Genomic DNA, 62718 nt, shown 5'->3' with positions numbered 1-62718 from the left:
GTAAGTCTAAAGTATCAACTGGAAGTAACTGGTCATAAAAGACTTAAAAGCACACACAGCAGATTTGCATGACTTGACATACCCTGCTATTGCTACTCTATCCCTAAATGTAAAAGACTCATTTGTAAAACAGGAGTAGCATGACGTGTGAGGATTTTATTCTGGAGACATGAATTGGCCACATTGGCTTCAAAACCTTCTCATGATGACAGAGATTTTGCCGACCTCTGGAAGGACAATGAGATCACATCTGAGGGAGACCATGCTGCCCCAAAATTAGCTTGCTGTACCTGTCCATAAACTGGCCACCCTAAAACACTACAGGTCTCTAGATGGCCATTTTTATTCTGTCATATTATACAAGGTGCTTTGCATAATAAGGACACAACGCTTTGAAACAGACTCTGTTTGTGGATGGATTATCATTCTGAAGATCTTCCCTGAAATTATAGCTAGGGTTTCCAAAATCTGAATTTTCAAACTGCCCTAGGCAATTTGTGTGTCCTGGTAAAACCAGGATATGTGATTTAGCAGGAAGCGAACAAAGCTCTGAAAAGCACTCAAAGGTTTGGAAGAGATCAGAAGGTACTGATCTGGTCAAAACCCAGATTCTTTCACAGTCTCTGCAGTTATCTGCAAGGATGACTAACTCAACAAGATGTGAATGGGTATTCAAACTGTACAGCTGAAGGGTTCAACCTTGGTAGTGAGACCTGCTGTTTCCACCTCATCAAAAAAGTCAGAAATTCAGCTAGAAAGTATGTCTGGAGATGCATCACCTGTCCAAGTACAAAGCATACACCTCTAAATGTGGTATATTTCTTATAACCATGATTTTTTTTTTTCTCCAAAATAAACAAATATAAAATCCGAACCAGAACAGTGACAGGAAAATGAGTGACACCCAGGTGGACAGAATTTAAACCCACTCTTTTGAGAAGAAAACATTGTGCAAAAATAAAAGAAGTAAAAGCAAGCCAGCTCTAGAAATGCATGCTGTGCTTTCTCTTTGATTAACAGGCACTATTGAATAACAGGGTTAAAACTGAGAAAAATTCCCCCCAAAAACAGTGAAAGAAAAAAAATTGGTAAAGTACTGAAAGATCAATGACAGAAGTCAGAAAAAGATTCACTACTACAAAAAGCACTCCAACTTGAGAGGAAGAGAAAGGCAAACAGTAAATTTTGGACTTGTATGATTTTACACAGGAGTCAAGACGTGAGCTGTTCCCATGGCTACTGCTTTTTCAAACAGCTTCTGGTTCAAGTCCATGTGGTACAAACACTCGCTGTGTGAATACACATACAGGCTAATGAATTAAAGGGTAAAACTTAACTCATGGATGTCAAAGACATGATATGTATATGGGAATTTACTGAAGTTTGTTAAAGGACAATGTTGACACAGCTCCAGCAGCCTAAGCTGTTTGTGAATAAACTAAAACTGGAAACTTTCCAACCATAAGAAGTTTTCAGATGGTCCTGATGACAGCAACCCCCTCCCCCAAAACAAAACAAAAAAAAATGCCTTAAGAACCCAAAGGTTCTCAAGTGTCTGAATTAATCAAACTCAATGCAGAACAGCAGTTTTACATGAAGTCAGGATGATCTAAAACTATATACCACCTAGCAACTGTAAAAAAAGGAAATGTTAGTTGGCTGACAGCACTTAAAGCACCTCTGTGTGGTATCAGCATAAGAAAAAACAGGACTGTTTAAGTACATTTTACGATATATAAACATCAGTAAACAAACAATAAACAACAAATTTGGATTGGGACTAAATTTGGCTTGTAACTGAACAGCTGAAATTCGAACAATTGATTTGTTTGCTCAAAGGAGACAATATCTGGCTGAGTTTTGAATGCTAAGTCAAATCTCTAACAGACAAAAATAACATCATGCAATCAGAGCAGGCAAGGGCCATATCTTTTCACATCCAGCTATACTGAGTTCTGATACTCTACTAAAAGAAGAGTTTAGCTGGTTGCTCCTGTTTGTTCAAACACTTTGAAACACTGTGAAAGACACAAGACTAAAGACACACAAAGAATGACTGAGCTTTCAGAAGTTCCACACCTTTGGAATCTACTCACTCTACAAACCACACTTTATCCCATCTTTTAAACATTCAGAAATAAAGAAAGCACTCAAAAGTGGAAATTATATGATGAGTCTTTCCAAATGTAATGACACCAATTAAATGGCACAAGATTAATCTTCCCTCTTATTACTAAATAACACTCTTAATTTTCAAAACGTTCCTACAAAGTTACACATATTTTTGCAGAAACTTTGGCATTTCGGTGAGGACTAGCTTAAAAAATAAAGACTATTATCTTTAGAATATAATAATGTCAGGCTGAGATGGATGAAACTTGTTGGAACTGGTAGATGTGACAAGAATTCCTTGGGTCAAAATAACAGCAGTAATTATATTTTCCTTGAGGTAAGAAAGATGAAAAAGCCACAATCAAAAACCCTGGGAATATTTGCAAATCTGCCAGGAAACTAAGCTGAATGATTTAGTCAGGTATCATTTTAGATGAGTTGTGTGCCTTATTAATCACATTTTCTGGCAGAAACAATCTAAATGATGGATAACACTTCATATCAAAGGGGCAATCGCCTACATATTTTGATTAAAAATTGAAATCAACAAACATACAGAACACACTCACCGAAGGGGCATCCAAAATAAGTTCTTCCACAGTTGTTAAGTCCAAATCTAGACTGATACTGAGAACTTCAAATATGTATTTATATGAAGCATCAACTTTTGTTCTTCGATATTCTCTTGCTTCTTTGTATCGAGCCTAAAACATTAAACGTCTTTCAATCTACAAATACACAAAGTGATCGCAACAATGACCTGCTACTTAATTTGCAACTAATGCTGAAATCTACTGTCTTTTATTATAGGACTACATAACTGCCCTAGTCTTTAAAAATATCTAAATTTTCAGAGGCTAACAGAAGAACAAATTATTGAGAATTATTATAAAAAGTAAAGTGAACTCTGAGGATATGTCAAGGAAAAGCAAACATTAAATATACTACAGCTAGATTTTAAGATATTTGTGTGCCATATTAACTGGTTTTATTTTCCACAATCAATATTTCAATGTATTATATTAATACAGAAAGGTCACAAATCAATCTAAAACTAAAGTATCCAGAGTGGGTAAATATTTGCAGGAACTAAACTGGGTACAGCTTTGCTTCAGTGTAAATTATTCAGTTACTATCTCTTGCTTCCTTCCTCTAGTAATTTAAAGTAAAATGTTAAAATACTGCAAACATTAAAAACAAAGACTCGGTCACTTTCTACCAGGAATAATTTAATAAAAGAACTGAGTATAAACAAAAAGGAAAGAAAAAAAAAAAAAAGAAAAAGAAAAAAGGAATAATTAATATAAACTGAATTTAATCATCTGAGAAAAGAGCCAGAAATTTATTTCAAGACTTGAGGTTGAATACTAAACCTGTTTTTCTTTTAAAGCTTCTTGAAAGGACAGAGCTCCACTACCGCTCCGGCAAAACCTAGATATCCTTCGGCTTGCAACAGACTCTCGGGAAGAGGAAAAGCTTGCTATTTGTTGAGTATGGAGAATAGATCTGGCTACAGCATCTTCTGGTGTAACAGCAACAGGCACAGAACTCTCTGCAGTGAGATGATGCCCAGCACTGTTTGTGGCAGCAAGACCAGGCCCAGCATCTTCCCCAGTGTTTGAACTTTCTTTATTATTTTTTCGTACCCCCTTCATTCTGAAATCTGAAAAAAAAATTGTGTTTGTAACAATCTAGATTTTTCAAGTCTACGTTTTCAAGAAGACCAGAAGGAAGAGCAAGGTAGGGAATAAAAATGCAAAAAACTGACCTCCCACATATATAAATTTAAGAGTCTCATCAAGTCCTCTTCAAGTTCCTAAGATAACAGACATTTATACACGTTTTATGATAGGTTACAAGTGTCAAGCTGAAGATGATTACAGAAAGAGTTCTTTAAAATCATTTACCATATCTTTATACTTTGTGAACATCTTTCTATATAGTAACTTTTAAAAAATATTAGTACTTTCACTGAATATCTGAATTCTGAGAAATAGAAATAGTTTAGAACATAAATGATTTAACTTTTAGTTTGCAAAATATACACACATATTCAGCAACTGAGCTTACAAAAAGGCATACACTTCCATACCAGGTCTTAAAGCATTGCTCACACAAGCACTTACATGTGATTTTTATACGAATGCCCCACCATGCATAATATTCTTAACATGTGTGTTTGCAGAAGTAATGCAAGATGGAGGGTGTTGGATAGTATTATTTCAGTGAAAAATATTTAAGATCAGACATCTTCAGCATAATGAAACAGAGTCAAACTTCCTCTTAATTCTGTGCCTAAACCCTGGAATACTGCAGTTCATAGGGAATGGATACCATTCTTCAACAGGAGAAAAGAATTTCTCGATCCATCTCCTGGTGGCCAAGGACTAGTAGGTTAATCGTCCCAGATGAGGATTTCTAAAATGGCCCAAAACAAAGTATATTCATAGCTGATTGTTAAGCAGTAGGCTGTTATGAAAAGGTGGCTTCTTCCATTTTCTTTCCCTTTCTGCCCCACTAGCACATCAGCCTAGGAAAGGTTTGGTTTGTGAATCCCAAGCCCATAATTCAGGGCTACAAAGAAGCATCTAAATCCTCTTTCTCCATGTTTTCCTATCTTGGGGTGCACTCATCTTGCATGTGCTGGCTGCCATCAATCCCATTTGGTAGACCTTAACACTCATAAATACATATAGAAAATTAAATGTTTTATTCAGTGTGCTCAAATCTACACATGGATTGAGCAACTAGTTTTAAGGCACTGTAAACTCCAGTAGAGCTATACCTAAAGTCCTTACCTTGCGTCTAATTCTTCCTCTAAAAATAGCTTGTTCAGTTTCACAGGGATATTATACTGGAGAAATATTTTATAAAGCAAACGTTAAGATATGCCATTAAGGTCATACCCAGGATAATATAAAAACAAAAGCATGGAAATTGTTATTCTGCGCAGAGGATAATTACTATTAGAATTAAAATACCTATCAAGAATTACCTAGCAGTTTTTTGCAAAACCTTAGGGCAGACAATCACATGCGTAACTGCGTTATAGACCCTCTTAGACACTGTTGCCTGATTCAGAAAATAAAAAATCAGAAGCGAGGCTGACATGAAAAGCAACGTTTGGTGCTACATTACTAGCTCCTTACTTTTGCCCATGAGTAGCAAAGTGGCCGCTGTTCTATGGACTTTGGCATGCAATCATCTGTTATAGAATACCTTTGTCTCTTTCTCAAAGTAAAAATACTAAAAATAACTTAGGAAAGTCATGAAAAAAAAACAAAAAAGTAAACTCTAAATTAATTAATTCCTTTCTTTTCTTTCATGTTTATCTGACTGGGCTGGTCATCTATAAGGCTAGCAGGGGTACTTTCCTCCTTGACACTCAGGTGTAATAGGTTGATGTTAATTTCCTTGCCTTTTAACTAGTCCTCTTTAAGCTGGACGGTGAAGTTCCTACCTTTCCCTAAAGCTCGAGGCGAGGGAGGTGCGGTTCTCACAGCTTGCTTTAAAAACAAAGACCACATTGTATACTGGCATCCTCCCTGCCTCTCCAAACATCTGTACTCAAGACGTCTGTTGGCTCAGCTGAGATTTTCACATTTTTCAAAAAACAGCATGAACTCCAGCTGTCTGCCTACCCTGGTTGTAACAGCTCATGTGCTTTTATATTGAAACTTCCTTTCCTCCCCTCCAGGGTGCCCTAAACCTCGTCTACAGGACATGTTCATGCAAGGAAAGCGAGCCTAGTTTCCAGGACATGTCCTAGAAGGTAGGAAGATGAGGTGAGGGAGGGAAGGAAAAGTCACAGAATCACAGAATCAACCAGGTTGGAAGAGACCTCTGGCATCATCGAGTCCAACCATTGCCCTTACACCACCCTGTCAACTAGACCATGGCACTAAGTGCCATGTCCAGTCTTTTCTTAAACACATCCAGAGATGCTGACTCCACCACCTCCCTGGGCAGCCCATTCCAATGTCTAATAACCCTTTCTGAGAAGAAATTCTTCCTGATGTCCAACCTGAACCTCCCCTGGCGAAGCTTGAGGCTGTGTCCTCTTGTCCTATCGCTAGTTGTCCGGGAGAAGAGGCCAACTCCCACTTCACTACAACCTCCCTTCAGGTAGTTGTAGACTGCAATAAGGTCACCTCGGAGCCTCCTCTTCTCCAGGCTAAACAACCCCAGCTCCCTCAGCGGTTCCTCATAGGTCAGACCCTCCAGACCCTTCACCAGCTTGGTCGCCCTCCTCTGGACTCGCTCCAACACCTCAACATCTTTCTTGAAGTGCGGGGCCCAGAACTGAACACAGTACTCAAGATGCGGCCTCACCAGTGCCGAGTAGAGAGGGATGATCACTTCCCTAGACCGGCTGGCTACACGATTCCTAATAGAGGCCAGGATGCCATTGGCCTTCTTGGCCACCTGGGCACACTGCTGGCTCATGTTTAGCCGGCTGTCGATCAGCACCCCCAGGTCTCTTTCCACCGGGCCGCTTTCTAACCACTCTTCCCCCAGCCTGTAGAGCTGCATGGGGTTGTTGTGGCCGAAGCGTAAGACCCGGCACTTGTTCTTGTTGAACCTCATGCCGTTGGTCTCGGCCCATCTATCTAACCTGTCCAAATCCCTCTGTAGGGCCTTCCTACCCTCCAGCAGATCGACACTCCCACCCAGCTTGGTGTCATCTGCAAATTTGCTCAGGGTGCACTCAATTCCTACGTCTAGATCATCTATAAAGATATTGAACAGCACCGGCCCCAGAACTGAGCCCTGGGGAACACTGCTAGTGACCGGCCGCCAGTTGGACTTTGCCCCATTCACCACCACTCTCTGGGCTTGGCCATCCAGCCAGTTTTTAACCCATTTAAGAGTCCACCCATCCAAGCCCCGGGCAGCCAGTTTGTCCAGGAGGATGCTGTGGGAGACAGTGTCGAACGCCTGACTGAAGTCTAGATAGACTACATCCACAGCCCTGCCCTCATCTACTAAGCGGGTCACTTTGTCATAGAAGGAGATCAGGTTGGTCGAGCAGGACCTGCCTTTCATGAATCCATGTTGGCTGGCCCCGATGCCCCGATTGCCCTGCATGTGCCGTGTAATGGCACTCAGGATGATCTGTTCCATCACCTTGCCTGGCACCGAGGTCAGGCTGACAGGCCTATAGTTCCCTGGATCGTCCTTCTGACCCTTCTTGTAGATGGGAGTTTCATTTGCTGATTTCCAGTCAGCTGGGACTTCTCCAGTTAACCAGGACTGCCGGTAGATAATCGAGAGTGGTTTGGAAAGTTCTTTTGCCAGTTCCTTCATTACTCAGGGGTGAATCCCATCCGGGCCCATAGCCTTGTGGGTGTCCAACTGGCACAGCAGGTCACTAACCGTCTCCTCCTGGATTACGGGAGGTTCACACAGCCCCCCGTCCCTAACTTCAGGCTCTGAGGGCCGAGCCTCCTGAGGACAACCGGTCTTGACATTAAAGACCGAGGCAAAGAAGGCATTGAGCACCTCTGCCTTTTCCTCATCCCCTGACACTACACTACCCTCCTCATTCAGCAAGTGGTGGAGGCTCTCCTTGACCCTCCTTTTGCTGTTGATGTATTTGTAAAAGCTTTTTTTGTTGTCTTTGACTGTAGCAGCCAAATCGAGCTCTAATTGAGCTTTGGCCCTTCTAATCTTCTCCCTGCACGACCTGGCCACGTCCCTATAGACCTCACAAGTTACCCGACCCTTCTTCCAGAGCAAGTAGGCTCTCTTTTTTTCCTTAAGTTCTAGTCTAAGTTCCCTGTTTAACCAGGCCGGTCTTTTTCCCCGACAGCTTGCCTTCCTACACACCGGGACAGCCTGCTCCTGAATATTTAGCAATTCCCTTTTGAAGCATGTCCAGCCTTCCTGGACTCCTTTGCCCTTCAGGACCGGTTCCCAAGGGACTCAGTCCACCAGCCTCTTAAACAGGCTAAAGTCAGCCCGCCAGAAATCTAAGGCAGAAGTTCTACTCTTGCCCCTCCTTACTTCCCCCACTATCGAAAACTCTAACATTTCGTGGTCGCTACTCCCAAGACGGCCACCGACCCTCACATCTCCCACTAGTCCTTCTCTGTTCACAAACAACAGGTCAAGCAGGGCCCCTCCTCTAGTGGGCTCATTTACCACTTGCATGAGGAAGTTGTCCTCCACACATTCGAGGAACCTCCTAGATTGCTTCCTCTCTGCCATGTTGTATTTCCAGCAGACATCCAGCAAGTTAAAATCGCCCACGAGTACAAGGGCCGGCGACCGGGCGGCTTCTGGCAGCCGCTTGTAAAACGCCTCGTCCACCTGCTCATCCTGGTTGGGTGGTCTATAACAGACTCCCACCGTAACGTCCACCCTGCCGACCTTCCCCCTGATCTTCACCCATAGACATTCAACCTTGTCATCCTCACCATCTTCCTCAATTTCAACACAGTCCAAGCACTCCCTAACACATAGCGCTACCCCACCGCCTCTCCTGCTTCGCCTGTCCCTCTTAAAGAGCTTATAGCCATCCATAGCTGCACTCCAGTCATGAGAGTCATCCCACCACGTTTCTGTGATGGCAACCACATCATAACCTTCCTGCTGTACAGTGGCTTCTAGCTCTTCCTGTTTGTTGCCCATACTGCGTGCATTGGTGTAAACACACTTCAGCTGGGCTAGCGGCCTTGCCCCCGACGCAGGCCTGTCACCCCTAGGTTCATTTGTGGCTGCCCTGGTCTTATCCCCCTCCCCCATCGAACCTAGTTTAAAGACCTTTTAACCAGCCCTGCCAACTTCTGGGCCATAACCCTTTTCCCCTTCTGACTCAGCTGTTCCCCATCCGGCAGAAGCAGGCCCCGTGCCATGAAAGCCGCCCCGTGGTCAACAAACCCAAAATCCCACCTACGGCACCAGTCTCTTAGCCACATATTAATCTGTTGTACTGTCATAGTCTTTTCCCTGTTTTCACCAAATACCAAAGGAATTGAAGACAATATCACCTGCGCACCTACCCCCTTTACCAAACGCCCCAGGGCCCTGAAGTCCCTTTTGATTGCCCTGGGACTTCTCTCTTCAATCTCATCCCTACCCACCTGGAATACTAATAGTGGGTAGTAGTCAGAGGGCCTCACCAGTTGAGGAATCCTCCTGGCAACATCCTTTACCCGAGCCCCAGGGAGGCAGCAGACTTCCCTGTGAGTCAGGTCTGGCCTGCATATGGGGCCCTCCGTTCCCCTTAGCAGGGAGTCGCCTATAACAATTACTTTTCTTTTCTCCTTTTTGGAGCTGGTTGCAACCCTCTTACTCGGTTGCTTCTGTTCACGTAGTCCCGTGGAGGGTCTTTCACCTAGATTCGTGTCTTCCCGACACTCGGGAAGACGCTCAGGCTCCAGCACCTCATACCTATTCTGCAGGGGGACGTGGGGAAGGGAGGAAGGTCGGGATGGGATTCGCCTGCCACCCCGAGCAGGGACCTGCCTCCATTCCCCCCCATCCCCTAGGTCTCTTCCTGCTCCTTGTGGAGGAGGAAGAGGATCCTCCACTACCCGGGGAGCATTAGGCCCATCCGTTTTCCCCAGGACAGGCAGGGAACAGCACTGCCCGCCATCCTCTTCCTGGGATGCTCTTGTACTCCTTAACCTTTCCACCTCCTCCTTGAGCTGGGCCACCAAGGAGATCAGGTCGTCGACCTGTTCACACCTCACACAGGTGAGGTCTCTGTTACCCTCGAGTGCCAGGGCCAGGCTCTGGCACTCCCTGCAGCCTGCCACCTGCACCTCCGCATGCTTCCGCGGCAGGTCCGTTTGGGTTGCCATGTCTTTTCTGGCACCCGCAAGGGACTTAGGGCCCCGCCGAGCGGAAACCATACCTGCCTGCCCGCCCTGCCTGCGAGAACTGCTGCGCAAACTGCCACGCCCCTGGAGCTGTGCCCTCCCCCGCCCCGGGACACACACAGTCACTGCTGACTCCCCCTCTCCCCTCTGGGCAGGGACTAGTCCCTGTCCTCCAGGAGGCTCTTTATCACCCCATCACAGGGGGTGGTGCTACGCCCCCTCCTCTCCTGATTCGTTGCCGGGAACTTCGGGGTCCAGGCGGGTCTCGGGCTGCTGCTCGGGGGGGCCCAGAGCACAGAAACTGTTCGCCCGCTACGGCCCGATCTCTTCCCACACTAACCTCAGTCGCTGCCGCCGCTACTGCAAAGTGGAGGATTCCCAAGCATGGAACATGAGGGGTACTGACTTCTGGCTCTCTTCTGAAAAGCTGAGGTGCCTCACCCAGCACTTCGGCTTTGGCAGAGAGATGCAGGCAGAGAGCCTCACCGACCTGGCTGGAGCTGTGCCTCACGGAGCTGGGAGCAGCCGCGCAACGGCCCAACCGCCAGCCGTTGCCCCCTTAGGCGGCGGCGCAACCGCTTCCAACGCCCGCCGCGAGGTGACGTGATAGTGGCGGGCGGGGGTGGTCCGCGGTAACGGCTGCGGCGCTCTCCCCCTCACTCCCGCCGCGGGAAGCCGCAGGCGGCCCGCCAAAATTGTACTCCCAGCAGCTGAACCGTAATTCTATGGTAAAGACCGTGCTGGGCACCGGAGAGCTCTGCGCGGCGACGTACCGTACGTTTCCGTGCTCAGGGGTTGGCTTTAAACGTACCTGTGGAAGTTACCTAAGCAACGCACTGAGAATGCTGCTCTGCGAAAGTGCTTTTCTCTCAATTATCAAAAGTGTATTTTTTTCCCCAGAGTATTCAATCCTGTTTTTCATGACGAGTTTTAGAAAAAAAAAAATATTATTTTTCACCTGAAATAACTTCATACTAAAATGCCACAGCGCCACGCCAAAGGGCGCCAAATCTGAACCCTCCCCCAGCCCCTGCAGGCAAAGGCAGAGCCCAGCACGGCTCGGTACCAACCAGCGCCCCGAGCTGTGCCGCAAGCAGGGCTGAGGGCACAGGGCCGGGTTCCCAGCCCGCCCTCGGGTGCCGGCAGCCGGAAGGATTTACAAAAATGCACCGTGCCGTTGGAGCCGGACACCCTGCGCCTGCTTTAGGCGTTTATGGTCCCCTCTGCCCGCGAGCGGCAGCTGGAGGGGCGCATCGTCACGGCAACCTAGACGGTCCACGGTTTCATTCCACGCTTCAGCTAATTAACTCCACACCCAGGCAGCTCCTCGTTAACGCTTATTAGGAACGAACAGGCATCCCTAAATCTAACCGGGCACCCCTACAGCACCCCCTGGGCGTCCCCGCTAAGCAGCGGCCCGCCTGCAGGGACGCCCCCCGGGGCGGAGCGGGGCGAGGCACCGCCTTCCTACGGGCGCCGTCGCGTCGTCCTCCTCTGCCGACATGGCGGCCTCGGCAGAGCTAAGCGGCCTCAGCGATGAGGCAGCCTACGGCGCCTGCTCGGAGCCGGATGCCAGCACGAAGGTGGGGTGGATGGGAGTGACAAGGACGCCCTGGGGGTGACGAGGACGCCCTAGGGCTGCGGAAGCGCCGGTCGCCCGCTCCCCTCCAACCCCGAGCTCTTTGCCGGGCGGACGTGCGGTGGATAGGAGGCGGCATGGGGCCGGGAAGGGTCCGGCGTGGGGGAGCGAGAGGGGCGGGCGGAGATGGCTGGGCAGGGAGCTGCCCAGGCACTCGGGGTGCGCCGCCCCGCCTTGTGCGGGGAGATGGTCCCGGCATCGGCCAGCCCGGCTCGGTTTCGCGTTTCGAGGTGAAGGGCGGATCGGCTGGGCCGGTCGTTGTGAGCCCCCGGCCCGCGTCCCGGCCCGCCATGGCGCGCTCAGCCGGGTGGGCGGCGGTGCTGGTGCACGGAGCGTCGGTCCTGCTGGAGCTAGGAGAGCCAGGCCCGCTCCGCGCTCGCCGGGGGCCATAGGGTGCTCCGAGGGCTCTTCAGCCAGCACCTGCCAGGGTTGCAAAAAAAATCCCCCAAAACATCCCAAACATTTTTTTTTTTTTAATTAGGAGAACCTTGTAATTGCACTTCTGTTGTTTTACATCTGTCTTTTTTTTTTTTTTAATACATCTGTCAAGGCTATCCTACTGTTCACTTTTCATCCACTTAGTTGTTCATTAGCCCTTGGTATATAAAGTTATCCTATGGCTTGAGGAAAATACCCTTAGAAAATTGCAGGCAGGTTTTGCTGCCAAAGTATCATCAAGCTTGACACACAAATTCAGCACCTGTGCAATGAAATAATAAATATAATTAGTCCAGGAGTTTAGCTGTGTGTCTGCAGTGAGGCCTGCTATCAAATATTCACGTGCCTACTGTGCTGCATGCAAAGTGGTTCATGTGCAGTACAGCTCCATAAAAGAATAATAAACATAAGAATGATACCCTTTTTTTTTGATACCACTGATAATATATAATATATATTGAGTGATACCAGTGGTGTTATTGTTTATTTGTTTTAAACATTATGTTACAAAGGCATATTTATTTAACACAAATCTGTACGTGTAGGATCAGGATAAAAGGTTTTATTTACCCTTAATGTAGTACTCCGTTTGTTACTTCTAAACCTGCTAGTTTTAGATTCATTATTAACTGGCATCTTTGTTAATAGCCATAATTAAGTTCTGGTTGATGTATAAATAATAAACCTTTTTTTTCCCCCAGGATTTTTTGTTGCAGCAGACAATGTTAAGAGTAAAGGATCCTAAGAAATCACTGGATTTTTATACAAGAGTTCTTGGAATGACGTGAGTAGAAGTTGTATGCCACGGTAAGTTTTTTTTTTTTCCTACTGTTCTTCTGAAAAGTTTTTGTTATTTTGATGTAATTATACTAATTGGTCTAAGTACATAAACAATGCTGGCCCATCAGCTGATGCCCAGTTGGACAGTCTGGCAATCTCTGAGAACTCCCACAGCACAGTTAATGCCTAAGCTGCAAATGAACTAATACTGGCCTTGACTAGAAATTTCCTTTTTTCTTAAATAGGTCATTAATTATCAGTGTACAACTTGCTTACTTCCTCCTCACTGAGCCTGCAGCTAACTGGTAACTTTTATGACAGTGCTTATAATCAGGAGTCATTGCTATAAATCTTGAAATTAAGTTTTCCACTAGTTCTCAGGTGTGGCTTATGACCACCTCGGTCATAAGAGACCAAGGCAGTGGAAGCTGGAGACAAGGTCCGAACTCAGTCTTTTGGAGAAGGCCGTTGGGAGGCAGATGCCCTGCAGTAGCCTAACGTGTTTATGCTAAGGCTCAGTGCACATTCTTGGCATTTGAAATGAGTTATTTCATAACAAAATTCTAGTATATTTTTAAACATCTTGAAATGAGTCCAGACTAAAGTAAAATAAGCTACTTCCACTTTAGTGAAAATGTGGGTGTGAAAAAGCAAAAATTAAATACCTAGTAAGCTGAAAAGGAAATTAGATTTGTTTTGCATGCCTGCTTCTTCTAGTTAAACGTCCTGCATAAAAATGGTTTGAAGTATGCCACAGCATCTCTGGAAATGAGGTGAAAATGGAGATGTATCAAATATTTCACCGGAAAGTGGGTGACTTTTTGCATCTAGTAAAGGGATAAATTTTATAAGCAGCTTTCTCCTCAAGTATTTTTTAGTTGCTTAAATTGTCACATTTGAAATGGATTTTATCATTATACATAGCTATTGAAATTGTAAAAATATTTCATCTAAAGGTATGTTTGTTTTTTAATCCTGCTGTGTTCTTAAACTTTGTCTGGTGCCAGTGAGCTCCCCAGAACGACTAAGTTTCAAAGTAAATCTTTTTATTCCTTGGTGATGTTTTAAAGTGGATAAACATAAAGATCTTCCTGAGGAAATACCGACAAGTAACAGGGTGGCAACCTCAAGACCTGAGCCTTTGTACTGGGTTTGCTATTCAGTTACTAATAATTTGGCTTTTAAGCATCTGATTCTTCAAATTTTTGTAGGTTTGTAATGTGTTCTGGACTGTTTCTATGTGATAGGTCAAAATGTAGCTATTTTAAGATGTGGATTGCAGTCGGAAAGGCAAAAAATCACAGCAGTAATTCTTCTATGGGGGAAGCATCTTGGTTTACTTGCAGGCTACCTGATGGCCTTTTAAAGTTACTATTTCAAAATAATTGTTGCCATTTAGACTGCTTCAAAAATTTGACTTTCCTACTATGAAGTTCTCGCTCTATTTCCTGGCATATGACGATAAAAACGATATCCCGAAAGATAAAACTGAGAGAACAGCTTGGACCTTCTCTAGAAAAGCTACACTTGAACTGACACAGTAAGTATTAATATAATAAGAGATGACATTTAGCTAACAGTGATTAAGCAGAAGTGGATGAGTGTAAATCCTGTTGGATTGAATTAAAAAATGTAAACAGTACTGTCAAAACATCTTTAGTGTCATAAAGCCTTAAAATACGGCTGAGATCTTGGATGCTTGGCAAGCTTAATCTTTCTCTTTCCAGAGCTCTTTCAAACTGCTAGGTGGAGAGTGGAACATAAACAGGAAATAATGCTTGCTGTATTTTGAGTGCCATCTGGGCAGGGAAGCCACAGAATTTAGGAAAACCCAGTGTGGTTAGAATTCCCTTTGGATCCCCAGAGCATCCTAATAATGGATAACTATTGCTTTGGCATCTGATCAAAAGAGGTATTAAATCAAAACATACACTTCCCATAAACAGGACAATTTGGTTAATGCTACTAATCGTTGTAATTGTGCAGAAAGATTCTCCTAAATACCCCGCTGTCTTGCTTGGCTTCAGGACCTGCTACCCTCACTGTTCCCCAGTGATGGGTAGATAAACTGACTCGTGCAGCGCAACCTTCTCTCTGTTCTGATGAGACAGGTGTGTCTCTGGCTCGTTCCAGTGTAGAACCTGAATGCTAGTGAAGGGCTGTGAACATGACTGGATTAGCCCCGAGACTATCCCTAGGACCTGTGACTAGGGAAAATCTTGATAGTTTAATGAATGCAGCCAACAGCTGAAATTCTCTGGTTTCTTAGGAGAAACAACTTATCCTCCTGAGGAAACGGAGTGTTTAGGATTTGTTAATTTCTATGCTTTTCTTCAATATGTAATAATTACTTCTTACAGCAACAGGGGCACTGAAAATGATGAGAAACAGTCTTACCACAATGGCAATTCAGATCCCCGAGGATTTCGTAGGTCTTTAGTTTTGTGTTTGTAGGTTTTAAGCTTTGGTTTATTGTGATTACATTTTTTCTCTGGTGTATTGAGGAAAAATGGAATTTCAAATGTATTTTAGAAAACATCTATATAAATTCTGTGCAAAGGTTATTGGATAAGTGTACACTGTAGGCTTTATTTTAATGAGAACTAGTAGAGAAAATATTTTAAACTTGTATGGGTGAAAAAACTTTTCTAATAGGTTACTTTGAAGAAAATGTACTAGCACTAGGAAAGAAGGGAACTTGCATCTCATCCTTTATCTCTCTTCTTCCAGCATGTATGCTGTGAAAGATCGTGAAAATAAGTAAACAAATGTGTTTCAGGGTAATGAGCCACAGTTACGCTTTTTATAAAGAATCTAATCCTTTGGCAAGCAACACATGCTAATAGTAACTACTGAATGAAGAACAGTAATTGCTGTTGTGTATCAGATTATCATGGTGTTTAGACTAATTTACATTGGGATTTCTATTTTATAATGCACTGGTTACTCATTTTAAGCTAGAAGGAGAATTCTGTCTGTCTGTAGCACTGAGGATAGTATTTGTGTGGCTCGATCTGGTATTTTGAGTGCTTGAAAGGTCACTGGCTTGTGAATTAAGTTTCATACTCAGTCTAGCCACTTGATATTTAAAGCTTCTGAACTGATTTATAAGCTCAGGCCTTGCATAGTGCTGGTGTTAGTCTCTACAAATACAGGATTAATGATAACCTCCTTGTCCTGTTGAACTGAAGAAATGCAACAAAATCTTGTTATGGGGACGTGCTTCGAGAAATGAAATACAGATAAAACCGTTTGATTGAAAATCTTATTTTTTCCTACTCTAGATAATATTCTCACCTACATAATGAGATATTTTAACTCTAAAGTTCCTATTTTAAAAGGCATTATCAAAAAGCCAACTTTCTGAAGGAGAATAATGTTGAAGCAATGTTTTTCTTGTATACAATCATATCTTATGTGAACTACAGGATGTAAACTTTTTTCCTAGAATACCTAGCAATACTTACAGTGTTCTTCACTCTTTTTACCTTGTTGCACAGGACACATTGGAATTGCTGTCCCTGATGTTCACAAAGCTTGTAAGAGGTTTGAAGAACTAGGAGTGAAATTTGTGAAGAAACCAGATGATGGTAAGTCTTGATCAGAAATGCAAGTCAATTTTTTTCCTTGCTTTTAATACGTTCTGCCTAGTAGATCTTCCTGGGAAACTGGGTAATACATTTCTAGTAGTTGTGACTGCTCAGAAGGTGCTAGAACCAGTTACCCCTGCACCCTCTTACAGTGGGCAAAACTGACAATAGATCTATCTCAGTACCAACAGTTAATCAGTCTAGCTAGGTGCCTTCTGTATGTAGTCTGACCTTCATCAAAATTCACATGCTCTGTTGATGTCATAGTTTACTATGTACACTACTGCCTGGAGTTATTACAGATTTTACTTTAACATGGATCAAATTCCCACATTTCATACTTGTTTGGTTCTTATCATATGAAAACAAGATGACTCGGAAGACATAATTACTCCCACCCATTAAAACCGAGTAATTCTTGATTTTTCTGGCTATTTTTATTTAAATCCACCTAACACCACCTACTAGCTAATTATCATTTTAACTGTTCTGTCAGCTTTGGTAGAAATAGCCTCGTTAGTCTATAGCATATTTGACTTGTATAACTTTTTAGTAAAAAATGCATAACGTAGAGCTCAAATGTCTAGAGAGTACATAAACAAAGAATGTCTATGTCAAAATAGCCTAAAATGCAGAAATCAGTGATGAGAAGTCTTGCATTTTTCAACTGGATTCTCTTTCATGAAGAGACCTCGTAAGAGTTGTATGACTGATGCGTTCCAAAACGGGCATCTAATACTCATCAGCATGCACAAATCTGTGATACTTCTTCCTTCTGGCTATAGAAACTAGACTGTTGCCTGTAGTAACAGTGGGGTTTTTTTAGTTTGAACGTAACATTGGTACATGAGGCTTCAGTTTACATGTATTGGAATCGATCTTTTAGATTCCTTGCTAGAGGAGTAAGAACAAGTAATTGAAGACAGACTTAAGTGATTTTCATCGTATTCACTGTGTTCTCAGCTGAAGCAAATGTAAGAAGTGTAGCTGAAAACTTAATTTGAACATGGATTTCTTGATTTAAAAACTGAACGTAGTATTTCTAGCATTTTAGAGTTTCTGAGCCCTTTTGAATTCTTTCAGCACCTGTTGAACCCTGAGAGAGTTGAAGTGAGAGATCCTGACTTTGATTCTGTATCACTGCACAGCTCTAAGGACACAAGAGGAGAAGCTTAGACTGTAAATGGAATAAATCCCAGGAAAGAACTCTTGAAGCAGTCCAGGCAGGGGGAGAGCAAAAGCTGTTTTTTAACATTAAGAAATGAAATTGGTGCAGCAAATGCTAAGGAGGAGGAGGAAGTTTGGGATTCACATTCATTGTTTGTGAAGGAGTCTGAGAGACCCAATGTTATTTTTTTTCCTGCGTTACTTAATCAAACATCTACTATTCTCTCAGAAGTTTTTGCAGCTAGAATATATTAAGAATTAGGTTGGTTCTATTACAGTAAATAGCCTCATAAAGCAAGTGTGTGGTTAACACGTTAAGATGACATGTTAAACTTTGCTATCCTGATCTACTGTTGAAGAGAACTTTTGGGGACTCTGTTTTAATAAGTAATATTTTTTCCAACAGTAAAATTTAAAACATTCCTGCCCTGCATTTCTGTTTTATGAAGGGATGCAAATATGTACTGTAAACCACATTGGGGGGAAAACCAAACAAAAGCCAGTAACATAAAACTTCAGTGTGGAGGCAGGAATGATGGGAGAGGAACACAGGATTTTATACTGGCAAAGCCAGATACCAAGAAAATATCTCAAAACATCCTGGAGCACAAAAATATTTTTCTGAGTTTAGAGGATGAACACTTACAGGGGCATAATGCAGAAAACTCCAGTCAACAAAAAATAAAATTTCAAAGTGACTTTAAACTACAGCTTTGTTGAGAGTAAGATTGCCAATTTAGCATACACAGATCTAATGCTAATTAAAAACTAATCTGGATGTTTTCAAAATTAGCTGTCTAAATTTAAACTAATTCTCATGCAAAAGAAAAAAAAAAAGGAAAAATATTTTTCAAAGTAGTCATAACATTAAGAACTAGTCATGTAGTCTTAACTTTATCTTGTATTTTTTTTTCTAATAGGAAAAATGAAAGGACTTGCATTTGTTCAGGATCCTGATGGCTATTGGATTGAAATGTTGAACCCTAACCACATGGTGACTCTTACTTAGTTCTAATGAAGCATATTATATGAGAGAGACCCGCTTTCAGTCCTCTGAAGAAAATCTGTAACAGCATTTGTGAAATTCTCACTTACTGGAGAGGAATCAGTGATGTTCAGAGTCTCCTCTAAAACTATCCCCTGGGACCTTGCTGTACTTGAATTCCTTTTTTCTTGTCCTGTGATGCCACTGCAATTTGTTTCCAATTAGGAATACTCAACCATTTTTTTGGAAGAGCATTTTCACAGGTTCTCCTCTTAAACATTATGTTAATATTTCACTAAACACTACGAAAAGATAGGTGACCAGAAATTCACTGCATTTCACACTGTTTAGATTTAAACTGACAAAAAAAAAATCGTGTGTTTCTACTGCTAAGCTTCAACGAGGAGGAAAAAATTACCCAAAACTTCAGAATATTTTTGTAATGAAGTCAAAAGATCCTGAAGGCTTCATGCCCTATCTTGTATACAAGAAAATAAAATGTCAGCCTAACTTTGACTTGAGTAGTAGCATGTTTATAAAAGTCCTAATGTTGTATTATGCCAGGCAAAAGTCTTTGAGGAGCAGCCTTAAACAAGAAACTTCATGGAGGCAACAAATCAATCCAGCAGAAAGAGTTCAGTCTTTTAGCTTCTGGCTGCTGATTGACAGCCAAGATAAAAGGTCTCATAGTTGCTAACTCACAGTGATCCTTCTTGTCTCTTCCAACACTAGAAAGAACTTGCTCATAATTTTTAATGAAAGTCTGGGGCTATATTTAACTTAAACACTCTGTATGTTCTGCATTAGGAAATTAACGAAAATCTGAAACAACAGTTTCCTACTAGTAGATGTTTTGATCTGCCCTCTCAAAACAAGCAATGGTTACTGAAATGATACCAGTAAAGAGCAGGAAAACATGTAACATTTACATATGTTACACAAATTACTTGATTTTAAGCTGTTCCACCTGTCACAAACAATGTAAACAATGTCAAGTTTTGAAATCCTGTTGTTTCTTCCAACAACCAAAAAACCCTCTGCCCTCTCTTAGTGTGGTTCAAGCAGCGCTTAACTCCTACTAAGTCTTCAGTTATGCGACTATTGCATAGTGTAATGGCATTGCAGTTTACTTCCAAATAAAGCATTGCTGAAAAGTACAAAATAATTTTAAAGCAGTATGACCTGTTGTTTTGCTAATTGTTGAGTCCTAGATAACCGAAAGGCTATTTGTTTTGGTTTGCGGATTCTTTTTTGAGAAGAAATCTAGTGATGAAGATGAAGTGGGAGTACAGTAGTGAAGAAGATAACTGTGTGACTTGATGTTTTTGTTTAGCCTGCACCCGGGGCTAAACAATAAGCAGTTGTTCTATCACCCAATGTCCCTTCCCTAACCGAGAAAGGGAATTCACAGAATCACAGAATGTTAGGGATCGGAAGGGACCTCAAAAGATCATCTAGTCCCATCCCCCTGCCAGAGCAGGATTGCCTAGACCATATCACACAGGAACGCATCCAGGCGGGTTTTGAATGTCTCCAGAGAAGGAGACTCCACAACCTCTCTGGGCAGCCTGTTCCAGTGTTCGGTCACCCTCACCATAAAGAAGTTTTTCCTCATATTTAAGTGGAACCTCCCGTGTTCCAGCTTGCACCCATTGCCCCTTGTCCTGTCAAGGGATGTCACTGAGAAGAGCCTGGCTCCATCCTCATGACACTTGCCCTTTACATATTTATAAACATTAATGAGGTCACCCCTCAGTCTCCTCTTCTCTAAGCTAAAGAGACCCAGCTCCCTCAGCCTCTCCTCATAAGGGAGATGTTCCACTCCCCTTAATCATCTTCGTGGCTCTGCGCTGGACTCTCTCTAGCAGTTCCCTGTCCTTCTTGAACTGAGGGGCCCAGAACTGGACACAATATTCCAGATGCGGCCTCACCAGGGCAGAGTAGAGGGGGAGGAGAACCTCTCTTGACCTGCTGACCACACCCCTTCTAATACACCCCAGGATGCCATTGGCCTTCTTGGCCACAAGGGCACACTGCTGGCTCATGGTCATCCTGCTGTCCACTAGGACCCCCAGGTCCCTTTCCCCTACACTGCTCTCCAACAGGTCTGTCCCCAACTTGTACTGGTACATGGGGTTGTTCTTGCCCATATGCAGGACTCTACACTTGCCCTTGTTATATTTCATTAAATTTCTCCCCGCCCAACTCTCCAGCCTGTCCAGGTCTCTCTGAATGGCTGCGCAGCCTTCCGTTGTGTCAGCCACTCCTCCCAGTTTTGTGTCATCAGCGAACTTGCTGACAGCGCACTCTAATCCCTCATCCAAGTCATTAATGAATATATTGAATAGTACTGGTCCCAGTACCGACCCTTGAGGGACTCCGCTAGACACAGCGGAGAGAGAGAGACTCATAGGTTAAAATTTAAACAGATTTAATAAAATAAATAAGGAAACCAGTATCAATGGTAATACAAAAACACACAAAGTTATACTTAGCCCACAGAGTGGTGGCAAGTTGCTCCAGGGATAGCAATTGTTGAGAAAAAGGAAAAAGAAGAAAGGGAGAAGAGAACGGAGCAAAAAGAGGCCCACCCCTCCCGAGCAAGTTTCCCATTTATAGTGAACCTGACGTTAATATTACAGAATGCACCTGTGGGCCAGCCTGGGTCAGCTGCCCTGGATTTAACTGCTAAGGGCCTTGATCACCATACCACAGCCTGCCACAAACTAAAACAAAATGTAACAGAAACTTTATTCTATAAACTGTATCCCCACAAAACCATGACACTTGATTAGAAGGATGTTTTAGTAACTTAATGTGCAGAGTTAATAATAGCTGTCAATAACTCCCTGGTTTATAAATTAAAACAGAAATGTAGAAAGTATTGCATTTGATTTCTGCTATGCTAATACATGTTAGTGACAAATGCTAAGTATTGCTGTCCTCTCTCTTTATCTGAAAATTCCTTAATTGTCTGCCTCATCTTAACAACACAGCATATATAAACTTAGTAATTTTACAGAGCTCCACATGAAAAATAATTCATAAAACTTAATCCGAGATATTTTGTTTACCCTTGGAAATGAGTAAAATAGATTATATGCTTCATCTGAGCTTTAGGTGTTGGAAAAAAGAATGTGAGAACTATTGTTCTGCTTAATACCCCCTATGGATGTGCAAGCAATCATAAACTCATTGGAAGGTAGACATAGTAATGCAAAAAATCTTGTTTTTTTTAGTTTTCTGTTATATGAAGCAACCACGATATTTTAAATGGTCATTTGTATGATATTTTCTGGCTGATCTCTACAGTGTCCACAGATACTGTGCTTTAGGTGGTGCCTTATCAGTGTCATTCATACACAATAGATTCTTTCCCTTGAGTATTTGCCAAGTTGCCTTTTTTCTGCAATAATCAACACTGTTGGTGCATTGTTGCATTCCCTATTTCTGCCTTCCTGTACTGTAGGCAGATTAGGGTACGGCGACCGGAAAATCTCGGGCTGTAACGGAAGGTAGGCGTGGCGAAAGGAGCAGGATGTGCAAGTCTCGTGCGAGTTCGTACGGGACAAGACAACTATATAAGGCTGTTGCGCAGTTAAATAAACGCCATTAGTTGCATCCTCACATTGGTGTCTGTGCTCAATGGCCCTGGGGTGCGGATAGCCTCAGGCCAGCCAGCAACCGAACGGAGCTTGACGCAGACAAGCGGCAACAAATGGTGACCCCGACGTGATTGCTGGGCTGGCGGACCGCAGGCGGTCGGAGTGGGTTCGCGAACCATGGAAACCTTGATAAAGGTGATTTCGTTACTGGGTGGGGAATTTAAGATTTCTGTGAAATCGAAAGACGTAGCCCAGTGTGTGGACCGTCTCGTTAAAGAGGGGGCGGTGGCAGGACTGGCTGATTGTTTACAGCCGAATACCTGGGAGCGGTGCTCGATGAAGCTCGCTGAGCGAGCTATGGCAGCGGGTTCTGCTTAAAAACATGGGGAGTTATCTTGCGGCTGCTACGGGCTGCGCGGGAGGACCGGGTGACATGGGATGCGGCTCGGACGTGTTTACATGGGGTCTACCCTGACCAAGACAGAAGTGGCAGTGGTGAAACTCCTCCAACATATACTCTCTGAGAGAGGAATTAAATATGACGAAGCTGCGTTAAAGCAGTTACTGTTCTGGGCAAAAGATAAAGGACATTTTACAACCTTTAATGATGTCTTTGAAGTGCCTTTATGGGAGAAGATTGGTGACTCTCTCTGGAATGTGGTGTCAAGTGGTGATAAGGAAGCCTTTAAATTGTCTGCTACATGGAGGCTGGTTAGCGAAGCGTTAAAAGGAATAAAAGCAGAGAGAGAAGTCACACATACAGCTTTTATGGCTTTAGGACCGCAGGCGTCTACTACCCCCTCACTGTTTGCGGGACCAACACCTCCCACGGCCCCGGTGGCTGTACCGGTGGCAGCTCCTTTATCACCGTCGATACGGATGGCTCCGAAAAAAGCTGAGGAGCGGGGAGCGAGTAAAATAGATACAGATCCATTAGAACCGGTAGTGCGCCCTAAAACACGAGCTCGATTTGGACTATTTGATTCAGATGCTGAACAGGAGACTTGGCCGAAACCCCCTCCGAAACCCCCTCCTCCTCTCATTGATCTCTCTACGGATGAGGCTGAGCAGGAGGACAAGAAGGAGGGTAAACATGCTTTGTACCCACCTTTACCGGATTCGCCATTTACGGAGTCAGCAGTACCAGAGTCACAAGGACTTAAAGGACTGTTACCATCACGAAATGGACACGAACTTGACATGACAGAGCTTGGTAGACGACTGGAAGAATTAAAGATGGAATTGCAGCAGCATCGTTCAGCCAACGCCTCGGGACACATGACTATGTCTCCCCCAAAACCCCCCTCTGTGTTCGGGACAAGTATTAGGGCCACCTCAACCTCCTTTACAACTCCCTACTCCACCTTTAGATCAGGGCGGGGGGGGAGGTTTGCGTCCATCTGGTAATGTGGGAGGTGAGGGAGAGGGTCAGCGTCCGCCCGCGTATACAGGGGAAGGGGGGGGAGGTGAGGGAGGAGTGAAATGGAAAGGGGTCATTCGAGATGCGTTATTAGAAGGAGTTATAATTCCACAAGCATATCCGGTGATTGTGGGTGCGGGTCCTGAGGGGAGAAATATTTGGCAACTGTTAGATTGGAAAATTGTAAAAGAAGCATTGCCACTACAGTTAGCGAAGGACAACACAGGTGAGGACTGCAGGAAAGTTGTTGCAGGGATGGCAAATCGTAACCCCACCTTAACTGAGCTAATGGATGCTTGTGAGAAAGTAGGAACCACCACATTTCAGATGGAGCATTTAGCAAAAACTTTTGCGGCGGCAGTTAAGGTAGTTCATCGTTGTTATACATGCGAACAGGAAGGTCACTTTAAGAAAAACTGCCTTAAGAAGTTGAGGCTGAGTGGGAGAGATAACTCTGTTTTGATGTGTCATTGCTGTGGGAAGCTAGGGCATTTTGTGAAGCTGTGCAGGTCTCAGTATAATGCTCAAGGTCAGCTGATAACAACCAGCTGCAGAGTGCAGGGAAACTGGAGAAAGAACGCAGGGGGGAACCGTGTGCTGACACAAATGAATCTTCCCAACCAGTTCCAGGCCTAAACAGTTAACTCGCAGCCCGAACCGCAGGGAGCGCAGGACTGGTGTTTCCACGCAGGGTTAACCTGCACGGCTGCCAAGCCTTGGACCTGTGGCAAACAGGGATAATGCTAATGCTGATTGTCAAAAGATCATTGAAGCTTTACCTGGAAAAACAGATTTGAATGCTATGATAAAGGCATGTGCAAAAGTGGGTACTGTGGAACATAAGGCTCAAGTTATGGCTGCGGCCGTACCTGGGGCTTACGTCGTCACAATTGCAGCCTATATTCCAATTGTTAGCAGGGGACACAACTTTAACAGCGCCACGACACACTACTTCAGAGGTACAGCAACTGATTACAGAAATAGAAAGCAGGCTACATTCCAAATTTGTACATCGTATTGATTTGAATCAGGAAATACAAATTATCACTTTGTTTGATAGGCAAATTCCGTATGCAATAATTGGTCAATGGAATTCAGAATGATCAGATTCGTTACAGAGCTATTGGCACAGATTATTCATTAAAGGACGGATGCGATGTCGGGAGCTTGTGGCCAGAGATCCCTGCATCACTAACTGTTCCTATTGCAGCTCAGTATTTTGAGTGGTGTATGGCCAATAGCTTTGCTTTGCAAACAGCTATGGAGAATTTCTCAGGACAGGTTGTTTACCACTTGCCCTCCCATCCTGTTATAAAATTGAGTGCGGAACTTCCAATTGCCACAGGAACGTGGTGCGCAGACACTCCTGTGGATGGAATTACCATTTTTACGGATGGATCTGGGAACACAGGCAAGGCGGGCCTTGTCTGGTATTCTGACGGCAAGTGGGAATCTATGGTAGTACAACAAAAGGGTTCACCTCAGGTGGTAGAATTACGAGTAGTATTAAAAATATTTCAGAATTTTCCCATTCCCTTTAATTTGATTACTGATTCAGCATATGTAGCTGGCATTATAAAGCAATTGGATAGATCTGTTATAGAGCATATATGTAATCAGTGTGTTTTTGAATTGCTGCGAGCTCTGTGGCAAGAAATTCAAATCTGAACTGCATTGGTTTATGTTTTATATGTAAGAAATCATACTAATTTGCCTGGGTTTATTGCAGAAGGCAATGCTCGAGTGGACTCTTTGGTTTCTGACCTTACAAATTCTACTGCAATGACTGTGCAGGTGCCGGACATTAAACAGCAAATCATAGAATGGGTTTTTCCACCTTTTCATCCTAAAACAACAATTTGTACCAGAGTGGAAGCAATAGCACAATTGCTTGTCAAAGTGCGTAAAAGAATTACAGACATTACCGGACTAGACTCAGATGCTATCTATTTACCTATCAGAAAGGAATATCTACAGTGGTTAACAAATCAGTCAACTCTTTTTCAAATGGCCTTACAGGACTTTACTGGACAATTGTTAACACATTTGCCAAAAGATAAAAAGCTACAGTTTATTTGCAAACAGGATTGGGAAGAAAAACCTATCAGATCAGAGATACCTGTGACTGGACTAACTGTTTTTACTGATGCAGGAAAGCGATCACATTCAGCAGTTATTACCTGACAAGAGGATGGACAATGGAAATATTGTAAATTCTCAGGACAAACTGAGGACTCATTGCAGACACTTGAATTTTTTGCGATATATCAGGTTTTTGTAAAATGGAAGGATTTACCTGTCAATATTGTAACAGACTCTCTTTATGCAGCAGGCATTGTAAATCGAATTGAAAGAGCTTTTATACGACCAATAAGAAATATGCGACTTTACACCATTTTGCTACAGTTGCATCAAGCAATAAACCTCAGAGAGATACCTTATTTTGTCACCCACATTCGTAGTCATCAATTTGATCAAGGTTTGAGCATTGGAAATAATAAAGCAGACACACTTGTGGCCTATACGCAAATATCACCAAATTTATTTGAACAAGTACACCTATCCCATCAATTTTTTCATCAATCAGCGAAAATGTTAACGAAACAATTTCACCTCACCATGGCATAAGCACGTGAATTAGTTAGTGCTTGTCCTAGTTGTCAGAAAATTGGCATGGGAATTGGAATAGGGGTAAATCCTCGAGGATTTGAGTGCGTTGCAACTGTGGCAAATGGATGTTACTCACATTGCAGAATTTGGAAGGCTCAAATATGTTCATGTATCTGTTGATACGTTTTCACATGTAATATGGGCAACAGCACAAACTGGGGAAACAGGTCGTCATGTCAAACGACATTTGCTTGCTTGCTTTGCAAGTCTTGGGGTTCCACAACAACTTAAGACTGATAATGGACCAGCATACTGTTCATAGATTTTTCGTCAATTTTGTCAACTATGGGGTATTACACGTGCCACTGGGATTCCTCATTCGCCTACGGGTCAGGCGATTGTGGAACGTGCTCATAGTACATTGAAACAGCTTCTGCAAAAACAAAAAGGGGGAGAGGTGACTGAACCTTCTGAGAGACTTGCAAAAGCTGTTTATGTACTTAACCATTTAACTTTAGCAGGAGATAAGGAGCGACCCCCAATTGTAATACATTGGGAGGCAGTTTGACAGGGAGCAAGCTATGTGCAAAACAAAGGCAAAGTGTGGTATAGGGAACCAGGTACTAACGAATGGTTGGGACCAGGGGAACTATTACTAACGGGTCGAGGTTATGCTTCTGTCTCTACAGGCGCAGGAGTACGGTGGATTGTCTCTAAAAGGATGGTTAGCCACATTATTAGAGGGAATAGTTTATGTAGTTGTGATTATAGTTATCATAGGGATCTGCGTGGGTTGTGTTAAGACAATCATTGAGAATAGTATATGGAAGTAGTGAGATAATAAATGTAACTACTTCCAAAGGGGGAAATTGATACCGGATGGTTTAGCAACGGTTTAGCAAGAGTAGGCCTCAGAGTAGGCTCTAAAAGGCCTGCTCTGTGTTACCTTTAAACAGAATCAGCTTTCCTGTCAGTAATTTTCCTTTCAGCTAGAATAATAGAGAATAACAGTATGTTCTGAAGTAAACTGCATGTTTTGTAGATAGAGTCTGCTTATGGGAATGTTTATAATAGGCATTATCCTACTTGTGTTACCCTGTTTGTTTGCATGTTTGCAGAAAACTGTGCAACGAATGGTCAATACAGCCTTTTTGGCACAACAACAGAGAGCAGGATTTATGGGTAACCAAGGCTGGGATTCTCTGACTGGGCTCTGCGAGACACAGGGAACCGGGTTTGAGTAAGAAACAAAAACAAAAAGGATGAGATAGGACATAGCTCGTTCAAAAACAAAAAGGGGGAATTGTGGGGTTCCCATGGGACAATGGTGGGAACGAGCTACTGAACGAGCTATGTCCAGGCATGTCCAGGGGGTGGTAATGGGGTGGTGATGAACTAGCCAATCATAATACAGAACAAGGGCCTTGGCTATGAGACCAACAAGATATGGGGGAAGTTGAAAAATAAGAAAGAATGCTGCACCTGCAAGATATAGCTTTTTAGCATAAGCCAATCAGAACTAATATAGAGGCGCGTGGACACTTACAGTATGATGATTGTGGCCACCCCGCATCGGAAACAAACAGCACGCTCCATTCAGCTACACTGGAATCTTGCAATCGCTTGGCTAGGCCTACCTGTCGAGATCAAAACTGATAATGGCCCCTGTTTCATTGCTCATACCACACGTCAGTGGTGTCAGCGGTGGGGCATCACGCTCAAACACGGCATTCCGTATAATTCTACCGGGCAGGCCATTGTAGAGCGCGCTAATCAGACACTAAAACGCAGAATTAAGATTCTTGGGGAGGGGGAAGGATTCCCAGACGTAATTCCTGTCAACTACCAATCTCACATTTTACATCGCGCTCTTTATTCTTTAAATCATTTTGCCCGGGGAGACCAAGAGCGTGCCCCAATTGAGCGACATTGGGGTCCAGGGGTGCCACAAGTGGGCCAGCCTGTTTCCCACCCCCAGGTTCGGTTCCCTGGGACAGCAGAGTGGGAAACAGGTTGGGAGCTGCTACATCACGGGAGGGGGTATGCCGCCATCAAACGGGATGATGTTATACAGTGGGTCCCTACACGCTGTTTGCGCCCTGATTTAAAACAAAATCCTAACCCGAAGTAATATGTACGCTGTCCGAGCTTTATGTTTTGCAGGAGTACCTGTGGGGGAAGCCGAAACAGCACCAGCCTCGACCTTCAGACGTGAGGAGTCATGACAGTACAGAGAGTCTGGTAAAGCGGCGGGGCGCCAAGAAAGATGAGGAACGGCGACCGTTGCTGAGTGAAACAAAAGCTTTGAACAATGCGCTCATGATTAGCTTGCTTTTGCTTTGCATCTCAGGAGTTGCAGGGGAATCTTACTGGAGAACCCGGGCTCGGGATGTTGTATCTGCCAGCTACGCTTACGCTTTGACGCAAGGCTCCAGAATCAGCGATACGCTTTACTTCGCATGACTTGAAGCATGGGGAGGGGGAAATGTAGGCAGATTAGGGTACGGCGACCGGAAAATCTCGGGCTGTAACGGAAGGTAGGCGTGGCGAAAGGAGCAGGATGTGCAAGTATCGTGCGAGTTCGTACGGGACAAGACAACTATATAAGGCTGTTGCGCAGTTAAATAAACGCCATTAGTTGCATCCTCACATTGGTGTCTGTGCTCAATGGCCCTGGGGTGCGGATAGCCTCAGGCCAGCCAGCAACCGAACGGAGCTTGCTGCAGACAAGCGGCAACACTGTACTGCCAGAACTAATACCTACCCTGTTCCCTGCCTTGTTCCTTGTGCGGTTATTCTCCTGTATGTTAGGTCATTTTGATAGGGACAATATAGTTACCACTGGTTGGAGTGAGATCTCCTGAGTAGGTGAGCTGTCTTGCTAGCTATCACCACATGATCTCACAGTCGTCTTCCTCCCAGATGTGGGACTTTTGACATTGGACTTCCTGCCCCAGGCAGGCTAATTCAGCTTAATAACGTGGCAAAGATTTTCTTGAATGCTGGGTTAGTTTTATACCAAGTTGATTATGTAGAAATGAGAAGCCAGTTCAAGGCTCCTCAGTTTCCTGAAGGAGTAAATAAAGCTGTTCCTTTCAGCAGAAAGTTAGGTTGGCGCAGTTGACTCATGAAATCTCACCCTACTTTAAAAAAAGGTACACAATATTGCAGAATACCTTACAGCAGCAATTAAGAGACTCTGAAGACTACTGTAGTGTAATTTATCTTCTGAGGCTAGTAGGATAAGAATAGTGCCAACAAGCATGAGAGCTACAGCAATGAGACAAAGCACTCAGCTGATTGCAGCTAAACTGTTTTTCATGTACATCCCTTCTGCTGCTGGTATTCTGAAATAGGAACTTGAAGTAAAACTCAGCTGAAGCACAAGTGCTAACTGCAGTTCCTTACCATTCAGAATCTCTCATTAGATTGTGTGAGTAGAAAAAATAGACTAATAGTAGTCTAAGTGAAGTTGTCTAAAACTAAGTTTTATTTCAGTCGATACAGATGTATCATCTAAAGCTTTATGACCAAGGCGTTGGCAAGGAAAATATCAAAATTTTGCAAACATGTAACTTGGTGGTTCATTTGTATCAACATACAGTGTTTCATTCGGACTTGTTTCGCCTCACGCCAAAGTACAGGTGTGTGTGACTGGTAAAGCTATTGACCCAATTGTATGGAACGCAGTAATTAAAACCGGGATAGTTTAAATCAGATGAGTAAGTCAAAGGGTGTGCATAAGTAGTTCAGTGGATAACTACACAAGGAGGAGCAGGCTATGCTGAAGGTTCTCTGCTCAGTACTTGGAAGTTACTCTAAGCACGTTTGCTAATCTTGGAATGACCTGTGGTTTTTTTATGTGCTTGACAAAGTATAGACAACATGATAGATGATGAGGTAATAAAGAGGAAACTAGTAAAAAAACACTGGCACGTACAAACTAATTACAGCAGTATCATGAAGTGGGCAAGGTATGGTGGGTTTTTTTTTAGAAAAAAAAGTTACTGCTGCTTGCCATACTGAGAACTAATTAAAACCAGTATTCTCAGTTATGAAATCCAAGAATAAACTACTAAAGAAAAACACTTAATGATGATTCTTTTAGCCTGCAACAGATGTTAAAGACTTTAAATGTAAAAACTTTTGATTTTGAAATTATTCAATGTTCTTACTGATTACAGACAATGCTGTTTTTACTTCTTCCAAGGTAATGATTCTTTTCTGCTAAATAAAGCATGGCATTAAATACCACGTAGTGCTTTGCCACTTGGAGGGCCTAAATTTAGCTTTGTACAGTACATTATAAATTAATCTAATGGTCACATAGAGACGAGCCCACATTCTCCTTACAGACAGGAAGAGGTTCTCATTACTGAGGAAAGCAGAACACATACCAGTTGGCAACAGACTGGCAAGCACACCGTTACACTTAAAGGAAACACGTATGTTGGACGTAGTCGAGCACCAGCAGATGAAAGCGACTGGGAAGGTTAAACATCACTTGCTATTTTATAGGGGCCGGACATTTAAGCGTCCCTGTTGTCTGAACAAGTGCCCGGTTTCTGACAAATGCTGGCATCTGCTGACACGTTGGCTGTGGCCCGCAGGCAGGCGGGTGCAGCCGCGAAGGTCCCCTGCCTGGGACACCGCTATTTCAGCACGCCTAGAGAAGCGTCGCCGGCGCTGCAGCGGCCGCCCGGCTCTCCCTGCTCACCGAACGCAGGCGGCGCTCCCGGGGCCGCTCGCCGCCCCCACCCTCCCGCCGAAGGGTGCCAAGGCGCGGTGCCGGCGGGCTGGTCGGCCTTTCAGCCGCCCCAGGCCTAGCGACTCCCCTCACTGGGGGAACCGGCGTCGCGACTTGCTGCGGACGCGCCCGCGGCCCGCCCCACCAGCCCTGCCGCGGGGCCCGAGCCCCAAGTGCTCTCCCCAAGGCTCGGCCCCGCGGGCACCGCTTGCCACCGGCCGCCTCCGCTCTGTGGCCGGAAAAGGAAACCTGGCGCCGCCCGAACGGAACTGCGGAGGCCGCAGCGAGCCCACGCCGCCACCGGGACCCTCTCCTGAGGGTGCTCGCCTACGTCAGCACGCAGGACGACGGCTGCGGTTGCTAAGTGGCGTCAGCGCGCCGGTTCACGTAGCGACAGCGGCGGGGCGGAGGGTGGGGGCCTTGGCGGCGGTTGGGCCGGTGAGTCCCGGGGGAAGGTTGCGGTCGGGCGCGGCGGCCGTGTCCCCCCCTGCGGAGCGGGTTCCTGCCGACCGGGCGGCGGCTCCCGAGGCCTCCCCCGCGGTGGGCTCCGGCCCCTCGGCGGGCCGACGTGCTGCTCCCACCGGGAGCGAGCGGCGGCGGGGCGGGCGCGGGCCGAGGGAGCGCCGCCGCCGGGAGCGCGGGCCGCCTGCGGGAAGCTGCTGGGCGCATCAGGCCTCACCTGAAGCGCCTTTTTGCGGAGGTGGGAGGGGGAGGGAGGGGGGCGGCCGAGCGGGCGGGGGTCACCTCCTCGGCACCTCCAGACTTGGGAGGCGGCTTCTGGGCAGGCGGCGGCCCTGGCTTCCCCGGGCGCGACCTTGGGCGGATCGCTGGCTCTCGGCCGCCCTCTCTTCCCTGGGTCCGGTGCGCCTGCTTCACCTGCCCTCCCCTGTGCCCGCCCCTGCGCTTTGCAAGACCCTCTTGTGGCTTGCTTTTATTTATTTATTTATCATATTCGTTCAATATTTTGACGCTTTGATGGTACACACGATATTTTCACAGGTTCTTCTGGGGTCTTAGTACTTAACTACTCTTGCAAGTTGCGCGTTGCTGTGATTCATTGACCTTACTTTTGACTTCGAAGCAGCTGTCATGTTATCAGACTTTAAAAGAAACAACTTGGTGTTAACTTGTTACCAGTCTGCCTGTGATGTGGCTTGCCCAGCAATGCTCTTTGCTCACGTTATTTTTCAAGTACAGCACACAGACCCCGCCCAAAGCCCTGTGCTGGGATCACTTAATTTTTTGTGTTTTAAGATTTAATTTGAGCCTGCTCACAATGCAGGGGTATGTGGCGTGTGTTATGTCACAAATCTGTAAATCGTGTGCGTGAAGTATACTATTGTGTTGGGGTCTGTTCACTCATATCTATCTAAGAAAAACCCACAAGAATTTTCATAAGTGGTTTTTGAATGTGTTTTGATAGTACAAGCCAATCTGGCAACAGACATTACTTGTAGCAACAAATATTTATGTATCACATGTTACTCTCCAAAACCAGGTGATCTTCTTTGTCAAATACCTGTTTTCAATTTGCTGGATTAAGGTGTGGTTACTTTTTAGTTCATCGGACTACCTAAAAATATTTTTTCTTCCTTTTCCTACCTTGCCCCGTTAAACACATACTTTAATGAAGATTAGTGTCTCTCTTGTGAGATAATTCACAGATCAAGATATCATCTGTTTAGCAAATTAATTATAGTTTATTTTTCCTGCTGGCAGGTATGATGGGAAGAATAATAATAATTTATACTTTTAGAGAGACTCATTATGTTGGTTATGTATTTAAACAAATAAAGCCTCTATATTTTTGTATTTCCTCACCCTACAGTTTTGTTTTGTTTTCCTGTTTGTAAAATTAAAGGCTTGCACAGGAGAAAGATCTGCAACTGCCTGAAGTATTATAAAAAAAACAACCACCAAAACCCAAACAAACGCCCAAAACCTTTAGTTAGTTCTTAGGCAAGAACATTTAGAGAACTTTGGATGTGTAAGGAATGTGTGTGATACAGTTTGGTTTAATTAGAACACCCATGCTGGAAAAAAAGTTTTCTCAGGGGCATTAATGCTGTAGCAAGAATGTCAGGATGAAATTTTTGTGGCGTATAATGAACAAATGAATGGCAATATGTTACCATCTTCTTTTGACAGTTAAAAAAATGGTCAAAATTAAATGATGATGAAATTCTAGTGCTATGTTGTAACGTTATTAGAAGCTTTCCCATAGAATGGAGGGATTTTTAAGGATTTATTTCCACAAAAATTTTAACTGAGAAATATGCATCTCACTCACTTTTGCCATAGGCTACATGCCCCCAATTTCTCATGGTATGCATTTCATGCATTGTTTCAGGACGTGGTACACTTGTTGCTGTGCCGCTGGATGTGCTGAGTAGTGTTTCTATGAGCTTGCTGTTCAATCTGCCTGTTGTTCAGAATGGCGAAGAACCCTAATTTTCAGGAAGTTGGTCATCTACCTACAGGCTACGTCCACTGAAAATTTTCAGACAGCTTTACTGGTGAGCAGACCAATGTATTCTCTTGAGATTTTAACTTAAGTTCTATTCCATTTTAACCAGGTTGTATTGAGTGCATTAATACCTATTTTATACGTGTGTTAATAAATAATCTGCACTTAGTATATTGTTCTTTGTACCTAGCTAAACTTCTTCCTGCTTTTCTATCGGAGGACTGTGTCTCCGAGCAGAACATGAAACGTTAGCACTGCAGCACTTAAGTAATGGGAATGTGTTTGCAGATGAGCAACCTACCATGTTCTGTGAGTCTATGGTAATAGAAATTGTAATTAAAGTAATGTTTTGCTGGAATTTATTTGTTATGGAAAAGCATAACAAAATATTTTATGAAGTAATGAGTTACAAAAAATTGAAATACTACTTAAATCCCTTTCAATCAGCTGAGAACCAATTCCTATTTCTAGATAAAATAGCACTGTAAGAGAATTATATTTAAGAAAATTCCCTTTGTGTAAGTCTGACAACGTCTATGGTCTTGCGAGGTACAAACTAGATGATGAAGGAATTAAGTGTTTCAAGGGTATGAAATTATTTGCTCGGTGTTTATAATCCAGACTTATTTCATAAAATTTTTTATTCTAGCAATAGTCTGTTTACTTGCGTTTATTTCTGAAGTTTCAATAGGGTTATTAGTTATGTAAACATGTTTCACTCATATTAAAATTCCAAATTATTCATGAACAATTTCTTAAATTCCTTTTTCTGTGCCTGGTATAAAACCAACTCTTCCACGTTTCATTGAAACAGCTCTTCACAGACTCTCTAGTGGTAGCCCAAATGCAGGGGGGAAAGTGACTGAGTACCAGTCTTTATTGCAGCTCTGGTTTGAGAGTTGTTTAGTAAAGATGTCATTGGGGTTTTGCTGTTGTTGCTGCATTTTCTTGATCATGTTTTTGTATGCTGTAGCATGTTACAGATTACTTAACTAAAAAGAAATACAGCAAGCTGAAAACTGAGGGGGGGGGTTGTTGTTTTTCTAGCCATGACACACAGTGTGTAATACTACATGTTACCTTGTGTAATAAATACTAGGCTGTGTTTTTCACTTGCTCACTGTTGAAGATGGCCACCAAGCATGTCTTCTCACGGGGTCTTAGGCAGAAGTGATTTGTAGGCCTTCTGACTTAACAGATGCCTTTTGAGATTGTTGCAGTTTTAGTGGTGCCTCAAACTCACTGAGAAGACTGTTTTGTTTTGTTTTGTTTGTTTCTGTGGCATGAACAAAGCTGCAGCAGCTGACTCCTGAAGCAGATAACTAGCTTTGAGTTCTTCCTGGAAATAGGTTATGGTGCTGGCAAGAGGCTCGTAAATGGCTTGGCCTTTTATTCTGAAGTTGGTTAAGTGTTCTTCTTTGACTGCCAGGAAGAACAAACACCAGTATCCTCTGAAATGGGTGACTTGTTTGATGACAGAAGATGCCAGAGGGATCTTCAGGAAGGGTTTTGCCAAGCTCCCGGCAGCATCTGTCTTTTTTCTATCGTAAATAATACTTTTAAGTTGCAACTACAAAAATATATGTTTAGCTATACAGGGAAGTTGTGAGCTCACAGCGCTTGCCACAACTAAAGCAGTATATTACTTCCTCAAACAAGAAATGTGCAGGTCACTTTAAGGGTTGACTGAATTCATACCATTAATTAATCCAGTCTGGGAAGACCTGAAGTCATATAGTATTTAGTTCTATATTTTGAAGGCGGGACTGCTCTTATTGGGCTTCTTTATGTGGAAAATCCACAATACAGACGAAACTTGTGTTGGAAATGCATAGTAGTAAACAAATAAATGAGTTTGAGTGCTTCTTCAATATAGTAGTGTCACCCACAGAAAGCATATAAGGCATGTACATAGTTTCATAAAGTTGCCAGTTTCCGACAATTTGTGTCATTCAAGATTGGAAAGGCTTCTCAGCCAGAGGCTTGTAGCTTTCGTTTGAGTCCTGTATTCCCTGTCAGGATGTTTGTGTTTGAAACTGACAGTTTAGAATAGTACATTGTACCAGCAATTTGGAGAGCATTAAACATCAAACAAATTTGTCTTGAAGCTTACACACAGAGATTTCTAAATTTCTACTTTTATGGCTTGCTGTGGTTCAGAATCTTGATGTTCCCAAGGGCTGGCATCATCGGCTTATTAGCAAATGTCCCCAGTTCAGACTTTGCCATCTTCTGTACACTGATTCTTGTTTAGAGAGAGGTTTATGTACCCTTGAGAAGGAAGTGTGCTTTTGATTTTATTTATTTATTTAACCTGAAATGGAAACAATTTTCCCTTGAACTTTTCACCCTATTGGCACATGACAATATCCACAGCTACTGGAAGCAAAGTTAGTATGCAGCTGATGGCATTCCCTTATCTTTACCGCTTTTAGAGTCTCTCAGTTTTATGCAGACAGTACCTGTTCTTGTTTTTTAGAGATACGAGTGGATGAAGGAAACAAAGAAGTAGAATGTAGAAAAAATGGAATTAAAAATAGATTTTAAAACCAAACTGTGCCTGTACTTGTACATGTATGAAGTATCATAAATGAACTTCCCAAATCAATCAAAATCAGAACTAGCAGAAGAGAGAGTACAGAGTTGCTTGATAATGTGCATGTAACTCGCACATAATTGGGTTGCCTGGCTATTGTGAATGGAGATCAACAACAGCAATTGTAGACTTGGAAGGTACAGAAGCCTTGAAGGAGTATCGAGGCTTGAGATTTGCATCTGAGTAACAAATACATCCTTTTGTTTGCTCCTTTGTTGTAATAAAAGGTTTTATATTTGGAGGGCATTACGATTTTATTGTCTATAAACTCTCAAATAATTATGTTGTGATAAATATTCTTGCTAGTATAAGTAGATGCAACTGGACTGATGTGAGTTAAGTTAATCTTGCTTGTTACCAAGTAAATGTTACTGGAAGTGTATGTTGCATACATCTGTTCAGTGCAGAGTTGTCTTAGCTAATTGTAAATTAACCAGTGCAAATGGAGAAAACACTCTGTTACTATGAAAAACCATAAAAATTAATTTACTCTTGTGTCAGGATAGAAGAATGACTGTACAGTTCGTGTTCCCATGGTTAGGCTGCCTCCAGTATCTCGGCCAGTGTTGCTGGTTCCACACTGTAATGGCTACCCAGGCACACAGCTTCTAATTCAAGTAGCAGAGACGGCCTGAGGAAAGCTGGATTTTGTTCCCGTTTGTGCTGTGATCTGTATTATCAATTTAGTATGCTGTATTTTTCTCAAATCTGATTTTCTATTTCTGTCACTTTTTCTAGTTTAGTTTAAAGTTCTTTGGGACTGTGTTTCTACAGTATCTTGATTTTTGGGTTAAGCGTTTCCAGGTGTTGCAGAAGTGCAAATAATACTTAACCTCATATGCATGGTTTTTTCTTTTCTGTGTTGGGGGAGAAATGACTGGAAACAGATGCATATTTTCTCATAATACTTTTTAAAATATAGCTTAAAAATGCATTAATGTAATGAACATTTCACTTGAAAGATTAATGTGTTAGCTGTGTGCGGGGTACGGCCTCATCATTTTCCTGCTTCTTGTGGTACACCATCTTTCTTCAGCACTAAGTACGTGCCCATTTTGAAAAGTGGCTAGTCATTGAAGCACAGAAGGTGTCTCTGAAAATATGGATGGTTATTATCTGAAACAGCGAACATCTTTTTGTTTAAAAGTAAACTGAAGTGTAACAATAGAAGCTGATTTAAGACCTAAATTCTCCTGTGGATGTTTTTGCCACTGAGACTACAGAAAGCCTCTGTTGCTGAAATAAACCAAAACAAAACTAAACCCTTTTCTGAATTAAGAAGTAACAAAATAATTCCATAGAAGATATGACTAATGCATTCATTAATCTGTATTGTACCTTAGTGGCAGTCTCCTGCTTTTATGACTGAGAGGTATTAGGGGGGTTATTTTCATAGATATATGAGGGAACAAGAAGGCATCAAGGAGACTGAGTGGAAAGGGTAAGAAAATTGAATTGTACATTGTAAAGCTTTGCTCTTTGACAGACTTTATCTGTTATTTGTTAAAAGTTGTCCTGATTGTTTATTTTCTCCCTGTTCTGGAAAGTTAATTGGAATTCTGCGAGAACACTGATATTTTTACTTGTCGCTGATTTTAGCAGAGACTTGGGAGTTAAGACTATGCTTAATTGGTCAAATCATTTATTTCTTCATAATCTATGTGCATTTTAATTCAGAAAAAAATCTAATGATAATTTTAATTAAAGTTGTGTAATTTTAAATTCTTGTTGTTGGAAGCTTTTTTATTTTAAGTGAATGGATTGACAGAACAGCAAGGTGATGGAATTCTCTGAAATACTCTCTGTTGGTTAGAATCATTGATGCAAGCTACGTTGAGTACTGTTGTAAATGAACTTTAATAGAAAACCTCTTGGATTCATTTTTCCTGTAATATATGGTAACTTAACACTAGTCGCTTTTTTTGTAATTGCAGCTTGATCTTTGCCATTTTTTAATACTTGTGCCCTTTATAATACTGGTTGTTTTCTTTTTCCCTTTAGGCTACCAATATCCCCATCTCTCCAAGATGAGTAACAGCCATCCACTTCGTCCTTACACAGCTGAGGGCGAGATTGACCACGTTCACATTCTGTCAGAGCGTATTGGTGCTCTAATGAATGGAGAAGAATATAGTGATGTTACCTTTATTGTAGAAAAGAAACGTTTTCCGGCACACAGAGTGATCCTGGCTGCTAGGTGCCATCATTTCAGGTGAAGTATAGCTTTTTGTCAGGCTCACAGGAAATTTTCATGTAAATAAGATAAACATTGTTTCTCTATGAACTTTTCAGGGTGTAATCATCTGTCCATTGAGCGTGACCTTTTCTGTGTGAATGTTTCCCAGCACATCAAATCATTGTGTCCAAATATAAAAAGATAAATACCATGTCATGATGTTATTCTTTTGACCTTCATGAAATTGGATTTGAAGGTAGTTTCACAAATTCAAAGGAAAGATAACTTCAGAACAGAAAAGTTCTGCTGTGAAATTGTTTTGATTTCTCAGAGTACGGATGGCGTGCTTCTATGGAATATACTCAGTTAGAAAGTTTAATTCTGGCATGTTGGAATTGAGTATTTAAAGAGGTCTGGCTGATACATACGTATTTTAAAACTAGGAATAATACTAATCCAGCTGCTTTTAAGAGATGGGCATTTTTCACTCTAAATGTAATTAATAGAACTTGCTGATAATCATCTCCCAGTTAATTTTGTCAGAGGGGATAAGCTAATAACCAAACTGAAGTGTGAATGCAAATTGTGTTCAAACTGTCCATCAGATTTTAAGAAATAATTGTGAATACTTTGATTTGTTTCAAGATTCAGGATTTCATCGGAGTTGCTGTCTGCTGAGTTTAGAGTAAGGAATAGAGGAACAAGAATCCTCAGATTTGCTAATCTGCCACTGCTGTTACAGTGGTGAACTATTGGTTTCACTTGCTTTCTGAAAATTTTTCATTTTTTTTCTTTCTCACTGATAGTACTATATTTAAAAAAAAAGGTATGAGAATCATATCTAAATTTCTGCTTTGCAAGCTATTATTCAAAGTGGAGATGGAGTGATTGTTGTGTAGGATAAAAACATGATGCATTAGAATATTATTCTTGTGCAGCTGCTTTCAGAGCAGAGCTGCACTTTAAATACCAAGTATAAGGGGTTTTTTTTTTTGAAGATTCTTAAATCATATCCCCTTTGTATTCCACTTGCTGTAAATAGTCATTTATTCCTTTCTCTTTCTACTTTTTGCTTGGTTTTTATCAGGGTATAAATTTCTCAAATTTTGTCTTCCTTATAGAGCGTTATTTTATGGCGGAATGAGAGAATCTCAGCCTGAAGCAGAAATTCCTCTTCAGGACACCACTGCAGAAGCATTTACCATGCTGTTGAAATATATTTACACTGGTCGTGCTACACTACGGGATGAGAAAGAGGAGGTTCTCCTAGACTTCCTAAGCCTAGCACATAAATATGGGTTCCCAGAACTGGAGGATTCCACGTCTGAATATCTTTGCACAATACTTAATATTCAGAATGTCTGTAGGACATTTGAAGTTGCCAGTCTTTATTCCCTTCCCAAATTAACGTATATGTGCTATATGTTCATGGATAGAAATGCCCAAGAGGTGCTCTCCAGCGAAGGCTTCCTATCGCTTTCTAAGGTATATCTTCTGTTTGCACTTTTTTCCCCAGGAATGTTAATTTTAATCTGTATACAACTTCATGATAAAATACTAATAGGGGCACCGAATACAAGTTTATATATTAGTTAACAGGTATCATTTTATACTAGTGAACTGTGACCGTTGGAAACGTTCAAGCCAATCTGAACTTAAAATCCTGGTGATCTGTTCTGAATTTTTTAGGTATTTAATTTTGACCAGTCAGTATAGCTAAATATAGTAAATCTGATGGAGTATTCTAAAAGGTGGGAGCAGGCAATCTAATCTTAATTTGTCTTTTTTTCATCTGTTCTTGAAATAATGTAATTTGCCTTCCGAATGCTGCCCAGGGGATATAAGGTAAAGACTTCAAGATAGCAGAAGATGCTTTCTGTTGATTTCTTGATATAGGCTGTCTCAGTGATGGGTGATTTTCTACTGTGTAAGCTAAAGCGTTCTGGAGGTTGCTGTGATTTGTATTGCTGATTGTCATCATGTTCTGAAATTGCATAATATGGTGGTGGTGTAGGGTGGTTTGGGGTTTTTGTGTGGTGGTGGTGGTGGTGGTGTTAGATGCATAAATATTTGTGGCCGAGTCAGGCTGTTCTATGATGGTAAAATTTTCCATTTACTGTGAAATGGTCTTTGAGCTGGACATAATAGTGATAGAGTGTTTTCAAGTGGAGTTCACGTGAAGCAGCAGAGTATCTTGAACGAGTGATGGTATAATTTTTTTTTTTGAAGTGTTTTAAGTGGAAAAGCTGTGATGGGTCTATACCTTGAATAAGTGCAAGACACTTTGCTCCACTGACTAACTTACTAGTTGTGTAGGGGAAAAAAACGGGTTTTTTCTCTCTACTGTGTCATGCGCAGTTTGTTAAATCTGAGCTCTGAGAGCATATTATCAATAAAGAAATTAGCAAACGTCATTCATCAGGAAGCGCATACTTTATGACATCTTTGGCGTAGCCAGTCCTGATATATATGAGAAATTTATCCTTTTCTTAGGCAAACTCCTAATTATTCTGCTTGCTGAGTGAAAATCAAAAAGCTGTTCAATTCATTTTGTTCTCATTTTGCAGTCAGTGGGTTTTCTGCATGAATAAGAACCACTGAAGTTTTTATCTGCTGATTTTAAGTCAGTACCAAAAGGGGCGGGGGGGGCAGGGAGGGAATCCCAAATAGTTAGAAATGGTTTAAAAAGATGATTACAAGCCACACTTTATTTTCCTCATCAGTATTCTTATACCAGCCTAAGTTTAAATGAATACTTTGAACTATACTACCAAATCCTCAAATCACTTCTTATATTCCAAAGTAAATTTGAAGTAGTAACTGGATTTAAATTGATTTGAACAGTTCTCCACATTTCAATTCTGACTTATTTCTGCTAGTGAGTTTGTAATTTACGTGATGGATTTACGTTATTTACGTGATGGATTTTATAATTCTTGCATAAGTAGCTAAAACAAGCTACAGTTTCAGGTAGTCACTTCTTTGGAGATTATTTTTAATAACTACAAGTTAAAATACCCATTAATTTTTGCCTTATTTTAATTTCTTTTTTTTTTTTCAATAAATTTAATTTTATTTCTGTTTATTTGGTTTTTTTTTTTGTTTTCCTTTCCAGGCTGCTCTTCTAAGTATTGTACTGAGGGACTCATTTGCAGCTCCTGAGAAGGACATTTTCCAAGCTTTGATGAATTGGTGTAAACATAACCCCAAGGAAAACCACGCTGAAATCATGCAAGCAGTATGTTTGCCACTAATGAGCCTAACAGAACTACGAAATGTTGTAAGAACTTCTGGATTATTGTCACCTGATGCCATCCTAGATGCCATTAAGATTCATTCCGAGAGTCGGGACATGGACTCAACTACAGGGGCATGTTAAGTAAGTGTCAAGTTTTTTGTTTGCTTTTTTGTCATGTAGTGACTATTGTGCTTTGAGTTTTTATCTATTATTATGTGTTTCAAAAGGCTTACATAATGAAATATCTTGTTATATACTGTTCTTGCCATTTCTATTCCTCGAATAATATTAGTCAACATATTTTCTTGCTTTGTATCTTCGCCGCCCCAAAACCGCTCGCCCGGCTCCCAGGTGCCAGGCTGAGACACGGCAGAGGGCGCCCTGCTGCACGCGTGTGAGCGGCGGCGTGGCCGGGGCGGGGGGGCGGGCTGGCCCCTTCCCAAAGCCCCGAGCAAACCCCATTGCCTCCCGAAACAGGGACCCTGGCCGGGCCTCAGTCCCTGCTCCGCGGAGGGCAAGGTGGTTTGCAGTCCACAGCTCTGCATCCTTCCAGCCCTGCAGCCCTGTGCCCCTGCCCCACTGAGGGGGGGCGGTTTGCAGCCTGCATCCCTGCATCCTTGTTTCCCTTCATCCCTGCATCCTTGCATCCCTGCCCCGTGGAGGATGAGGTGGTTTGCAGCCTGCATCCCTGCCCATGGCAGGTCTTGCCCCTGCCACTCTGGTCCTCCTGTTTCCTAAGGATTCCCTAGAGCTGGATGAGGCTCAGAGTGGCGCTTCAAGGATGCTCTGTGCAAGGAACGGCTGCGATCACAGAATCACAGAATGTCAGGGATTGGAAGGGACCTTGAAAGATCATCTAGTCCAATCCCCCTGTCGGAGCAGCATTACTTAGATCACGTCGCACAGGAACGCGTCCAGGCGAGTTTTGAATGTCTCCAGAGTAGGAGACTCCACAACCTCTCTGGGCAGCCTGTTCCAGTGCTCAGTTACTCTCACTGTAAAGAAGTTTTTCCTCATATTTCTGTGGAACCTCCTGTGTTCCAGCTTGCACCCATTGCCCCTTGTCCTGTCAATGGATGTCACTGAGAAGAGCCTGGCTCCATCCTCATGACACTTGCCCTTTACATATTTATAAACATTAATGAGGTCCCCCCTCACTCTCTTCTTCTCCAAGCTAAAGAGACCCAGCTCCCTCAGCCTCTCCTCATAAGGGAGATGTTCCACTCCCTTAATCATCTCTGTGGCTCTGCGCTGGACTCTCTCTAGCAGTTCCCTGTCCTTCTTGAACTGAGGGGCCCAGAACTGGACACAATATTCCAGATGCGGTCTTCCAGCATCTGGCCAGCTGGCAGCACCAAGGGGAGAGGCTAGAAGGTTAAAATACCCTGAGCGGCAAGGAGAGGGTGAGAAGGGGTGACTGTTTCTGCTGCCTCCAACAGAAGAGCTTTCAATTAGTTTGCACAGAGACCTGGGTTCAATCAGTCCCATAGACAGGTTTGATTCTGCCACTGGTTTTATAAGTAGATCCTTGCATTCATCAGATCGTTTAATAAAACAAAAATGGACTGAAACACACGTAAATGGAGTCCACAGGCAGAGGGCAGTGGGGAACAGAGATGTCAAGTGCATGCATGTCAGTACTTACTGGGCATGGGTCTCAAGACTGTCATGTCTACTACCTATACGCTCAGTAAGCTGAAAAAAGAACAGAGAGGGAAGTTCACACCACTTACAGTCAGTAAGCTGAAAAAAGAACAGAGAGGGAAGTTCACACCACTAATTGTGTGCTTTTCTTCAGGTGTCTTATTCTCACCTTGCTTCTACCTCCGAGTAGAGGATTCATCCCACCTAACTGATCTAAAACTGGCATCATGTCTAAGCCCCTTTTGGTCTCCTCCGCAGTCTGGGAATGGAAGAACTACCTTCTGAGCTCTGGATGCACCCCATTTCAAAATAAACGTCTTGGAGACAAGGCATGAATCACCTCCCGTACGTGCTGCCTCTCTCCGTTGACCAGTGAGGGAGTGAACAGGACAGCCTTAGCCCAGGTGTCCAATTCTTTGACAGCCATGGAAAGGCAATCACAATTATTTCCTTAATGATGGGCCAGGCTCTCTAGTCTAGCTGATTACTTTTCCAGGAAAGCACTCATACTCCGTTCTATGCATAGCCAAATTCAGTGTATGCAGGAGAATCCATAAAGTTTAGTTTAAGTGCTGAATATCCTCTCTGTTCTCTGTCTTCCACACATCCTCTGCCTCTAGCTCTAGTTATCTATAGCAGATTGTCTTTTCCCAGCCATTCCTGGCAATACCTCAGTAACCAGCAGCTGGGTCACATTCATGGAGTCACAAGAACAAGACAAAGCTATCAGTTAAAAATGATATCTCCTCTCCCTGGCTTTCATTCAGCCTGGCATAAACTGACAAAGGGATGTCATTTTTTTTGCCTGACCACATTTCTCATAGCACATAGAAGGAAGCGTAATTTGCTGTCACAGCCATTTTTCCCTTTCACGCTTGGCTAACCACACTGTACATTTCACACAGATCTTTTGACTCTGCTGCTGCAAGTAATGGTCCCAGGGTACCAGAAATCAGAGACTAAGCTGTCTCAAGTTTGTTAGAAGCCATAGAATTCTATGCTAAAACTACGCATGCTTTATGATCTTATTAAAACAAATGTTTTGGTAGCAAACTCATGAAATGCAAACTGTTGATAGAAAAGCTTTGCTGGTAGATTGTTGCAGAGTAGCACATTTAATTATACAGTACATATATATGCAATTTTGCTTCTGTTTCTGCAGAACTTCATGCAAGAACTGGAAGGTCAACATCATTCCCTAGAAAGAGGGATAATCAGCAGCTAAATTTGTGTTGCAGAGCGCTGCTGTTATGGTTGGGTCAGAAGCTGCTGCTAATCTAGAACAGGAGCAGAAAATAATTTTCTCCATCCAAGCTGTGCTTGAAGATTTATCTATCACCATACTTATTTCCATGAAAAGTCCTGTACATTTGCCACCAGTGGACACACAGATGTCCACTTCTGACACTGAGCTGATCCATTAGTTCCACTGTAACATCATGGGAGAGACAAGAGATTGGAAATCACGAGCATGGAAAGTCTTTTCCATATCCTGGTCTGGTATATTTGTATTTTGTAACTGGACAAACGTAATTGTGTGAAATTAATTAGGTGATGGTTCAGAGCACCTTTAGCTTTTATTATGGCTGAAAGCTTTTCGTAGTGACCTTCTGTGTTCAGTGGTCCAGAGCTGGTCTACGTTTTTAAACACTAGATGGTGCCAAGGGTCCACACATAAAGACAAGCTGAGTTTAAAAGAAACAAAAATGTTTCATTTAATGGCAATACTGGCGTAGCTTGGGCCCTGTTTAGTCCTGTGAATTAGTTCAAAATCTACTGTTAAAATGTCTCATTACCTAGGAAGCGACAGAAAAAAATTCTGTACAAGATGAAAGTAACCCGAGTAAACTCACAGGTAATTTAGTGCTGGAGTTTACAGAGAGGACAGCAATTCAGAAATGAAGTTTCAATACAGGGATGTTACCAGCATGGGCAGGTCCAGATTCGTCTAGTCCAAAACCTTTTCTCTGACAGTGACTGGTACAAAGTGCTTCAAAGAAACCTATAAAAGCCCTGTGGCAAGCAGATAGAGTCCTACCCTCGGTCTTAGCCTGGTACCTAACACCTACAGGTTGCCTTAAGCTCTAGCACATGAAACCAAACTTTGCAAAAAGGTGTTTTTAATGAAAAAAATGGTTGTTCTTGCTAGAAATAAAAAAAATAGCTGACCTGTTTTATAGCTTAACTATGGACACTGATTGCAAGATTAAAAAATGCAAATGGCTGCAAACTATATCCGTGCCTACATAATAACAAAGATGATAAAAATTTTTACCTTTTTCTCAATTTAGTGCTTTCTTGAATAGAAAATCTCATATTTGCTCATGTGATAGTCTTACTGGTCTCACTGTATGACAAAACTCTAGGGAATGAGAAATAAATGACCATAACTTTAAATCAGAAATGCATAATACTGACTGTGTACTGCTTTATAGCTGTATTTGGGGAAAAAAATCTGTAGCCATTCTGCAAGCCAGTACCATACTTTCCTGAGGCAGTTTGTATGAGACTTATCTGTGACACAATGATATCGATAGTTTGCAGGAAGACTGTTATTACATTATCTGAGCAATTATCTGAGTCTTGGGGTAGGGCTGAGTTCATGTAGTTATTTGTCAGTACAGGTGCTAGATCCTGGTCCTGCAATCAGTATTATCATAAGGAACCTCTCATAGATGTCAGTGTAGCTGGACAGAGAGTCTATTTTCTCAGTGGAGAAGTAAGTACCATTTCTTAAATCCTTCTGACCTAAGTCTTTAAGAAGGATCCTTGGATCCACTCTTGATGTAAAATTGTTCCCTGGAAACTGGGCTGTGATGCCTGCACAGTGCTGTGTCTCTGTGTCTTTTGTGGCAGCATCATGTATGTAAAAAAATCAAGTTACTTTTAGATACCTGTAGTCTTGCAGACTAGTTATCTCTTACCAGTAGGCTTACAGAGTGAGGCCTAGTCCACAGGCAACAGAAATGGTGTGATGTAGCCCACCATAAAGCAGATCAAGCAAATAGAAGGCACAGTGTCTTTTGCTTGTACATCTTGCATTTACCAGACTTGTGTACAGAAGCTGTGGCGGGGGTGCAAAGGACAGACAAACATACCAAAGGGAAAGCAACAGTGTATCTATGCCTAACTGATGATGATGTTTAGATATAACAAAGATTACAGGAGTTGTGAAGAATGAAAACAGATCAATAATACAGAACAATCTGGGTGGCATGGTCACCTGTACATCAGCAGAAGATATAATCAAACATAAAGTCATAGATCTAGGATGAAAGCACACAGATCATATTCAGACAATAGGTGAAAGCTGGAAGATCTGTCCTGTGAAGATGTGACATTGGAAAGGATTTGGCAATGAGTAAGGCAGATTGTCTGCTGAGCATTCAGATTCTGATCTGATTCTGTAGCCAAGAGCACTAATGCAATCCATAAATGTACTTACAAATCAAAAGTGAAGGGGCCTATTTGAAATTTGTGTGATTAATCTCCACTAAATTCAGTGCTGAGACACTGAGAAGGTTTAAAGAAGACTCACAATTGCCATTAAAAATTGGAAAACATTTTGTAGTGAAATATTTCAGGAATCTGCTTTTCCTATGAAACAAGTGTAAATCCATAACCTCCTGTGCAATTCCTCTGCAGATTAGCACTACTTTACACGGCCACTGGGTGCACTGTGTCACTCTTACAGTACATGGGTAGACCAGGTTCCTAGCATGGGGTCATTTTCAATCTCGTTTTGACCCAGTTACATTTTGCAAAGTTAGGTTAAATATTCTTAAAGAAAGAAGGCCAGTGACAGGAGATGAATCTATTACACCTCCATTAGGGATCTAATGGAAATAAGGACTTGGTTAAAAACACTGTTCTGAGAATCAGCCACCTCAAGGTTCAAGTCTCATCTGTCTGAGCAGCTGCAACACCACTCCCGAAATCCAGGGAAGTCCTGAGTACGTAGGCAAGTACTGCTGATACATGACTACAACTCACACGATCAGGGGATGAGCACAAACTGGAGAGCAATACTGCATTTGTGGTCCAAATGCAGCCTTGTTGCCCAGAGGTTGAGCAGTCCTGCCTTAAGCACTCCTTCGCAGACAGAGTCTCATTTCCTGACATTGTAATTGTAGATCATTTGCCAAAGACTCATTAGCTTCAAAAGGCTAACTTCAATTTCTAGGTGTCCTTACAAAACCACTTACACAGCACCAACTCAAGCCCAAAGCCAGGAATCTGCAAACTAAATGATACTGCTGCAATGCTCAATAAGCAAAACTTCCTCGCTAGCAAGTGAAACATCAAATAAATGGTTTTAATTTAACCCTTTTTTTACTGGAGACAAGAGAAAAATAACAACATATCCACTAGATATGCTTGAATGGCATAATGCACAAGTCAATCACATCACTCCCAATATGAGATTGAAAATAGATCCATCGTATTTCTCCTTCAAAAGCTATCGGGAATGGCTCAGATAAACAGCTGCTGCTCACAGTTCGATGTTCAGGCTCAAAAGCAATGAACTGGTGGTCGCATCTACAAGCAGCCTGTAAAGAGGATGCTCATCCTCTAGACTTGGCAAGCAGGTTACAAAAATAAAGCTATTTTGTGATACAGACCACATCAGTATTTTCAGCCTACAATACAGAACTGTTACAGAGCATTAAAATGGCCATGGGTGTCAGAACTGTATTTCCTAACTTTCTTTCCCAACTTAAAACTAAACTTCTTAGGCAATTGTCTTCATTTAGCCCACACCCGGGGCTAAACAACAGCAGTTTTTCTTTCATCCAGTGTCCCTTCCCCAACTGAGGAAGGAAATTGAGAAAAAGAGGGAGAGTCATGGGTCAAAATTGAACAGATTTAATAAAATCAATAAACCAATGTCAACAATGACACAAAACACACAAAAGTATGCTTAGCTACAGAGTTGCAGAAGGTTGTTCCAGGAATACCAATCATTAGCAATGAGAAAAAGAAAGGCCAGAAAAGAGCAGAACAAAAACAGGCCCACCTCTCCCCAGCAAGCCCTCCCTTTTATAGTGAACCTGATGTTAATGATATAGAATACACCTGTGGGCCAGCCTGGGTCAGTTGCCCTGCATTTAGCTGCTAATGGCCCTGATCACCATGGCTGGCCACAAACTGAAACAAAATTCCAGTGAAACCAGGACAGCAATAAAGATCATACCAGAATTTTCACCTCCAAAAGTGTGAGTTTTACACACATGTTCACCTAGGAGACTCTGCTTATGCCCCAAGTAAGTAGGAGTTAAGCTCAGGCTAAGGAATAATGAGATATTGAGTCAGATCACAGCTCATTTTACCAGTTTATAACCATTAACAAATTTTATAAATTATCCATATCTGAATTTTTAATTTAAAAAAACCCAACAAATCTTAGCATTTACGTGCGTCATAGTAAAGTTGTAAGTGTACAGTGTGATGAGATCCTCAGCTAGAAGATGTTAGGAACAAATAAGATTTATTTGAAAGTACAGAAAATGATTTGAACAAAAACCAGATTTGGGTAAATTAACAGGAGGAAAATATACTCTGTTTCACTCTGTTAGGATGAATGGAATTTTGCCTGGAATATGAGTCATAGAGAACATTATATTCTGAGTGTAAGACATGGCTAGGCAAGAAGGAAAGTGCAATAGTAATCTGGAGGATAAACTGAAGGAAGAAATAAGTAGGAATACACTGCAGTGATAGCAATACTGCATGAAGAACTACTTTAAGACTAAAAGCTAAGTTCTATCTTATCACTTTGAAAGCTATTCAAGTTAAGAGGCTCAAGGATTCTGCTGAGGGAATGAATCAGATCTCAAAGCCTGGCCTACAGTGCATGAGAGCATAGGACAAAGCATTCTCAGTCTGGGAGACCTGGCTCTGGAAAGAATTTTCAGTAGAAGTTAGATGAATCACGGTCTGAGCTCTCATGAGTCATTGCAAACCCTGCATTAACACTTGTAGACATTTACAATACTAACTGAAACTCCCAGTTCTCCCACAGAACAATGAGGATTAGCAGAAACAGTCTGGTCCAAAACAAAGCTTTGAAGAAAGTGAAATGTGAGAAAGGCCAGAGACTCAAAATTGAAACATCATTCATTGCTTCTATAAAGAACCCCCCAGAATTAGTGACGCCATTTCCATCTTCTCTGGTCACATGTAGACATTTTAGTGGTACTTAGACATTGTGGCAGAATGACAGTAGCAATGCTGGCATCTATCCCCACACACGGTAGTATCTTGGCTTGTGGTGGCAGCAGTTTCCATTTGCTCTTTTTTTTTGTGGACTAGGGTCACTCAGACCTCATCTGCACTTGGAACCATATGGTATTACTGTAACCATCATCAGTAACTGTTCAAAAGTAAGGACACCAGAAACACAAAAGCATGTCAGGACTGAGATGGGGAAAGCTGTGGGCATATCTGAGTGACAGCAGGACAAAGCAGACAAACTGCCAGTGCACAATTAATTACATTTTACCTGTACTGCTTGCCAAATGCAGTCCTATGCAGTGTCATTAACAGAATCCAGTCTTAATAAATGTCATCTGTGTAGAGTATTCACAGGCCCTGCTTTGACACATCTATTACTGACATTACACAAGTCCTGCTTTGAGTCATTTTTGATTGAATGTGCTGATACAGACTGCAGCCAGAGCTGCACATACTACTTCCACAGGACTTTTGGAAAAATATTTCTTGCAGCAATAACCTGGTCAAAAGATGCATCTAGTATTTGACTTGCTGCTATATTTAAATCTACTCACTTATGCTTTCAGCAAACAAAGCAATTCCCCCACACACTTCGGTGCACTCTGCCTAAATTTTTTGTATTGCTGTGCATATGCCCTCTGAATTTTGGCTTGGCAATGTATGAAGCTAGGAACTCTCTCAAGGCTATTAGTTTTATTTAGATTCCATTCAGATTTTAAATTTATGGGTGGGCTTTGATTTATCTGGCTTGATTCAATGCCCAGTGAAGTCAACGGAAAGTTCCTATTGACCTAAAAGGAAGTTGATTGAGGCACTTTTGTGTGCCTGGTTTGAGCTGACATTAAAGTTCTTTTCTTCCATTAGCTTCCCCATATTTAAAGTGAGTTAGGAACTGTGAAAAAGTACTGAACTGTTTTCTGAATGCAGAGATGTGAAAAAAAAGCATTGTTCATGAGGGTCTGCCTCAGCTCTCACTGAAATCAGCAGAAGCTATTTACTGGGTGGAAGCTGAGGTAGAGCTGAGCATCAGAACTACATTTATGCCAGGATTTATTCCAGAAAGTGAAAACCTAATGTAAAAAACAGATGGTTTTGCCCTTTCTGGGTCTTTATTGAGCGGGAGAGAAGGTAGGACCCCAGTGCTGTTCACAATTGCATGAATTTCATGAAATGCAATCCATTGATTTAAGTTTCCAGAGTTCTGCGAAACTCTCAGCTTTCATCTTAAAAAAGGAAGTCCATTTTCTTGAAAAGCTGCAAGGCAGGCAATTATACAGCATCCCTATACAACCTATTTTAGCACTTTCTATAATCAAGTGATGAAAATAAATCAGCCTAATTTGCAGCAAGGAAGATATATGTTTTAACATATGAAATATGCTACTGTTGTAAGGATGAAGAACAGCTGAGCACTACATCTCTTATAATATCTATTCACGCATTGGAAAATTGTTAAAATTTTTACCCATAACCTTGTTTTTTTTAAGTGAAGAAACTAATTCCTTAAGCTTTGCTTTAAGTTGTGTTTTCTAAAATCTGCCATCAGGACAAAGTTTTCCAACTGAGTCTTTAAAAGGATCAAGTAGAGCAGAATAATTACTTTCCTTGTTTAAAATATGACAGCCCTGTTCATTCATCCCAGAACGACACTATTTAGTTGACTCATCTGTAGTTTGTAAAATACTTTTGTTCCCACATACTTTTCTGCTGTACTGCTACATAGGTAGTTATTTTTTGTATACACATCTACAATTTCTCTCTTCCTTGCTAGGCTAGTTACCCTGTTAAAGAAGAAAACTAGACTTGTTCATCTAATGACAGATTGGGGGCAGGGGGGAGGTTGTGGGTGGACACTTATCAGTGCCTTATCTTGGCTCTCACATACTCATTCTTCGACGTTTTATGCCAAAACTCTCCAGGGCATGAAGTTAGGCCGATGCATGTATCATTTCTGACTTTATCTGTGGAGCTGAATGCGTACCATTTCTCTTTTCCAGACCTTGTAGATATCTATAAAATGACTGCCAAAGCTTCAGAGATTAATTTCAGCTAATTGCTTGAGTAAAAGGAAAATCAATAATGTCATACTTCAGGCGAATGGCAAAATCAGAGCGCAATTGCAGATTATATACTGTTTGATCCAGAACAGCCACTGCTATACATAAAGATGTTGTCTCAAATTAATGAACAGACTTTACCTTGCTCTGATTTGGCCAGTACAGAGCCTCACAAGTTCCCTCTGCATACCAAGCGGGGCGAGCCTGGCACAGCTCATGCTGGTACTGGGAGCCCCACACCAGTTCTGCTAGCTTTACAATTTTCTTTGTAATGAACATTTTCCAAACACAGTACAAGACCAATTACATAATAGCATGGGTTAAAGTGCAAATGTGTCATTAAGGAAAGCCTGGATGGTTGGAGGGGCAAGATACATGAATCAAGACTCAGGAAAATAGGCTGTTTAGCATCGCTCAAAGGCAGCTTCAGTTGGATGCGGGATGCAAGGAGGGGGAGCTGGGCCAGGACTGGACCAGGCAAGCATGGGGTCTGGGGTGCCAGGCAGTGTGCAGCTGAGTTGAGGGGCAGGCAGCTCTGCCACGCCACATGGAGCCATGCTGTGCTGGGCCATGATGGCACTGTGCTATGCCATACCGCATTGTACCATGCCATGCTGCGCTGGCATGTCCCATACCAGGACAGGCCATACCCAGCTGTGACAGGTCATGCCATACCGGCTATGCTGGGCTATACTGGGCTGACAGCCCCCACAATCTCACTAGCAGGCTGGGGGATGACAAGGGGAGGCAGGGATGCCCCAGGAGTGGCAAGTTGTCCTTCAGGCAAAGGCACCTATGGGGCAGCATGGCCCTTTCTCAGCTGCAGGCAAGCCCATCTGGCTGGCACCACACTGCTCTTACCTCCACTGCTTTTTGCTCTCCCATTGGTGATTGAGTATTCCTCCCCTAGATTTCCCTCTTCCTAATTTCTCCATCCTAGACAGTATTGGAAGAAAGTGTTATCTGTAATAGGAAATTAGTTGTTGAGATCAAGGGTGTTTGGATTTTCCTGGCTCAAATTGCTGCAAATAAATAGATCCAGGTTTCACTCAGTAAGGTCTTCACCTTCTGATGGAAAGTTTTGAGATCTGTGTAAAGACAGCCTTTCCCCAAAAGAGATAAATTTCAGTAGACGTCAACTAGGAGAAAGTTGTGATAATAGGATTCTTTTCTACCTACTCCCTTGCTAGTCAAGTTGCTGTAAACAGAGGTTCTTTTTCCTGTCAGAAGGTCCTAAACTTAAGGATGTCCTGTTCTAGCAGGCCCACCGAGGAGGGCTCTCAGAGCCTCCTCTTGCGTTGGTTTTAATGTCAGATGCAAAAAGGAGTGAGCCTTCTGGGGCTGCTGGTGCCACCATCTTGGGGACGCTCTAGAGCTTAGCAGGACATTCAGACCAGTTATATCCCCATCCTGCCATAGGGCCAGAGGGCCCCTGGGCAGTAATTGTAATTTCCTAGATATGAACCTCTTCAGGATCTTCCCCGCCCATTGTCTCCTGCAGTATGTGAAATATGCCCTACAGGTCTGAGCTGTAACATTACAGCACATGCCTCCCACGGCCAGGAAAATCTGCCATTCCTGATACAAAGGATGGAGCTAGGGGCTGGCTGGTTTCCTCTGTTCTGAACGGCACCGTATTCCTACTTCTTGAGAAATCATTTTTACTTAATGAGATACCCTCTTGCTATAACGGCCTATTTTAACTCATGGGCCTAACACATCAGACATGTAAAGAATCTTTTTAATGGATTTTTTTTTTTCCTTTTTTAAAAGGACCTGCTTCCAAAACTGCCCAGGGTTTTTATTTCCTTTTCTCCATTTTTAATAATATGGATGATAAATAATCTGAACTTTATTCCCTCAGATTACATTTGTATGCTTTAAAGTCTTCATTTTCCTTTGGAAATCCATTGCACACATTAGTTCTACCATTGCTATTGTTGTTTTTAATTCCGGATATGCACATAGCAGTAGGTTAGAAAGTCCTCCTATTATTTCTTCTGTTGGAAGTATGTCAAGGATAAGCCTTTTAGCAGGGGTCCTTTATGACTCAGTATTTAAAGACCAACTAAAAAAGCCATCTCCATGCAAACAGAAAAATCAGCAAGTAGTTACAAACATATTTGTCATTACTGAAATGAAAATAAGAACAAACACCAACACACACAATTTTGTTTATCCTCCATCCTGAGAACCTATTCCAGACCCACCTTTTTATATGCTTCCCCTTCAATTATGTATGATAATTTGATACTAAAAACAAAGGCCAGATCTCGAAAGTGTTTACATGTATGTATTATCTCTGTTCACATGGAATTTGCCTGGGCTAACATGGTTAAAGCGATACTGGTGCCAAAGTGTCCACGGAACCGGGTCATATATCAGGTCAGAAAGCACTCATGGACAGTGCTCTTGAGACCAAAAAATATCTAGGAGCAGCTTAAAAAAATGAACATTTAGCATGTGATGAGAAGAGAGATTTGCAGAGCTCATCCTTTGTACTTAGTCTGACTGTGCTTTCCCTTTCTTTTGCTAAGGTCATCTGGCATTTACCTCTGTTTTTCCCCTGGCAAGCTGCTCAGTTCTTTGGCCAGTTTAAGGCTATGATAATACTATAACATTGTGAATAATTGTTAAAGGCATTTTTTAGGCAGTACTGCAGCTATGACTTAAGGGAACGATTTGAATGAAGAAAATAGGAGATAAGCTGCAGGGAAGAAGTACGTACAAAAGAAAGGTACATTGTGGAAAATGTGAAAATTGCTTTACTCAAAAAATCTCCTTCAATAAATTGCATCTTCTTCTGCTCAGTTTCTCTAATACTAGAAAATTTCCTTCGTCTCAAATAAATACTCATTCTTTTTTATCACTGCTTTCTGGGATGCGCACTTCTATTTGTGAGACTGAAAATAATGACTTATTTCTCTCATTTCATGCAGGGATTGCGGCTTCTGTGTGTCAACTTGATTTTGCTCTCAATATAATTCATGTGCTTGTGCTGCATTGTGCATGGGAGACATATTTTCTCATCCCCTCACCTCAGCACACTCACTACTTGTAAACTTGGGATTCTAGTTTGATTTTTCAGAGTTTATTTGATTTTTTTTTCTGTATAACAAATCCATATCATTTGTCAAAATATTGAAAAATTACCTTAGGAGTATTGTTAAGACTTCACATTTAGAAGGGCATGTCACTGTGCCTTGATTTGCAATCACTAAAACAAAACACTTAAAAAAATCAAGCTTAATCCTAGAAATTTATCACATTGTGATCAGGACTGAAACTGGTGAGAACTCAAATGCAGTGATATCTCAGCAAGATTCAGATCCAGGTGAACAGTTCAAGGCTGGAAATGTACCTGAGTCACAGATTTGAACCTAGAGCAGAATCCTCACTTTCTTGGATGGATGGAAAAAGGAAAGGGCAGGTCTGGATGCAAACCCCCACTTCCTCCCAGAACTACTGAGTCTTTAGAGTAACCCCATAGGTTAACTGCAGGTTTCTTCATTAAAGCCATTTTCAAGGGTTGGAATGTACACCTGCATTTCCCATTCAGCAAATTTATCTTCAGCTCTGGTCTGTATGGCTCATTTGTTGCATTACAATCATAAATCCCTTTAGAGCAGAGTTTTCTGCTCTGAAGTCAGATATTTCCTTTCCAGTAAAGGCTCATCTCTGTCCTTTTAAGTACACTTAGTGATGCTGCCTTGATGAAGGTTATGATGAGATGATGACCATCAAGGTTATTGACAGGTTCTTCCTTTATAAGCACTTCCCTTCTTTTGAAAGTTAATTATTCTCCAGCTGTTTCATGGAAAAGATCTGTTTTTTGGTGTCTTGGATGTTGTGTTGAACAAAAAGAAATAAAACAGGAGATAATAGTAAAGACAATAAAGGAGGAAAAAATGCTGTTCTTAATGCCCAGCGAGGTAAACCAGATTAGCAAATACTCATCCTTAAAGGGATATGTAAAACAGTAGCTACTTAAGAAGGCAGTTTGAGGACCACGAAATGTGAAAGTAGTTGTATCTGTGGCATAAAGCAGTCCAGAGCTGGTCACTCTAGATATCCATCAAAAGTGATAGAGTTGTTACATTTATTTCTGTAGCTAAGTAGCTGAAAGCTGATGGCCTAGTAAGGGGTAAAGCTGCTGCTCTCCTTTAGGCATTCATAATTCCCACTGAAGTGAATGACTATAGCAGGAGTATTGCTCATGTAAACGCTACACAAGCTACACCAAGGAAGTATCTCTACCCAAAGTTAAACAAACTTAATCCAAATTTTACATTAACTGGCTTAATCTTGAGATCCTTCCACAACTGAAACTCCCACTGCATTTATTTGCTAGAATGACATTTAAACAAACAAGAATATTTTTTTTCTCTCCAGAACTTGCTTTTTTTTTTCCTTCAGCCATACACTTTGTCTATACACATGCCACTGAGCTAAAGCTTTCTCTGTTTGTGGCCCCAGTACTTACTCCATGTGAATCCTTGGCAGCTTGAATCATTCAGAATGTGCAAAAATATACCTGCCTGCTTTCCTCCTTACCAAAAATCCTACTTGTGATCCAGACATGCATAAACTGTGCCTCAAAGCAGACTGATTAGTAATTTGAATCACTGTTTTAATTATGATTTAATTTGGCAAATGAAAATTCCTGACTTGAATAGTTTATCATTTTCCATTCCCATGTTTGCATTACTTCCTGAAAAAAGTTAGATTCTCATTGATTAGTAATCTAGTGTTCATTTGCAGCAGAATGTAGCCTCCTCATTAAATTGGGTCTTCTTTTTGTTAATCAGTAAGACACGTTCTCTATATACACAAGCACTTATTTAACAAGACATATATTTGTTCATATTTCTAATGTTTATATTTTATGATGTTAGAAAAAGGTAGCTAATGTTTCTTAGAGTTGATTTCTTTTTGATTTCTGATTAGTGTTAAGTTACATTTAGGTGCGAATTAGAATTCAAATATAATACAAACACTCAGAATATTAAAGTAGTGTTTTATTAGCCAAATAAAATCAGGCTAAATTCCTAGCTATAGGAATAAAAAGGCTTGTCAAAACAAAATTTCCATTTAAAATGTCACCTGATCTTCATGAACTGAATGATTGTTCCTGGGCATTCCACCCTTCACAGTGTTAAAGCTAATTTTATTCTGAAACTGGTGGAAACTGAGTTTCTCAGCTTCTTAGCATCTCAGCTGTAAGGCATCTATACATGTGTATTGTTTACCTCTACAACTACCATGCTTTGTCTTACATAGATGACCTTTACAGAATTTCAGATGCAGTATTGAATTTCCTATTGGTATATTAATAGGAAGACATGCATGCTTGAAGACCACAGCTCAAGAGTTCGGTGTTTACAGTTTCTGACTTCCACCTATACTGCTGTGACCGTGGGCAGCCCTGTAGACTTGGCACAGAAATCCTCCTCAGTCTTTATTTAGATTTCACCTTTCCCTCTAGGACCACACTTACACCCTTTCTTTTTGCAGGTATGCATCAGATACTGATGAAGAAAGCGGTTGCACCACGCAAGCTTGCAAGGTAACTGGATGTATATAGACAACCAAATCTGTGGAATACTATCAGTTACGGTGCAAGAGGCAAGTCTCATTTTAAGAACTGAGACTGCGTGGTGTTGAACAACTAAAAGGGACAGATTCACAGCTATGACTTAAGTCTTGATACTGTGGTAGTGCTGTGCCTCCTTTGAGCCATGAAAAAACTTGCAGATAGCTCTGCAGTGTCTCCCAATCTGAAGAAGTGGAAAGACCTTCAGGGAGCAGCTGCAGTGTACACAGGTGAAACTCCACCTCCGTCTCAAGTTCTAGGAATACCTTCCCCTTCTCACAGGAGGCAAGGGTCTCTTACAGACAACAGGAACAGTGCCAATGATAGATTGCCTGTGGTTTGTTTATATCAGTAACAACGATTATGACAGAGATCGCAAAATAATTTTTAGTAGGAAATTAGGGTTATATAATATGATTTTATGATAGTTTATATAGTTATTTGCAGCTTTTTCATGGCAAGACTGTTTCATGCCACGGAAATGCTATCTTTTCTGACAGCATTTCCCAGTCAGACTTCTTGAAAGCCTGCACACAAAACACTTGCCATCATCTACAAGCAGAAAGAGATTGGCAGGAGAGTGTTCGCTGTGAGAGGTACCTAACTGAGGAGTTGGCACCTCACCCTGAACTGAAATAGCCTCATGGGCATGCTGCAAATATTTTCCTATTGCCCAGAGTTCTCAGTGGGGAGGGACTTGGCAGGAAGGTAAGGTCTGGATGAAGGGTAGGTTCTGTGATCTGTTTAGTTAAGATCTAACCACCAAGCGTACATATTTTACTGACAGCTGCTGATGGCCCTGCTGGTCATCTGCTAGGTTTGCCAGATTAGTTTTGTAAGCAGACCAGGGATACCTGTAACTTTCAGACTAGTGCCTCTTTCTGGATAGAAAAAAAAAGATTTCTCACAAGCGAGCAGCTCTCCTTTCTGTTGAAGGGGCTGAGGCTCAAATAATGAGCATACTCCATACCTTTGAAAAAATGGTCCACATACCAAAGAGCCAAAAATAATGTTTGCCAGAGACCTTACTATATTCCTACTGTACTCTGAACTGCAACAAACGCACTGTGATATTGGAGGTTGCTTTATAATTGTGATCGCAAGGCTGGTAATGTACTGGAAATAGATCACACTGGTAAAATATGATCTCTTTGTTTTGGCTGACAGATATCTCACAGAAATAGCAGAAGTTTTCATAGACTGACTTCAGAAGATTGTAACTACATTTATAAACTACATGGATTAACATAAGTGTGTGCTGGTGTAACTCCGGCCTGACAAAGACTGGGTTGGAGGGGAGGAGCAAATGGGTTCAACCATAGCTGAACCACAGAATGTGAGGCATGTACTTCACTGGCTTATGCTAACAGGACTGTGAGTCCCTAATGCCTTCTTTCAATGCACCCCAGAACTGCCCTAACAGTCACGTAATCTAAACTGCAATAGCAGCTGAGTATTAAAAAAAAAAACAAACAAACCACAACCCAAAATATTTTGAGAGTTCTACAAAGAATATAGTAATGGTAACTACTATATAAGATATCATAAATAGGCCTGGATGTCTAACTAATTTTTAATCAGATTACATATGGTGGTGTACAATCATTCATATTCACTAATAGACAGGCTAACACCCTTTTAAATACTCAGAGCTTTAGAGCTGACAGCCCAGCGCTCCTCATTAGCACTACACTTACTGGCTTTCCAAAGCATTAAAGAAATGCTTCTAACACAAGAGCTCAGTTACTTGGTGTTAGAATTTGATGGCATGTAGCTGGTGTGCAGTAGGACCATCGCAATGTTATTCCACAAGTACTGGCAGTAACAGCAGGGTTTGCAAGATTCTACTTTTCTTCCTCTATTTTAAGAGCAGCTTACAAACCAGATTTCTCTTACAGTCATTGAAGCTCTGAAAGCTGCTGGGTTGCTCACAGTTGTAGAAATAAAATAATTCCTGATGTTTAATCATAGTGCCTGCTATTAAAAAGTCAGGAACAGCTACACAGTCCCAGTGTATCACTTGTCTTCTCCCTTTTGGGAGATTTTAGGGGAGATTTTTAGCCAACTCCCAAAGCTGATTTTGCTAACGATCCAGATACCATGACCTTCGTGAAGTCATTTGCAGCTAGCTCAGCAAAAGAGACGTCAGTGTTCCAGTGCTTCATTGTTAGGCCAATTCATGTGCAATGGGATCTTCAGCCTTGAGATGGGCACTGCAGCTTTTCTGAGCCTGTGTGTTGTTGGGGGCTGAAGGATGAGATCCTCAAAAGGCAACAATCTGAGCGAGAAGGTACCTAAGCTGTGTTAAGGTCTTAATGCTTAAAGGTTGCTAGGTACCAAACTCCCAAGACTAAGAAGAGAAATATGTCTTCAGTCAGACTTTCACCATGAACCTCATTCTAGAGATAAAAGGCAGATCATTCTTATAGGAAAGAGGAATACACAGTGAGTGATACATGGGTTTTCTGATTAACTGAAGCATGTTTAAATATTGACTACTGAAAAACAGCAGTTAATTGCAGAGCTGTTGTCAGAAGATAAGAATGACACTCCTGTGAACTTTTATCCAGACTTATAATATTTTAGAATATTAAACTAAGGTTGAATATTTAACAAATCACTTTGTGGACACATATGCATGGTTTGCATATGCGGACACATATGTCAACACATTGCTCAGTGTTGACAAACAGCAGGACAGTCATCAGTGTCATTCTTGCAGTCTTGCAAGAAGATCCAAAATCCAAGGAAGAATTTTCTCATGCTGATCAAGAATTAAATGGAAACAGATTCTGAATCACAGTTTGACAGCACTAACAGAAAAAACAATTGCCAGACACTGATTACTATATGAGGTATGTTTGTGTTATGTTTGGAGAATCTGTACAAGAGAAACAGCTATTTCACAGCTTTGTTCTCACTTCTCATCAGTACCTTGCAGTCTCCTACAATTCTTGCTAAAGGATGAAAGTATTTAATTCATAGCTACCCAACAAAAAACAGACAAGGTGTTCTCTCACTGTTCACGGCATAATGCCACTGTAACACTTCACTAGCTGGAATCTAAAACGACCTACTCATCCCCACACAAGAAATCAAAAACAAACCAACTCATCCTAATGACTAACAAAGTCTACAGAAGACAAACTTAACTACACATCCCTGAGGACACTCAGACATTACCCAGATTTCAGGAAGAGCTGCATGACCACACACCTTTTGAGGATCCAGACCCCTAATCCTTGCTCCTGGGGATTCTGTCCCATTTCAAAGGATTCTATGGGTTACTTTCCAAAATATGCTTTGACCAAAAGAACACGTCTCTCGAGCCGGCATTCCCCCTATGAACAGCCATAAGATACAAGCTTGATGTAATCTGCTTGTACACTGTCCTCTATACATTCTGGCTGGCAGAATTAGAGTGCAAGCTAAAATACCCAGGTGGCATGGCACAACAAGCATGCCACAGTGCTTCAGAAACTGCTGCCTGGTAAGCTGCCCTTTAGAAGTCATAGGTTTCGGTTTTGGTTTGGGTTGGGTTTTTTTTCGCTGGAAAAACAGCGAGGCAATTATGTGCCCATTCCTAAAAGTCAATAGCAGAAATTTGGTTAAGTGGACTCCAGTGAAATACAGGTAAGTGGCTGCAGAGAGCCGTTCTCCTCCAGAACTGCCCCTTTTCTCCACAGAAATGCTGCTACATCCTGAAATTAGGACTCCCAAATACATGTTGAAATGTTACGGGGCCTTCTGCAGGATTCAGAGAGGACAAAGCTGTATTTGTTTAGCCCTCAAAAAATATTTTTAATCCTTTTCCTTAACCTAAAGCAATTTCCTAGGACAGATTTGAAAAGGGCTGAATGATATACCGTACCATGCAATGTGTATATTATAGTAAGTCAGTACTGGACTATCAGCCTGTTTTGATATAGAGAAAATACTCAGTCATAAGTTAACAGGCTGCGTCGTTCCTCCCGAGAAGGTTACTTATTTATCACTAGCTGGAAATTCCAGCTCAGAAGTCCTGTTCGCCACTTTTTGAAGGGAATGCAGAACGAACAAGGTAACATGATGCTGTTTATTAAGATCTCTGGGATCAAATGGTCTTTCAGATCCTTATGCACAGGGAAAAGATCAGCTGCTATTGTATTGCTATTTACCTGCTAGTGGCAAGCTGCATTTTTATTGGACTTTTACTGGAGATAAACCTGCAGTATCTGTAAATCAGATAGAACAAGTGGCACTTTTTATATACCATCACTAATACACCACATTTTGTACCTTATTCATACTGTGCAGTACCTTATTACACAGCTTGATGTGAATACCCATTCTCAATGAAACCAGTTCAATGGGAATTAGGTTCCTAACTACATTTAAATATTTGCACCTCTGAACCAAACTAGGAGCAATACTTGCAGAAAAAGATACTGCTCTACATAAAGAAAAGTGGCAAAATCTAACTGTTAACCTGAATTTGAATCAAAAGTTTATCTTCCTATAGATGTTTGAGTTTTTTCCTATTATTGATTTATTTTAATACCTGCTCTTTCTTCAGCATTCTTAGTTTTACCCATTCTATAAATACATTTTTCACATGCAAATGTACTTTGAGATATAGTTGTGTGTTCCTCAATGCACTGTAATCCTGTTGACCCAGGATTGGGTATTCTTGCAAAAATGTTGTCCTATAACAACCTGGATATGCCTTCATCTTTGGCAGAATTGGGATAATATATCATAACCCATAGGTGTCCAAATAAGAACAAGCTGAACTAATAGTTTTATGTATGAAATGTTCAATAAATACCACATTTCCTGCCTAACTTCAATCAACGCTGAAAGCTGAACAATTGTATAGAGAAAGTGTTTACACAAATAAAACAGCTGTATAGCCCGAAGTATTAAGTATTGGTGGTCAAACTTACCGCGCGCACACACACATATAAAATGTTATGGAAAACTCTTTGAATGGACCTTGAGGGAAAAAAGATCCCATATGAAAACTATTCTCTATTTGTTTTCCAAATTAACTAATTCCTTCATTAAAGGGGTTCTTGTGTCAAACTCTTGTCTTAGTCTGCCCTGGTCATACAGGTATCAAAAGTATTACACACACACAAGACACACAGAGACAAGTCATCTCTTAGCAATCAGCATACACTACATTTTTTTTAAATGAGTTCTAACCCCAAACTGACATCAACTTCCTCAGCAGCCTTGGACAAATCAGCTGAATGGTTCGTTCTTACCTACCTTGCGTGGCATTGTGAGGGAAAATTAACGCTTATCAAGTGCTGACAGAAGCATGCGCTTGTGCTCCACACAGTTCTACTTTTGCTAGTACTACAATTTCCTCCCTCAATCTAAGCATTGATTTTTCATTAGAAATATAAAGGCAGGAATAAAGCCAGAACGTGTGGCACTTTATGGTAGAGCAGTCTTTATAAAATTGCATTTCACAGCTAGCATGTGACAGGCGCACTTGTCAAAACCTGGCTAACCTATATATTCACCTCCAAACAATCTTCATGACCTTGCATATATAGTCTTATGTTGAAAGGGATTTGAAATTTTTAATTATTTGCTTAAATAAACTTAACCTTAAAAAAAATTGTCCCTTGCACCCAGCTGTTTCTGAAAACAACCCCAATCTTCAGAAACCTTTTATAGAATAAAAAGGGATGGAGATTGCAAGCTAGTTTATATCCTTAATATTTGCATGATTATTTGTTTTTAATTTAGCTAAGATAAATAATTTTTAAAGTTTTCTCTTTTATAATTAATGTGACAGTCT

General features: G+C 41.9%; 2 protein-coding genes across 6 annotated transcripts; both read left to right on the top strand.

Moving 5' to 3' along the window:
• The first annotated feature begins 11400 nt into the window (after positions 1-11400).
• On the top strand, positions 11401-19053 carry LOC137665269 (lactoylglutathione lyase-like). Its single transcript, XM_068404144.1, has 6 exons — positions 11401-11521; positions 12717-12799; positions 14195-14335; positions 15156-15223; positions 16296-16385; positions 18473-19053. Exons 1-6 carry the CDS (start codon positions 11441-11443, stop codon positions 18559-18561), a joined length of 552 nt encoding a protein of 183 aa, XP_068260245.1. The 5' UTR covers positions 11401-11440; the 3' UTR covers positions 18562-19053.
• An 11924-nt stretch (positions 19054-30977) lies between these two features.
• On the top strand, positions 30978-61822 carry LOC137665335 (BTB/POZ domain-containing protein 9-like). Of its 5 annotated transcripts, XR_011048484.1 has the most exons (8): positions 30978-31357; positions 33270-33435; positions 37984-38194; positions 39280-39643; positions 41274-41537; positions 43195-43385; positions 56846-56897; positions 58092-61822. XR_011048484.1 is itself a non-coding variant. In XM_068404215.1 (6 exons), the coding sequence occupies exons 3-5, from the start codon at positions 38010-38012 to the stop codon at positions 41535-41537; spliced, it is 813 nt and encodes a 270-aa protein (XP_068260316.1). In that variant the 5' UTR covers positions 30978-31357; positions 33270-33435; positions 37984-38009; the 3' UTR covers positions 43195-45444. The 5 variants fall into 5 exon arrangements, 2 of the variants coding, with proteins under 2 accessions (XP_068260316.1, XP_068260323.1); XR_011048482.1 differs by having other exon boundaries at positions 56846-61822; XR_011048483.1 differs by lacking the exons at positions 56846-56897; positions 58092-61822 and adding an exon at positions 44203-45444.
• Positions 61823-62718: the final 896 nt, after the last annotated feature.

This window comes from Nyctibius grandis, chromosome 1, assembly GCF_013368605.1.
Source record: "Nyctibius grandis isolate bNycGra1 chromosome 1, bNycGra1.pri, whole genome shotgun sequence".
Lineage (NCBI taxonomy): Eukaryota > Metazoa > Chordata > Aves > Nyctibiiformes > Nyctibiidae > Nyctibius > Nyctibius grandis.
Note: the sequence above shows the minus strand (reverse complement) of the source record. Positions and strands in the feature narration are given on the sequence as shown.

Coding starts and splice junctions, on each gene's coding strand:
- LOC137665269 (XM_068404144.1), top strand. CDS start 11,441: ATGGCGGCCTCGGCAGAGCTAAGCGGCCTCAGCGATGAGGCAGCCTAC. Junction 11,522..12,716: donor AGCCGGATGCCAGCACGAAG/GTGGGGTGGATG, acceptor TTTTTCCCCCAG/GATTTTTTGTTGCAGCAGAC. Junction 15,224..16,295: donor TTCAGATCCCCGAGGATTTC/GTAGGTCTTTAG, acceptor CTTGTTGCACAG/GACACATTGGAATTGCTGTC.
- LOC137665335 (XM_068404215.1), top strand. CDS start 38,010: ATGAGTAACAGCCATCCACTTCGTCCTTACACAGCTGAGGGCGAGATT. Junction 38,195..39,279: donor GCTAGGTGCCATCATTTCAG/GTGAAGTATAGC, acceptor TCTTCCTTATAG/AGCGTTATTTTATGGCGGAA. Junction 39,644..41,273: donor GCTTCCTATCGCTTTCTAAG/GTATATCTTCTG, acceptor TTTCCTTTCCAG/GCTGCTCTTCTAAGTATTGT.